General features: G+C 39.0%; 3 protein-coding genes and 1 pseudogene across 3 annotated transcripts; all 4 read right to left on the bottom strand.

Moving 5' to 3' along the window:
• Positions 1-16,008: 16,008 nt before the first annotated feature.
• On the bottom strand, positions 16,009-17,724 carry LOC109249333 (melanoma-associated antigen B10-like). The gene is made up of 2 exons (XM_019419683.2): positions 17,633-17,724; positions 16,009-17,170 (listed from the first exon to the last, which is right to left on the bottom strand). The coding sequence occupies exon 2, from the start codon at positions 17,119-17,121 to the stop codon at positions 16,009-16,011; it is 1,113 nt and encodes a 370-aa protein (XP_019275228.2). The 5' UTR covers positions 17,122-17,170; positions 17,633-17,724.
• Positions 17,725-28,222: 10,498 nt separating this feature from the next.
• LOC109249352 (melanoma-associated antigen B10-like) lies at positions 28,223-29,246 on the bottom strand (annotated as a pseudogene).
• Positions 29,247-38,166: 8,920 nt separating this feature from the next.
• LOC109249351 (melanoma-associated antigen B10-like) lies at positions 38,167-39,266 on the bottom strand. Its single transcript, XM_019419715.2, has one exon. It carries the CDS (start codon positions 39,216-39,218, stop codon positions 38,172-38,174), a length of 1,047 nt encoding a protein of 348 aa, XP_019275260.1. The 5' UTR covers positions 39,219-39,266; the 3' UTR covers positions 38,167-38,171.
• Positions 39,267-53,564: 14,298 nt separating this feature from the next.
• Positions 53,565-54,312, bottom strand: LOC109249350 (rRNA-processing protein FCF1 homolog). The gene has a single exon (XM_053891243.1). It carries the CDS (start codon positions 54,284-54,286, stop codon positions 53,684-53,686), a length of 603 nt encoding a protein of 200 aa, XP_053747218.1. The 5' UTR covers positions 54,287-54,312; the 3' UTR covers positions 53,565-53,683.
• Between the last annotated feature and the right edge of the window lie 17,777 nt (positions 54,313-72,089).

Below are 72,089 nucleotides of genomic sequence, written 5' to 3' on the forward strand. Positions count from 1 at the left end.
TTTATTAAAACACGGGGACAGGACCCATGGGCAGAAAGAGCTGCACTGGGGTTGTGAAGAGTGACTAGTTATATACTATGGAGTTAGGAGAGATACAACCAAAAGGGAGACCTCCAAAAGGACTTTGATATGCTTAAGAAGACTCTTAAGATACCTGAGGCCTTGCTATTGTCAAGCTAAGGTTGTTTTTCCTCTAGTAAGGCATTAACATTAGGACTGGCAAGGGGTTCCTGGAGAAATGTTGTACTCTATTTGCCTCAAGTATTTGTCAATGGCTGCAGGTTATAAGGAAATTTAATGTTACCTGCCATTTCCTTCTTGCCTTTGTTCCTGGCATCACAATGGAGGGGAGGGTGATGTTGGCATTCTAGGAAACTGAGTCTATAGGTTTCTGGAGATTAGGCCATTGATAAGATTGCCTTTATCTTATAATTTACTAAGACATTTGTAAACTGATGGAGACTCCTGTAGTGCCTGACTGTGATCTCTATCAGTTAGCCATTTATTTTCTTTCCTTTCCTTTGTTCTTGGGCAGCCAGGAGTGCCTGAGGAATATCAGACATATCCCATGGGGTAAGGGGTGGGGTGCTAGGTTGTGCTTGGCCCTCAGCTTGCCCTGTGGTCCCTCATCAGTAACACTAGTCAAAAAATGCTAAAGTAGCTATACAAATTTCAGTCAAAGCAGATTTCAGAGCAAGGAATAGTATCAGGGATGAGGAGACACATTATGTAATGATAAAAGGATCAAATATCCAAGAAAGTATTACAATCCTAAACATGTATGCACCTAACAAAGGAGCCTCACAATATACGAGGCAAAAACTGATTGAATTAAAGGAGAAATATGTAATCACAGTTGACAGACATCACTACTCCTCTAGCAGTAATTGATAGATGAAGCAGTCAGAAAATCAGTAAAGATATAGATGGCATGAGCAATACTAACAACTTAACATAATTGAGATGATAAAGTATTTCATCTAACAACAGCAGAATACACATTCTTCTCAACCTCACATGTTATATTCACCAAGATAGACCACACTTTAACCCATATTTTCATCCATAAAACACTATTAAACAAATCTTAACACTTTTAAAAGAATGGAAATCAAACAAAATATATTATAAGGTCACAACAGGATTACATTAGAAATCAATAACAGAAAGGTAGGTGGAAAGTTCCCAAATATTTGCAAATTTAAACCACTTCTAGATAACACATGAGTCAAAGAAGAAATGTCAAGAGAAATTTCAAGATATTTTGAAATAAATGAAAATGCAAATTACCAAAATTTTTAGGTCGTTACTAAACTAGTGTTTACACAGAGATTTAGAGGATTAAATTCATGTACTGGGGAAAAAAAAAGGAAAGCTCTAAAGTAAATTACCTAAGTTTCTCCCTCAGAAGACTAGAGAAAAAAGAGCAAATTATACCTACACTGAGTAGAAGAAAGGGAATAATAATAATAATAAATAGACCACAGGAGCACCTGGGTGGCTCAGTTGATTAAGCATCAGACTTTTGATTGTGGCTCAGGTCATGATCTCATGATCTCATGGTTGATGAGTTGGAGCCCCGGGTAGGACTCTGTGCTAACAGTGCAGAGCCTGCTTGGGATTCTTACTCTCTCTCTGCCCCTCCCCCACTCTTTCTCTCTTTCTCTCTCTTTCTCTCAAAATAAAGAATTAAACTGAAAAAAATGTAAATATACCATAAATAAATAAAGTTTAAAACAGGAGAACAACAGAGAAAATCAATACAATCCTCAATGACATCAGTAAACTTGGTAAGTCTCTAGCTAGAATAACGAAGAAAGAAAAAAATAGAGAAGATCTAAACTACCAATATCACGAATGAAAGAGGGGTCACCAGTACTGATTCCAGAGACATTGAAAGGATAAAAATGGACTAGTATAAACAACTCTATCTGTACAAATTTGAGAACAGATCAAATGGATCAATTCCTTGAAAGTCACAAAATAACAAATTCATTTAAGTTGAAACAGATAATGTGAAGAGCCTTATATCTATTAAAGAAATTCAAATAATAGTTTTAAAGTCTTCCCAAAAAAGGAATGACTAGGCCCACATAGTTACACTGGTGAATTACATCAAACATTTAAGGAAAAAATAATAAAAATAATCTATAATTTTTTTCAGAAAATAGAAGAGAGAAGGAAGTATTCCCAGTTCTTTTTGTGAGACTAACAGCATTCTAAGCCCAAAACCAGATAAATACATTACTAGAAAAGAGAAGCACAGACAGATATCTCTCATGAACATAGACAAGGAAAAATCCTTAACAGAATAATAGCAAATAGAATCCAGCAGTATGTAAAAAGAATAATACATCATTAACAAGAGGGACTCATTTCCAAAATTTAATCCTAATTCAACATTTGTAAATCAATTAGTGTATTTCATCATATAACATACTGAATAAGAAAATAAATGTGATCATATAAGTAGATGTAAAAAAATAATTTGAAAATTTTAATATCCATTTATGACAAAAACTTTATTTTTTATGTTTATTTGTTTTGAGAAAGAGAGCAGAAGAGGGAGAGAGGAAGAGAGAGAGAGAGAGAGAGAGAGAGAGAGAGAGAGGATCCCAAGCAGGCTCCATGCTGTCAGCACAGAGCCTGATGTAGGGCTTAATCTCACACACTGTGAGATTATGACCTGAGCTATATCAAGAGTCAGACCTTTAACGGACTAAGTCACCCAGGCGCCACTATGATAAAAACTTTAAAAACTAGGATTAGAAGGGAACTTCCTTAACCTGATAAAGGGTATGTAAGAAAACCTATAGCTAACATTATGGCTAATGATCTGAGAGTGAATGCTTTCACCCTAAGATTGAAAATGAAACAAGGATATCTTCTCATTACTCCTATTCAACATCATAATGCAAGTCATATTTAGTGCAAGACAAGCAATAACAAATAAACAAAATGTATACATATAGGAAAGAGATAAATAAAACTTTTAATTTTTGCAGAAAATGATTGTTTATGTAAAAAGAACCTACAAAGAAAACCTCCTGGAACTAATAACCAAGTATAATTCTTGACTATATACCAGCAATAAACAATTGAAATTAGAAATTTAAAAAGCAAAAACATTTACAGTTACACAAAAATGAAATGCTTAGATAAATGTAACAAAATATATACCAGATCCATTTGCAGAAAACTGTAAAACACTTATCAAAGAGGATATAAATAAATGGAAAAATTATTCCCTGTTCATGAATTGGTAGATTCACCATTATTTTTTTTAATTTTTTAATATTTATTTATTTTGGGGAGAGAGAGAGAGAGAGAGAGAGAGAGAGAGAGAGAGAGAGAGAGACAGCATGAGCGGGGGAGGGGCAGAGAGAGGAGATACAGAATCCGAAGCAGGTTCCAGGCTCTGAGCTGTCAGCACAGAGCCCGATGCGGGGCTCGAGCTCACAAACCGCCAGATCATGACCTGAGCTGAAGTCAGAAGCTTAACTGACTGAGCCACCCACGCGCCCTGGTAGACTCACTATTATTAAGATGTCAATTACTTCTGCCCATGTCTTCCTTTGATTATTTGTTTTTCAGGTGTTGAGTTTGGTAAGTTCTTTATAGATTTTTCCAAAGAAGGGGCATCCAGATAGCCAACAGACACATGAAAAGATTTTCAACACCCCTCATCATCAGGGAAATATAAATCAAAACCACATTGAGATACGACCTCACACCAGTTAGAATGGCTAAAATTAGCAACCCAGGAAACAACAGATGTTGGTGAGATGTGGAGAAACAGGAACCCTCTTGTACTGTTGGTGGTAATGCAAACTGGTGCAGCTACTCTGGAAAACAGTGTGGACGTTCCTCAAAAAAAATTAATAGCAATATTCATTGCTATTATCAATATTAGCAATAGCACTCCTAGGAATTTATCGAAAGGATACAGGAGTGCTGATTCATAGGGGCACATGTACCCCAATGTTTATAGCAGTGCTTTCAATAATAGCCACATTATGGAAAGAGCCCAAATGTCCATCAACTGATGAATGGATAAAGAAGATGTGGTTTATATATACAATGGAGTACTACTTGACAATGAGAAAGAATGAAATCCTACCATTTGCAACAACGTGGATGGAACTGGAAGGATATTATGTTCAGTGAAATAAGTCAGTCAGAGAAAGACAGATATCATATGTCTTCACTCATATGTGGAACTTGAGAAACTTAACAGAAAACCATGGGGGAAGGGAAGGGGAAAAATAGTTTCAAACAGAGAGAAGGGAAACCATAAGAGACTCTTAAATACAGAGAACAAACTGAGGGTTGATGTGGGATAGGATAGGGGGAGGGGAAATGGGTGATGGGCATTGAGGAGGGCACTTGTTGGGATGAGCACTGGATGTTGTATGTAAGCAATGAATCACGGGAATCTACCCCTGAAACCAAGAGCACACTGTATACACTGTATGTTAGCTAACTTGACAATAAATTATATCTAAAACAATGATGTCAATTATTTCTAACTTGATCTATAGATTTAGTGCAAATCCCAGTCAATATCTTAGCAACTCTTTGTAGATATCAACAAACTTATTCTAACATTTATATGGAGTGGCAAAGGTCCTAGAATAGCCAACACAATATTGAAAAAGAAGAACAAAGTTTGAAGACTCACACTACCCTATTTCAAGACTCAATATAAAGTTGTAACAATCAAGACAGCATAGTGTTGCTGAAAAAATAGCCAAACAGATCATGGAACAAAGAATGGAGAGCCCCAAAATAGACCCACACAAATATATAGTCAACTAAATTTTGACAAAGGTGAAAAGGCAAATAAATGAAAACTAATATTTTTTCAGCAAATAGTGCTAGAACAATTGGATGTCTATATGGGAGAAAAATGAACTTAGATACTTAGACACAAACCTCACGCCTTACACAAAAGTTATCTCAAAATATATTATAGATCTAAATGTAAAATGCAAAACTGTGCAACTTCTGGAGGAAAACACAGGAGAAAATCTGTGACTTTGAGTGTAATGATTAGTTTTAGACACAGTGCCAAAAGCACAATCGATAAAAGAAAAACGATAAGTTGGACTTTGTTAGAAAGTTTTGCTCTGTGAAAGACCCTGTTAAGAGAGTGAAAAAACAAGGTGTGAATATTTGTCTATCACATATCTAATAAATGACTTGTATCTGAATGTACAAAGAATTTGTAAAACTCAACAATAATAAAACAAGCAACCAGTAGTTGTTTGAATGGTGTCTGTAAAAAGATATGTCTGGGGGGCCTGGTGGCTCAGGTTGTTAGCATCTGACTCTTGATTCCAGCTCAGGTCATGATCTCATGGCCAGTGAGTTCAAGCCCCACATTGGGCTCTGAGCTGACACTGCAAAGCCTGCTTGGGATTCTCTCCCTACTCTCTCTGCCCCTCCCCAACTATCTCAAAAATAAATAAATAAACTTTAAAAAATTATAATAATAAAAAAAAGTTAAAAAGATAGGTCTGTTTCCTAATCCTTGAAACTTGTGAATGTGATCTTATTTGGAAAAAGTCTTTGCAGATGTAATTAAGTGAAGGATATTAATATGTGATCATCCTGAATTTAGGGTGAGCCGTGTTTCCAAAGACAGGTCTTAAAATAAAAAAAATAAAAAAAATAAGAAAAAAAAACAGAGGGAAAATTGAGACAGAAGCATTTAGAGGGGAAGGCCATGTGAAGACAGGTTTGGAGGCAGAGACTGAAGCTATGCATTCACAAGCCAAGGAACACCAAAGAACACCATTAAGCGAGCATAAATTTGGATCTCTCACACAGTGATGTTGAAAAGGAAAAATGGTGCAGCCATTTTGGAAACAATGGCAGTTTTTTTATAAACATTGTCTTGTTATATGATCCAGAAATTGTGCTCCTAGATATTTTTCCAACTGACTTGAAAACATCTCAACACAAATAACTGCACATAAATGCTTATAGTGGCATTATTCATAATCACCAAAAACCAAGATGTCTTTTTAAAAATTTTTTTAACGTTTATTATTGAGAGACAGAGAGAGACAGAGCACAAGAATGGAAGGGACAGAGAGAGAGGGAAACACAGAATCTGAAGCAGGCTCCAGGCTCTGAGCTGTCAGCACAGAGCCTGACGCAGGGCTTGAACTCACAAACCACGAGATCATGACCTGAGTCGAAGTTGGACGCTTAACCGACTGAGTCACCCAGGCGCCCCTACCAAGACGTCTTTAATAGGTGAGTGAACAATCTGTGGTACATACAAACAATGGAATACTATTCAACAATAAAAAGTAATAAATTATCGATTTATGATATAACCTGGATGACTCTTTTTTTAATTTGTTTAAAAAATTGTATTTATTTTTGAGAGGGAGAGAGAGAGTGTGTGAGTGGGGGAGACACACACACACACACACACACACACACACACACACGGAATCTGAAGCAGGCTCCAGGCTCTGAGCCATCAGCACAGAACCTGATGTGGGGCTCAAACCAGCAAACTGTGAGATCGTGACCTGAGCTGAAGTCAGAAGCTTAACCAACTGAGCGACTCGGGTGTCCCTAACATGGATGACTCTTAAATGCATGTTGCTAAGCAAAAGAAGCCAGTCCACAAATGTTACATACTGTTTGGTTCCATTTATATGGCATGATAGAAAAGACACAACTAAAGAGATGACAGCTTTGTTCGTTGGTTTTTCTTTTTGTTTTTGTTTTGCAGGGGGGGAGGGAGTGGTTGAATAATTGGAGCACAGGGGATTTTTTAGGATGGTGAAACTATCCTCTATAATACTCTAATAACACTATGCATTTTTCAAACCTCATAGAACATGATATCACAAAGAGTGAACCTTAATGTATGCAAATGAAAATCAGTTCAGAGACCTGGGTGTCCCAGGATGATATGCAGACTGTGACCAAATAATTCTAGCTGTATTACAAATGTGTGAAATAATATCAGTGAAGAGGATGAAGGAAAAGAGGTGCTGACCTAAGTGACTTTGAAAATGAGTGGATAATTTATGACTAAAGAAAAAGGAACTGTATTCCAGTTAGTAAAGTTTCTCAGAAAGGTATGGGCTAATAATCTGAAATCAATATACATGTTTACTGGGATTGAATAAATAAGTATATGAATGGTGGATAGTTGGAGCCAATTTTCTCATGGAGATAAGCAAAGGGGGAAGGCTGGAATGAATAATGTGATGCAAGGTTAGAGTTAGAGAAATCAGTATGACTCATGTTTAGTTTGGTATAGATACAGATGGAGAAATATAGAAATTATAGATACATGTGCATACATGGGGTAGTATACAGACATTTTCCTAGCTTTGTCTTCTAAGGGGGCTTATTAGATTCTACTAAGATTCTAGTAGTAATGGAATAATTTAAGCAGGAAAATAAATAACCTAATACTGGGTTATGACCTAAGTATAAAATAAATATCCATGAACCCATACTGCTGTACATAACTGACTGAATCAATAAATAAGTCAGGGATAATAGAGTACTGTATTGAAAGAAGGGGGGAAGAGTAACTTTACAGGAGAGAAACTTGACAAATACTACCTTAGGTAGCTGATCAAGGTGATATCATCAGTTACATCATGTTTATAATATGTGCCCTTGATGGAATGCAATGAAAATAGCCCCTTAAGTCCTGAGAATTTACTCCCAAGAGGAAATTTCCCCCAAGAACCCATAGTGCCAGTCTAATCATGAAAAAAACACCAAACACATCCCAGTTGAGGGACACTATTAAATACCTTCCCCAAACTGTCAAGGTCATAAAAAATAAGGAAAGTGAGAATCTGTCACAACCTAGAAGGACCTAGGAGAAATGATGCTCAAATGCAATGTGATATCATGGATAGGATCTTCGGCCAGAGAAAGGATGTTAGGGAAAAAATAAAGGAAATCTGAAAGAAGTATAGACTTTAATTAATCATAATGTGTAGATGGTGGTTCATTATCTGTGCCAAATGTATCATGTTAATATATGATATTTATAATAGGGGAGAGTGAGTGCTAGGTGTAAGGGAACTCTATACCATCTTAGCAACTTTTCTGTAAATATAGAACTATTTTAATTTGTAAGCTTATTTTATTTTATTTTTTGCAAGCTTATTTTAAAATAAATGATTTTAAATAAACATGAACACTGTAATTGTGATGTACTTACCTAGGGTCTATCAGTGTCCAATTCTCCCATTCAGCCACCCTGTCTGGGGCCTACCAGTACTGACCACAGGGATGGGGCTCTGTGGAGATCCCTCTGTTCTGCTGTGGGTGGTTCCCTTAGACTTCACTTGAAGTTCTTGCCTTCACTTTTGTTAGGGCCTGAGCACCTTCCCTCTGCTGGCCTGAGGTCAGTACCCTGGTCTGATACTCTCAGCAGCCAGAACCCACAAGGAAAATTTAGCAGGGTGAAATCAGATAGTCCCTGCCTGGGTCTACTGGGGCTGAAAGCCCTTGGTACTCTGTGGGATACCCTTTAATCTGGGGTGGGTGGTCCCCTCAAGCATCACTCAGGGTCTTTACCTTACCTCCTGGCAGGGCCTGGGCTCCTCTTCCATCTGCTGACTGGACTTCTCCGCACTCATAACAAAATCTTCACTACTCTGAGACACCAGAGGCACAGGTACAGGGAAGTCAATTACTGAGATCCCTGCATAGGGCCTGCCGGGCTGACAGCAGGGTTGGGGTTCTAAGCTGGTCCCTCTGGTTTGCAGGAAGAAATATCCTCAGTCCTCAGTCAGATTTCTAAACTTGACTTGTAGATGGACCGGGGACTCACCCTTCTGCTGAGTTGGCCAGCCTTAGATCAAAGCCAAATCCCCACCCCCTCCTATATTTCCACCCCAAATCCCAATCTCAAGAGGATGCAGTGAAATAGTGCCTGCACTTAACAACCATGCCCGGTGCTCCCAAGGCAGACAGCCAGCAGAGGCAAGGCTCTACGTGAGGCAATCTGTTCTCTGGTAGACAATTCCTCTAGGCTTTCCTCCTGCTTCTCACCGTCACTTCTGTTCAGGTCTGAGACGCTTCTGCTGGCCTGAGATTGACACTCTGGTCCAATGACATCACCTTTCATTCAAAAAGTAATAGTATTTGCTGCAGACCATGTGAAAATGTTGAGTATAGCTGATAGAATTTTATTTTTTTTAATTCAATCAAGCCAGAGTTACTACAATTATAAAGAGCTTTGAACACCACATCATCGTCACCTCCAGTCAATTTAACAAGGAACTGCACTAAAATGATTCTCTCCTTCCATTCTGTAAAAGGTTTACACGCCTGGGGTCAGCCTTCTACCCCAGCAGGTATATGGTGGCAACCTACACCAGCAAATAGAGCCATAGGACATTTATGCTATGGCTGCGAAGAACTCAGGAAACAGAGGAGGTGGTCTAAGTTGAGTTAGCATCTAGATCATTTTTTAATGATCTAGCCCCAACTTTAGTGCTGGAAGGGCACTATACATAGAAGAAATAGCCTTCCCCAACAGGCATCAAGACAGCTCTTAGCCCTGGTACACTGGCAAGGTGCACAGAACCATGAAAGTAGTGAAGAGATATAGGCTTCCCAAAATTCATTAATATTATCACTGGGTGATGCATGGGAGCTCGCTATATTCTGCCTGAATATAGGCAAGGGGATATATGCACTGGGGGGGGGGGGATTCTAAAGTAGGGAGGGGTATCAGGCATGCTTCTGGTCCTTTATCCAATACATCTGCCCACTCAGATTGCTGTGCAACTTTAGACTGATAATAATGATTCATAGATATTCCAAGCCTTTTCCTAGAAGTTGTCTAGGACCCTCCAAGATTCCACATGCTCTCTCCTTCTGGTCCCTTTTCCTTTATATGCTGAGCTGTAAATTCACAACCCAGACTGCCCTCCTGGCCTGGGCTATCTGGGCTTCATTTAGTATGTGGTCTCTCTCACGGACTCTAGAAATTTCTTCGCTCTCCAGACCTCCTGATACTCCTCACTAGCTGACAGCATCCTATCTAGAATATTTCCTGAGACTCAGTCATTCTGATCAAATCCTTGCTTCTTACAGTAAATGGAAAAAAATCTTATTGACACAGAATTTTAAAACACTCCCCCATAGATATCCTGGTACTCAAGATACCTTGCAAATATCATGCTTGCTACCGATGAGGAATTAATTAATGAAGAATTCATTTTTGAACAGCATAATTCGAAAACATGGAAATACCAAATAAAATAACAGTGAGAATAAGTTTGACACAAAAGATTGATCAGCATTTAAAATTGATCAATTTAAAATGCTTGTGAGAGTTCAGGATATTTACATACATTACTATGTGAGAACATAAATTGGTACAGCTTTGCTGAAACAGAATATAGCAATACTCATACAAATTTGCAGTCACCACACTACTTCCACTTTAACCCAATGTTCACTTCTATGTCTTTCCTGTAAGAAAACATCCATGTTTACCTAATAATTTATATTTAATAATGTTGGTATCAGTTCTATTAGTTATAGCAACAAATGGGAAAAAAAAACACGTGTCCATCAGGATGAGAATGGTTAAATTACTTATGGTACATCTGCACTTTTTAGAATTCTTGGCAGTAGTTAAGAGTGAGGTGGACCTATATTGCTCTCACAGAAAGATCCTGCATTCATTTTGTTAGGGATAAGGGCAAGAGGCAAGACAATATGTGTATCATTATCCAAGTACATTAAAAAAAAAAAAAAACAAATTATATTTTTCTAGGACATCTATGTAAGAAAAAGCCCAGACTATATTTTAATATAATATATATATTTTAAAATTGTGGTTACTTCTGAGGAGGGCTGAATTTTGGGGTATGGAGTAAGGAATGAGATTTTTGATTTATCCATGTTTTTAGAATTTCTTTAGCATCAAGGATATGTGCCCTATTTCTTTTATAATTAGTATATTTAAGAAAGGCTCCCAACAGAAAAAGTGGCTGTGTATTATCCAGATGAAGTAACTGCTATCTGATGTAATGGAAGAAGCCTGAAATATGAATGAGTTAACACTGTGAAAGTTTCTTCCTCATGCACATAAAATCTGACAAAGGTAGGCAATACCTCTGCTGTCTGGTGACCCCAGGATCCAGGCTGCTCCCATCATGTGTCCCCACATCTCAACAGAAGCTCTGCGTGTTTGCTGTTCATTTAATAGAAAGCATGGAGGTAGCTTACTGACTCAAATGTGTTGGTCTGCAGATGACAAACACTGCTTCTGTTCAGGGGCAAGGATAGTCACAAAACCTGTTCTAATACAAGTGCATTTGATGATATAGTATAGCTTATGAGCCCAGGAAAGAGGGCAAGACAGCTGTGAAAGAGCACTTACAGTCTCTCTATAAATAGTTACAGAGCAGGTTATCAGTAATGTACAACACTTAGAATTTGTATGACAAAAGCCCTCTTCCTTCTTGGAGAAGTTTCGGAGAAGGCCGAAATTGCCTTGCAACACTCCAAATTTTTCTAAGTGTTACTGTGTGACAGGTGTTCAAATATAGTAGCACACCCGTTTTCTAAAGAACACTGGAAATCTCAGCAGGGAGGCGTCACCTTTCCTCATGCTATAAGGACCTTCCTGTACTGACCTTTTCAATAACCTCTGTAATCTCAATACACTGACACTTTGCTTCTTCCTTTTGCTACATGGTCAAAAATCACAACTTTTGAGTTTCTGCTATGCACCACGTGATAAACACAACTGAAAACTTGCACACGTATCTTAGGGCACACTGAAAACCAGGATTTTTCCCTGCAGCAGATACAGACAAGAGTCAGGAAAATGGTGGTCAGTTAGCTTTTCTTTTCTTATCAAAGCTGGCACATCTTCTGGGAAGACCTTTTCTACTGAATAGTTGTTGACTGAATAATTGTTCCACTAAGATATCCATATCTTATCCCTGGAACCTGTGAATATGGTATGTTACACTTTGCAGATGTAATAAGGTTATGAAAATGACTTTAAAAATAAAGCTGTTACGCTGGATTATCAGAGTGGGCCCAATCTAATGACATGAGGTCTTATAAGCAGAGAACTGTTTCTGGGTGGATACGAAAGAGATACGGCACAGTTGGGGGAGGGGCAGTTAGATTCCAAGCGTGAGAAGAACGCAAGGTTTTATTGCTGATTCAGAATATATGGGCTCAGGGGTACCTGGGTGGTTCAGTTGGTTGAGCATCCGACTCGTGATTTCAGCTCAGGTCATGATCCCAGAGTCCTAACATCGAGACCTGTGTCAGGCTCCATGCTGAGTTTGGAGCCTACTTAAGATTCTCTGTTCCTCTTCCCCTCTCTACCCTGCTCCCATGCTCTTCCTCTCTAAAATAAAAATAAATAAAGTTTTAAAAATAAAGTTTAAAAAATATATATGGGCTCAGATGCAAGGATTGGAGACAGGCCTGGAGAAACTATGTCAGCTCCAGCTGACAGTCAGCAGGAACACAGGGCCTCAGTCTTATTACCACAAAGAACTGGATTGTGCCAACTGCCTGAATGATCTTGGAAAGATACTCTTCCCAGAACTCATGATGAGAGACCTGCCAGCTGAAAGTTTGACTTGGGCCTTGTGAAACCCGGAGGAGAGAATTCAACAGAAGCAACTTGGATTTCTCACCCACAGACATGTGAGATAATAACCGTGTGCTGTTGTAATCTGCTAAATTTGTGGTAATTTGTTATGGCAGTTGTGGAATACTAGTCCAGCCTCTTGGAAGGAGTACAGGGTCTGTTAGAATTCAGCCTTTGCTGATGGTTGCTACACAGTGACTTCCCCCAATCCTTCCTCATCTACTGCTTAGGGAGGGAGGCTTTGGTTCTCATGACTTAGTTAAGCTCACTCATCAGTGTATGGATTCAGTGGCCAGTCTCCGATAAGTCACCAGATTTCTCATCTGCTTTATAAAATCTCCTCTCTTATTTCAGGGCTATCTTCCAAGAATCTGTAGATTCTGTGCCAAATCAGATTCTACCTCAGGAGCTGATTTGGAAAACACTTTTAAGAGTGTGCTGGCAGCTCCCAGATCAGATGAGCAAACATCAAACATCACTGCCAAAGTAAACGACCACATATACTGGGCTGTTGTTAGCAGAGGGGTTCCATGGTCAGGGATGACACAGACAGGAGTTGTCTGCAGTGAATCGGAATGCTCTAAGGCAGGGAAAAGAAAGGTGATTCTGGGTTGTTGTACCCTCTCCCCCCCTCCCCCCCCGCCCCAGAGCGGAGTGCAGTCTTATGAAAGGATTCAGGGGACAACTGGACAGCAGGTCAGGATCCAGATTTGGACACCAGGGCACATTGGGGAAAGCCCAGGGCAAGAGTCATAACTGGGAGCGCGCTGGTTCTCATCCTGTGTACTAGCGCTGGGCAGAGTCAGCTTTAAAAGAACCCTGGGGCTAGGGGCAGGTGCACCTTATGCAAATGCAGCCCAGAGATACTCCCCACGTAATGTTTAATTCTCATTTCACCTTATTAATCCATCTGAATTTAATACATTGGCTGCATCTTGCTTCCTTTTACTTTCTGGGACACACTGAAGAGTAGGGAGCAGAGAAATGAAGTAAGAGACACAGGTCCACCTCAGGAAGGGAGAAGCCAAACAGTGTATGTTCTAGAAGAAATCAGATCAGGGCCCTTAGTCCCAGCCTTGTCACTTACAAGCCAGGTGAACTCAGGAAAATTTCAGTTACGTAAGCTTTCATCTGTGAACTGAGTTGTATAAGCAGTCCTCTTGTTTTTGGCTTACATATATCTTGTAAGTAGGAATGGTAGGATATATCTAACTTAAGGAAGACTCGGGCATAGTGTCTGGCATGTATTATATTTTGATAAATTTTAGTTATTACTGCTACTATCATTTTCACCCTAAAACCTACCACCTTCCCTTCTGAGATTTTTTTTTAGTCCAGGAAATTTCAGTGAATTCATAGCCCTCTAGGACATGGCACAAGAAAACAGCCAATATGATGCTAAGCAAGTTAAACTAAGTTGCTTGCTGTATAACTTTTTTGAGGCTATGTTATTTATTGTTGTTGTGGGAAAATCTTGCTCAGTTTTATGCATATCAAACCTCCTGGAATTTGTATTAAAATCTGTTTCCATCTCTCCCTTCCCTCTGGACTTCCATCTGAAACACTTTTATTTGCAATTATTTCACCCAGATCACAAATATAATTCTAGCTTAGAGTTTACCAAATTACATTTCAGATAACTTAATTAAAATGCCCATTTAGGGCACCTGGGTGGATCAGTAGTTAAGCATCTGACTTCGACTCAGGTCATGATCTCACAGTTCGTGAGTTTGAGTCCCTCATAGGGTGAGCTCGTGCCCTGCTTTGTGAGCACAAACCCCGCTTCAGGTGAGCACGAGCCCCAAATCTGGTGAGCATGAGCCCTGCTGCTCTCTCTCTCTCTGTCTCTGTCTGTCTCTCTCTGTCTCTGTCTCTGTCTCTCTCTCCCTCCCTCCCTCTCTCTCTCTGCCCCTTGCTCACTTGTGTCCTCTCTCTCTCTCCCAAAAAAAAAAAAAATGCTCATTTAGTGGATGGGCTTTGCCTCTTCCATCCCAGGGCAAAGATCGCCAGCACAGCAACTTCTGAGCATTCTACCTCCTGTGAGTATCACAGCCACTCTTTTAATATGACATACACAAATTGCCTATTCTGTGCACTGTGTTCTTCTGCACAGGGACAAGACCATAGCACCTCTTCTATTCCTGGCCCAGGTGAAGATTTCTCTCTGCTTTATCTATGATCTTTAAGTATTAAAAACGCTTTTCTATTCCAGGCTTCGGTCTCATTGTGAGACACATCATTTGAGGTTTTGGACCCTGCTCAGCAGTCAGACAAACTCGTCTGACCCACCACGCAGCTTAGTTCAAAGTACCTCACCCTGAAGGACTTTCAGTTTCCCAAGGTCTCAAACCCCCTTGCCACAGGGCTTTTACACCTGACTGCTCACACCTAAAACCTCCGTGTCCTCACACCATCTTTTGATTTGTGTTTTTTGTCATAGGGAGTATCTTACAATATTCCTTGTATCATAGCTGCTCTGAGACTACAGAATTCTGTGGGCAGGGATAGTTTTTGTTCATGTTAGCATTTCCAGTACTAACATGGAGCTTTGCAAAGAGTACATGCTCAATTATTGTTGGAGAAAAGAAAATGGGCCACTGAGAAACAGGTACCATTTATTACAACATAGGGCACCTAGATGGCTCAGTAGGTTAAGCGTCTGACTTTGACTCAGGTCATGATCTTGCAGTTCATGGATTTGAGCCCCACGTCAGGCTCTATGCTGACAGCTCAGGGCCTGGAGCCTGCTTCGGATTCCGTCTCCCTCTCTCTGCCCCTCCCCCCTCACATTCTGTCTCTCTCTCTCAAAAGTAAATACATATTTAAAAAATTTAAAGAATTTATTGCAATATAATTATTTATCCTTCATTCTTGAATAAACTAAATATATCCAGTTGTGTGTATATGTGTGTGTGTGTGTATATATATGTATGTATATAGTTACAAAACAAGACTAAAAGTGATAAATGAAACTAAGAATTTATCATTTTTTATCTATCTCTCCATTTCTGGACCCCAAGTATTACACTACTGAGTTTTTCACACTTCCAAGGAAATGCCTCATCTACTGCCACGTTATCTTGTTCCAGATTACTAAATAAGATGGAAGTTTTCCAATTTTACAAAATAATAAAACTCTTACTCTTGAGTCTCATCCACACCAATAAATATTTGAGCAATATCATTCATAAATTTGGATTATGAAGCTACTTAAGCCTTCTATTAAAAGGAACAATATTTTAAAAAATTATCCAGGTTACCACATAGAACAGAAACACAAATACATTGTACACTGTGTTTTCTCCAGCCCCACCCTGATCCTCTACTCCTTAAATATAGACTTCTCTTTTTAACAACAAAGTAAAGAATCTGCCTCAGACTTTATTAGGGGTGGGAGGAGCTGCTGGCATGGCCTTGGTGCACACACTGGTTTTGGCCCTGGAGCGGGCACTGGTCGTGGCCTTGGAATGTGCACTGGTCACGGCCCTGGCACGTGCACTGGCCATGGCAGCGGTATGAGCCCTGGCTGCGGCTCGGGCTCGGGCTCGCTCTTCCTCATCTCTCAAAGCCTCTTCATACCAGGCTGGGAAAGCACTGGGGACGGTATCGTGAACTTTGGCTAGAAACTCCAGGACTCTCATCTTGCTGGTCTCGGCGTGGGCTCTGGGGCCCCACAGGAACTCATAGTGCGGAGGGTCGCTGTTGGGCACCTGCCGGTACTCCAGGTACTTTTCTTTCACAAAATCCTTGGTGATGAGCTTCCTGGGCTCCCCAAAGATGAAGTGCTGCCTCCCCTCGTATAACCCCATCACGTTCAATGTTTGCCAGACTTGTTCCTCCATGGCACGGTTGCAATTTGTGAAGATCACACCCAGAATAGTCATCAGCAAGCCTGTCTTGGGCACACCACCGTAATCACTCAGTACTGCATCGTAACTTGGTTCCAGTTTGTTCACAAGGACATAGATGTGCCGGTTGGGATCTGCTTCCTTCAAGTCAAGACCAAAAACCAGCTCCAAGTGGTCAGAGGCTCTCTTAAGGATCTTATGGAACTGGTTCCTATACATTTGGATTACATTTCTCAGCATTCCCGCCTTGGTAATGAGCTCTTTCTTTTGATATTTGCGCAGCAGATAGTGTACCAGCAAAACCACCTTCTCATCTAGCAGGTCTCTCTGAAAGGGCACAGCGGTGGGCTGGGCCTGAGAGGATCTTGGCCTTTCCTCCCCTCGGTTGTTGGCAGCTTCATTCAATTTTGTGTATGAAACAGGCACAGGAGTAGTGGTGGTGGCTGTGGCTCTCTGACGCTCCTGGGGAGCACGATATGACCCAGCAGTAGGTGAGCTGTTGAAATGAGGACAGCAAAGGGAGGGGAAAACTTCTCCCACTGCTGTAGTGGCCTGAGCACTCACCAAATCCTGGGGCTTTTCTGGAGCCTGGCGGCGTTTCTCACGGGCACGGAGCTTACTCTTCTGACCCCGGGGCATGATGACTTTTGATAAGAGCAGGAGACAAATGGGCAGATGACTCAGTGATCTGAAAGGGAAAGAATGACATTGTTGGGCCACTTCAACAAAGAAATACAGCCTTGGCTTTATTGAAGGCTAACTCTGCAGGTTTCCTTGAGGGTGCTGCTCGAGGAACCCACAAGGCTCTTATTCTTTGATGGCCTCTGCCCTGAGGACCCTGTGGACCTTAGCTCCTACCTACAGATCTATCTGGAGCTCACTGGGGCTTAGAGCAGTTGCTCTGAGTTAGGGAGCATTTCAGTTCACATTAAGGGTCATCACTTCACTTTGGGCAGGACCTGGGGTCCCCATGCTCTGCTTTTCAGAGGCTGACCCCTCGTCTCAAAGCCCTCAATCACTCTGAGACCTCAGAGGAGGAACTGAGGGGAACTTCATCTTACTATGTCTGCCTGGGAATGAACAGGGAAGAAAGCACAGGCAGAGCTCTGAGGAATCCTTTCCATTCTAGAGTAATTAGGGTTCTCCTCACTCAAGCTGGAAAAGCGTTGATCCTTCCAGTAATGACAGTGATGCTGCCCGCTCAACCAGATTTCATCTTCCTGACTGCCCAAGGGTGTGAGGGGGTGCCTCAGCCTCACATCGTTACCAAGGCCTCCCAGGGCTGACCTCATTGGTGGGGCTTTGTGAGGTACCCTTTGTTGACAGTGGGTTTATCCTTTATACCTCATTCAGTGTCTTCACTACACTGTGGCAGGGCCTGGGGGCTCCTCCCTCCCCTAACCTAACACCTACCTCCTCCTAGTCTAAAGTATTCACTGACGCTGAAACACCAAATACAGATGTCAGGATGCCTTACGTCAATCCAACCTAGCCTGCAGCCTCTGGAATAGAAAGTATGGGCAAGACTCCACAAAGCCCCTATGTTCTGGAGTGGGTGGTTCCCTCAGATGTCATTCAGAGTTCTTGCCTTTACTCCCTTTAGAGCCTCAGACTGTTCCCTCTGCTGATTTGAAGGTGACAGACTTTTCTGATTACCTCACCTACCTCATTCCCCTCCGGGGAACTTTAGAAGGTAGTCGGATGTCCATATGTCAAATGCTTCCTGGCTAGGTTCTATCAAGGCAAATAGCAGGGACAGAACTGACTGGGAACCCCTCTAATCTAGAGTGGCTGATCCCCTCACACCTAACTAACGGTTTTCCCTTAATTCCAGGCAGGGCTTGGATCTCCTCCCTTGACTGTTCTGATGCTGCCCAATAACACCAAAGCTAGTGCTGCCCTCAGATACCAGAGGCAGAAGTTAGGGTGCATCACATTCTTAAATCCTCGCGGGACCTCCCAGGTCTGATAGCAGAGGCCTCTGTGAAGCCTCCTTTCTTCTGTTGAGGGGAGTGGCTCCCTCAGATGTCCGAGTCCTTACCTTTACTCCTGTTAGGGCCTGGGACCATTCTTCTGCTGCTCTGAAGCTGACACCCTCACCCCCATCAGTCCCCTTGGGAAATTTAGAAGGTTCTCAGAGTTTGCTACATCAGACCATTGATTCCTGCTTGGGTTCTGTCAGGGCTGATAGTAGGGTCGGGACTCTCTGGGAGGAGCTTCCCCAGTCTGGGATGGGCAGTGCCATCACTCTTAACTCAGGATCTTTACCTTACTTAATTCCAGGCAGAGCCCACAGCTCCTCCCTCAGTGGACGTGTCACACCACTGCCCTCAGACCAATGCCTTCACTTCCCTGAGACCCCAAGGCGGCTATCAGAGTATACCATTTCTGGCCAACTTTGCCTGGGGTGTCGCAGTGGTGGTGTTCTCTGTCACATAGGGTTTCAAGAAATTTTTAATTAATTAGTTTTACTTCTGACTGATCCTAGGTATCCTCCCCTCCATGTTAGCCCTAAACCGAGGCCCTCCCACGTCACTCTCCAGTTTCTAGAGGATAAAGTGAAAGGGCTTCTGACCTTCATCACAAGCATATCAGGGCCTCCCAGAGCTGACAGCAGAAGCTGGCCACTGTGCTGCCCATCTGTTGGGGTGGGCAATTCTCACAGAAATCAGACTGAGTCCTCACCTTTACTTCTGTTACTACCTGGGACCTCCCTCTCTGTAGCCTTGAGGCCACACCCACCTCCAAATGCCCTTAAGTCCCTGAGTCCCCAGTGGGGAAATTTGGAGGTCACTCCTTAGGCAATCCCCGCACAGAGCTTGCTAGGACTGTAAGCAGGGGTGAGTCTCTGTGGGGTCGACACTCTCCTGGAGTGAGGATTCTGTTAAACTCAATCCAGGACCTTGTCTCAACTCCAGGCAGAGACTGGACTCTTCCTTTTGCTAACCTGACACTGCCCACCACAGATCAAGGTGTTCATTTCCCTGAGACACCAGAGACAGAATTCAGGGGAAGCCATTTCCATCCACCCCTTTCTGGAATTTCCCAAGGCTGACAACAGGGATGGGGCTGTGTGGTGGCATCTTCCATTCTGGGATGGGTTGTTCCCTCTGATCTCATTCAGAGTCCTCACCTTTCCTGCTGTTAGGGTCTGGGATTCCTCTGTCTGCTGGCCTGAGGTTGACAGGCCGATCGACTGTCCTCACTTCAAAATTTTAGATTTTCTATATTTGCTACAGATCATGTGATGATTTTGAGAGTGGCTAGCACAGACTTTTTTTTTTTTAATTCAATCAAATTTGAGTTATTACACAAAAAATATAGCTTTGGACTCCACAATATATCTGTCACTACCAGTCAATTTAATAAGGAACTACACCAACTACAGTCATTCTCCATCTACCTGTAGGTATTTCCATTGTGGGCCCACCCCACCCCACCCCCCCCCCTCAAGTCAGCATCTGGTAGCAACAAAGACCACAAGACACAGCCAGAGTACATCTGCCCTCTGGTGTGCAAAGAAGTCAGGAAGCACGGGAGGTAATCTAAGCTGAGGATAACACCTGGGTTATTTATCAAGACAGGTCTATACACAGCCCTTTCTTCCCAGAGTCACTGGGGTAATGAGCCTCAGCGAACTCCCCCTCCCATTCCCCTCCTTGCAGCTACACACCTCCTTCCAGCACTCACTGGTAATACTCGCCTTTTTTGAAACATTCTGAATCACCAACCAAGCCCAGCTGCTTGCAGAGCCTCAATCTCAGTGTCAGGAGGGCCACAGCATAGGGGAAGAATTAGCCTTGTCCATCAGGCTAGTGGTCCGTCAAGACCACTCATGGCTCCGGTACACTGGCAAGGATGCATAGAATGATTAGAGTAGTGAAGAGATGTAGCTCTTCCAGGTTCCATCAGTAACATTACTTGGTGGGTGACACAGGGGCAGCCAGCTATATGCTGCCCGACGGTGGGCAGGGGGCACTCTGGGGTGAGGGGGCTATCGGGCATGCCTCTAGGGTCCCTTCATCCAGCAGATCTACTCACTCACATCACTCTAAAACGTTGGGCTGGCAGTGAAGATACAGATTCCCTAGCCTATCCAGCTATCTGGTACCCTCTACCAGATTCCCCACGTTCTCTCCTTCTGGCACCTTGTCTATTTTTGCTGAAGCCTACGTTCAGGTCCCTGACTACCAGCTGCCCTGGGCTGTCTCATGGATTCTGGAAGTTGCTCTACTTCCTTCACCCCTTGTCCTCTTGATAGTCCTCACTTATTGATGTTTTCCTGTCCAGGCCCATTTCCTGGTACCTGGTCATTCTGACAAATCCTATGTTCTCAAAGGAAAGGGAATATCAGAATTTTAAACCATGCACCTAGAGGAATCCTAGTACTTGAGATATCTCAGCAGAAATCCTATTTCATATATGAGTGAGGGATTATGTTGATTTTCTGTTCAATTTCATTACAAAACAGGGAAATACAAATTAAAACAAAATTGAGACAATATAATTGCACCAAAAATAGTGCTCAAAATTTAAAATTGATAAAATTAAAGACCAGTGAGTAGAGTTTATTTACATAAATTAATTTGTGAAAATATGAATTGGCAAAGCATTATTGGAATGCAGTTTCAGAAATATTTAAAAAGTTACAGTCATCAAACTCTTTACACTTTAACCCAATTTACACAATTTCTACCTTTCCACGTGCACATTTGCCCAAGAACCAGGTTCACTGTTAATTTAAGTTCTATTGATGATAGTAACAACTGAGAAATACCTTCTGTGTTGGTCAGAAGAATGGTTACATTAGTTATGGCAGATTAACACCCTATAATTGTAGGGAATAATTCAAAAGGCTAGGTGTATCTATGTGTGCTTTCATGGAAAGATTTTGCATTCCTTTTATTCAGTGAGACTAGCAAGAAGCAGGACATTACACACATTGTTATACATGTAAGGTGAAAACTCACAAGAGTTATTTTTTCTTTTAATTCTGCCCTTTTAGTGTGGACAAGTTCTCTATGTCTCAGTTTCCTCATCTGAAAAAAATGGTGATGATGACTGCCCTTACTTAGCAAGATACCAGAAAATGATTAGAAAATACAGGTCAGAGAAAAGGTTCCAGCATCTAATAAGTACTCAATAAATGTTATGTGAATGTATCTCAATGATTATATTCCAGGAAAATGTCCATGTTCATGGTATTGATCTCATGCCTCCTAGTCCCCCACGGAGAACCTATGGTTCATGTTCTCCAGTGAGATACACTTTGGATTTGCTTCTCAACTGAACATTCCTTCTTTGCTTTCTGACCCTCCCACCTTGCTCCTTCAACTACCTCAGTACATACACGTTTGTTGAAAACCTGTTATGTAAGGGGTGGAGATGGAGAGGAGTGGGATGCAAAGATGATCCCTCGAGAACTTCTGATCTGGCAAGAGTGATAGAACCTATTATTCACAAGTGAGGTATGGAAGTAATACAGATAGAAATTTATGACAAAGTGGAGTGAGAATGGGTTTCCCACCCTGCTGTGATCCCTCAGTAGTTTGTCTTGGTGTTCACGGGAGACATTTGAAAAAAAGGAGTTACCAACAGTGTATTTTTCTGCTACATATATGTAAGTAAAAGTCTAGAATAAACTTAAAAATTATGCACGTAATTTTTTTGTGGTTACTTATAGCATGGCCTGAATTAAAAAAAAAAAAAAAACACAGGAAGGAGGCAGAATTGTATTTTTAGAATTTTAGAGCATCAAGAATATATACATTCTTTCTTTTGTAATTAGTATATTTAAGAAATACTTAACAACAGAAATAGCTGTGTGTAACAACAAAGTAACTGCTAGTGGATGTAATGGTGGAAACCTTAAATCTGAATGAGTTAACACTACAAAAGATGACTTCTCATACACATAAGGCCTAATGGGCGGGCAGGATCTTTGCTGCCTGATGGCCCAGGAATACCATCTGCTTACACAGTGTAGATTGACATCTCAACACAGGATCTCCATGATTCTGCTGAATGGGACAGAAAGCATAGAAGTGGCATACTGACTCTCAAATGCCTCGGTCTGCAGATGACAAATATTGTTTCTCTTCTTATTTCAGTGGGAAGGGTTGTCACAATACCTTTTCTAACTATAAGTTGACTGGATGGTATATATGCCCATGAGCCCAGGAAGGAGAGAAGACATGATGTGGGTGAGCCCTTGTAGTTTCTCCATAAACAGTTACAGAGCAGGTGATCAGTAAAGTACAACACTTCGAATTTGTATACAGAGCCCTTTTCATTCTTGGAGAACTTTCTGAGAAGGCCAAAATTGCCTTGCAACACTCCCGATTTTTATTTCTCTATTTTTACATGTTAATTTTTATTTATGTTTATGTTTTTTGAGAGAGAGACAGAGAGAGAGAGAATTCGAGCAGGGGAGGGGCAGAGAGGGGGGACAGAACATCTGAAGTAGAATCTGTGCTGACAGCAGAGAGCCTGATGCAGGACTCGAACTCATGAACTGTGAGATCATGAACTGAGCTGAAGTCAGATGCTTAACTGAGCCACCCAGGAGCCCCAGGAGCACACTAATTTTCTAAATAACACTGAAGCAGAGAGGCGTCACCCTTCATCATGCTATAAGGACCTTCCTGTACTGACCTTTTCAATAACCTCTGTAATCTCAATACACTGACACTTTGCTTCTTCCTTTTGCTACATTGTTAAAAGTCACAACTTTTTGAGTTTCTGCTATGCACCCCTTGATAAACACAACTGAACACTTTCACACATGTCTTTGGGCACACTGAAAACCAGGATTTTTCCCTGCAGCAGATACAGACAAGAGTCAGGAAAATGGTGGTCAGTTAGCTTTTCTTTTCTTATCAAAGCTGGCACATCTTCTGGGAAGACCTTTTCTACCTCAGTAGTAGGCTGAATAATTGTTCCACTAAGATACCCATATCTTATCCCTGGAACCTGTGAATATGGTATGTTACACTTTGCAGATGTAGTAAGGTTATGAAAATGACTTTAAAATAAAGATATTATACTGGATTATCAGAGTGGGCCTAATCTAATGGCATGAGCCCTTATAAGCAGAGAACTTTTTCTGGGTAGAACTTTTTCTGGATAGAAAAGAGATACAGCACAGTTGGGGGAGGGGCAGTTAGAGAGATTCCAAAGGTTAGAAGAGATTCCAAATGTGAGAAAAACATGTTTTATTGCTGATACAAAATATATGGGTTCAGAATAGCCAAAGTAATATTGAAGAAGAAGACCAAAGGAGGAGGCATCACAATCCCAGATTTTAGCCTCTACTACAAAGCTGCAATCATCAAGACAGCATGGTACTGGTACAAAAACAGACACACAGACCAATGGAATAGAATAGAGTCTCCAGAATTGGACCCACAAAAGTATGGCCAACTAATCTTTGACAAAACAGGAAAGAATATCCAATGGAAAAAAGACAGTCTCTTTAACAAATGGTGCTGGGAAAACTGGACAGCAACATGCAGAAGAATGAAGTTAGACCACTTTCTCACACCATTCACAAAAATAAACTCAAGATGGATAAAGGACCTGAATGTGAGACAAGAAACCATCAAATCCCTAGAGGAGAAAGCAGGAAAAAACCTCTCTGACCTCAGCCACAGAAATTTCTTACGTGACACATCTCCAAAGGCAAGGGAATTAAAAGCAAAAATGAGCTACTGGGACCTCATGAAGATAAAAAGCTTCTGCACTGCAAAGGAAACAATCAACAAAACTAAAAGGCAACCAACTGAATGGGAAAAGATATTTGCAAATCACATATCGGACAAAGGGCTAGTATCCAAAATCTATAAAGAGCTCACCAAACTCCACACCCGAAAAACAAATAATCCAGTGAAGAAATGGGCAGAAGACATGAATAGACACTTCTGTAAAGAAGACATCCAGATGGCCAACAGGCACATGAAAGATGCTCAACGTCACTCCTCATCAGGGAAATACAAATCAAAACCACACTCACATATCACCTCACACCAGTCAGAGTGGCTAAAATGAACAAAACAGGAGACTATAGATGCTGGAGAGGAGGTGGAGAAACGGGAACCCTCTTGCACTGTTGGTGGGAATGAAAATTGGTGCAACCACTCTGGAAAACAGTGTGGAGGTTCCTCCAAAAATTAAAAATAGATCTACCCTATGACTCAGCAATAGCACTGCTAGGAATTTACCCAAGGGCTACAGGAGTACTGATGCATAGGGGTGCTTGTACCCCAGTGTTTATAGCAGCACTCTCAACAATAGCCAAATTATGGAAAGAGCCTAAATGTCCATCAACTGATGAATGGATAAAGAAGTTGTGGTTTATATACACAATGGAATACTACGTGGCAATGAGAAAGAATGAAATCTGGCCTTTTGTAGCAACGTGGATGGAACCGGAGAGTATTATGCTAAGTGAAATAAGTCATACAGAGAAAGACAGATACCATATGTTTTCATTCTTATGTGGATCCTGACAAACTTAACAGAAACCCATGGGGGAGGGGAAGGAAAAAAAAAAGTTAGAGAGGGAGAGAACCAAACCATAAGAGACTCTTAAAAACTGAGAATAAACTGAGGGTTGATGGGGGTGGGAGGGAGGGGAGGCTGGGTGATGGGTATTGAGGAGGGCACCTGTTGGGATGAGCACTGGGTGTTGTATGGAAACCAATTTGACAATACATTTCATATTAAAAATATATATATGTATGGGCTCAGATGCAAGGACTGGAGAGAGAGGCCCGTAGAAACTGTCAGCAAGAAAACAATGCTTCAGTCTTATTACCACAAAGAATTGGATTCTCCCAACAACCTCAATGATCTTGGAAGGAGATTGTTTTCAGAATTCATGATGAGAGGCCTGCCAACTGAAAGCTTGACTTGGGGCTGTGAAAATCCAAGTACAGAATCTAGCAAAGCCATCCCAGCCTTCACGCCTACAGAAATGTAGATAATAATACCTACCGAGATAATAAATATGTGCTGTTATAAACCAGTAAATTTGTGGTAATTTGTTATGATAGCCATAGAAAACTATAACTTCCTGAAAAGACTGCAGGGTCTGTTAGAATCCAGCCTCTGCCGATGGTTTCTACACAGTGATTTCTTCCTCTCTCCTTCCTCGTCTGCCACATAGGAGGGAGGCTTTGGTTTTTGACTACTTAGTTAAGCTCACTCATCAGTGTATGGATTCATTGGGCAGTCTCAAATAATTCATCAGCTTAAATCCTCCTTTCTTTATGATTCTATCTGCTTCCTAACACCTCCTGTCTAACTTCATGATTATATTTTTGCTCCAGGATATTATAGTCACTTTATTCTGTATCAAATTAGAGTCTACCTATTAGCAGATTTGGTTTAAAAAAAAAAAACACAAAACTTTTGTGAATGTGGTGGAGGCCGCCGGAGGGGTGTGGTGGTGGAGGCAAGGAGGTGTCTAAAACTTCACTGTCACAATTGCATGGAAGGGAAGTTGCTGTCAGAGGGGAGCCAGGGGGCCTGATGGGAGCTGCAGGGAGTTGGAATGCTCTAAATCAGGGGAGGGTGCGGCCTGAGAGCTGTCTGTTCCCCCAGGAGCAGGGTTCAGCCTGCAGGGGAGGACCCAGAGGAGAGCTGGCCTGAAGGTCAGGTCCAGGTATGGACATGAGGGCCCACTGGGGAAGTCCCAGGGGAGGGAGCAGTCATGCAGGAAAGTGCCGGGACTGGACACTTGTGCTGAGACCAGGGCAGAGCCAGCTGTCGGGGGACCCTGGGGTGAGGGGCCAGGAGATCCTAGGGACATGAACCCTGGGGACAATCCCCAAATTGTGCCTGATTCTCATTTTTACCTTCCTTCTTTTGGCCACAGAGTCCTTCTTTCATTGCCTGAGAGCCATCATGTGATAGGAGAAGAGAAGGTAATTAAGGGACAGAAGGTTGGCCTCAGGCTGGGAGGAGTGGCACAGTGTGGGCTCCAGAGGACTTGGGACCAGGGATTTATTCTCAGGCCTGTGTTTTCTGGGCCATGAGAACTGATGAAGTCATGAAAATCAAGAAATCATGAAAACACATGTGTGCCTCACGTTCCTCATCTGCAAAATGGGCTTGATGTAGTTAGCTTGCTCTTTGGCTCAATGATACCTTGTAAAGTCAAACTTTTGGAATGTAAGTAATTTATGTAAGGTGCCTGGTACAGTGAATCGCTTTTTTGGGTCTTTGATAATTAGCAGATATTACTACTAAAATTCTGGCATCAAATACTGCCAGCCTCCATCTTGAGATTTTAGTTTATTTTTATCCTGGAGATGTCATAGAATATACAAAACAATACATAGCTCTAGTACATAGCACACCAAATCAGCCAAAATATTTATTACCAAGTCAAAGTAAGTTACCTGCTAAGGAACGTTTTGAGGATTTTTAATCTCAGTTGGGAAAATCTTCCCCAGCTGGATGCCTATAAAGCTGCTAGAAAATGTGTCAAGGAATACCTGGTTCACTCCCATCAAAACATCTATCTCTTGCTTTGAGTTTGCCAATTTACACTCAAGATAACCTAATTTAAATACCCTATTAATAGAATGAGCTCTGTCTTTGACAGCTCAAGTCAAAGATTGCCAGCAAAGTGGCTTCAGATCATCACAGGTCAAAGCATTATCACCCTTGTTTCTCAAAGAGTCCCTGGAGACAGTGTATATAAAATACCTAGTTTGTGCACTGCCCTAAGATGAGACCACAGGGCACCTTTCATTTCTGCCTCAGGTGGAGATTTCTTTCTGGTTAATTCATGAACTTAAAATAACTACTAGACACAGTTCTAGTAGGCTTTAGTCTCTTAACTCTGGACACACCTTCTGAGGGTCTGGCCCCTGCCCACCACTCCCACAGCCTCATCTGACCCACCACCCAGCTTCTTGTAAAACTGACTCACACCAAAGGACTTGCAGTTGCCCAAAGCCCCAGACCCACTGGCCTCAGGGCACCTTACACTTGACTTCTCATACCTGGATCCCCGCATCTCTTCTCCTTCTTCTGACATGTCCTTAGGTCTTAGGGTGTATCCCATCCTCTTCCCTACTTGACAGCTACTTCGACACTAAAATTCTCTAGGTGCAGTGGGTCTTATTTATCCTGATACTCCAGTACTAGTACGGGGCCTCCCACAGAACAAATGCTCAAGGAATGTTTGAGAAATAAATGAGACAGTGTGCAAGAGGTTTAATTTATTATGATGTAATTAATTCTACATTCTTTCATTATCTGTATATCTATCTATACAAACATATATCATTTAATTTGAAACAAACTAAAAGTGAATAGAAAATGCAATATTTGGCCATCTTTTACTTTTTTCTCTATTTCTTGACCCTAAGTATTTTACTGCTGAATTCTTTTCACATTTCCAAAGAAATGCCTAATCCACTGACATGTTATCATGTTCTAAATCAGTAAATAAGATGAGGAATTTCCCAATTTGGTTTACAAAATAACAATCTCCTACTGTTAAATCTCATATACAGCACAAATTTGAAAATGTCATCATAAACTTGAATTTTTGAAGCTAATAAACTTTCTGTCACAAGGAGAACTAATAAAAAATTTATCTAAGTTAACGCATGGAATAAGAACATAAGCACGTTATACATTCTGTTATATCTACCCACCCCCCAACCTTCCACTAATGAGAACATAGATTGAAAAAATAAAAATGAAGAATCTGCCTCAGACTCTACTAGGGGTGGGAGGAGCTGCTGGCCATGGCCTTGGAACATGCACTAGCCATGGCAGCGGTATGAGCCCTGGCTGCGGCTCAGGCTCAGGCTTGCTCTTCCTCATCTCTCAAAGCCTCTTCATAATAGAGCGGGAAGGCCGTGGGGACGGTATTATGGACCTTGGCCAAAAACTCAAGAACTTTCATCTTGCTGGTTTCAGCATGGGCTCTGGGGCCCCACAGGAATTCATAGCATGGAGCATCACTGTTAGGCACCTGCTGGTACTGCAGGTAATTTTCTTTCACCAAAACTCTCGTTATGAGCTTCCTGGGCTCCCCATAGATGAAGTGCTTCTGCCCAGAATATAACCCCATCATAGTCAGCACTTCTCAGGCTTGCTCCTCAGTGGCACAATTGCCCTTTGTGAAGATCACGCCCAGGACAGTCATCGGCAGACCGGTCTCAGGCACACTACTATCAACACTCAATCTCCCATCATAGGTTGGTTCCAGTTTGTTGACCAGGACATAGATGTGCCTATTGGGATCCACTTCCCTCATGTCAAGGCCAAAGACCAGCTCCAGGTGATCAGAGGCTTTCCCAAGGATCTCATGGAAGTGATTCCTGCAGATCTGAATTACATTCCTCAGCATATCTGCCTTGCTAATGGACTTTCATTTGATATTTGTGGAGCAAGTGGTATACCAATATAAACACCTTTTCCCCTAGAGGGCTTCTATGGAAGTGCTGAGTGTCTGTTGGGCTCTGGGAGGATCTTGGTCTTTCCTCTGCTTCATTGGCACCTTTGTTCAATCTCATGAATGAAACAGCTGCAGCAGTAGTGGTGGTGAATGTTGCTCTCTGAGGACCCTGGGGATTGCAAATTATCCAGCAGGTGAGCTCTGAGGGAATGCCCTTGGAATGAAGGGAGGAAGAGGAGCAGAACTAAGCAGTGGGCTGAGCACCTACAAGATTCTGTGACTCTTCTCCGGCCTGGTGACGTTTCTCACAGGCTCGAAGCTTGCTCTTCGGACCCCGAGGCATGATGGCTTTGTTCTGGTGCAGCAGAAATGTGGGCAGATGAACCAGTGACATGGAGGAAAGAGGATAAGATGCTGTGTGCCTGTTCACAAGGGGATGCCAACTTGGCCTTATTGATGTTGGCCTCTGCCAAGAAAACAAGGTTTTCTTGTGGGTACTTCTCAAGGAATCCACAAGGTTCATCTATTCTTTTCAGCCTATTTCCTGAGAACCCTGTGAAAGTAACTAGACTTCACCTTAAACTACTGCCAGATCTGTCTGGGGCTTACTGGGATGACAGCAAGGCCTAGAATATCCAGGCTGTATGGAGGCCCCTCTGTTTGGGGTAGAATGCTTTTCTCTCATTCACTTTCAGGGCTATCATCATGGCTTCTGACACCATCTGGGGTCCCTTTATTTAGCTTTTATCTAACCTCATTTCAATTACCTCATTTCCCTTTGATTCCAGAGGAGAAATTGAGGGAGACCTCAGCTGACCATATCTTCCCAAGGATGACCATAAGGGAAGAGCTCAGAAGGACCCTGTCCATCCTGGGGTAATTAGAGTCCTTATTCCTCACTCAGGGTCCTTACCTTTTTTCTGGTAGGAGCTGGTACTCTTCCCTTTCCTGCTTTGAGACATATCTTTTCAAGGTAAGGCCCTTTAAAAAATTACTGAGTAGGTAGATAGGGGGCCCTTAGCCAAACACATCTACATAATACCCCTCAGGGCTTATAGCATGGTTGGCACTCTGTGCAGGCCCAGTTTAATATGAAGTCACTGGTTCCCTCAGAACTTAGTCAAGGTCCTTCTCACCACTCTCATTCCCTCCTGGCAGGACCTAGAAGTAGTTCCTCTGATGACCTAAAGCAGCCCCTCTCACATGAAGCGGCTCAATTGTTTGAAATGCCAGATTTTGTACTTCAAAATGTTTTGCATCCAACCACTGTCACCTCGACCCCTCCCCTGGGCTGGCTGAGAGCAGTGTCAGGACTCTGTGAAAACCCATCTCTTTTGGGGTGCAAGGTCACTCAGACCTCAGTTAGTGTCCTAACCTTTACCTATGTTAGGACATGGGACCCTTCCATCTGCTGGCCTGCGGCCAGAAACTCTGGCCCAGTGCCATCTCCTCCTTGCATTTCCAAAGGAAGAATTTCGAGGGTGCTACATCAGATATTCCTTGCCCAAGGACCACTGTTGCTGATGGCAGGGCCAGACTCTGTCCAGCCTCCTCTTATTAGATAGTGGGTATCCTCATACCTCACAAAGAGTCCTTATCTCACCTCCTGACCAGGGCCTGGGTCTTCTCCCTCTAACTTACACCATCCCCTTTGCACCAATTCTTTCACTTCCCTGAGATGCCAGAGGCAGAATCTTGGTGTATTGTAACCAGCCACTCCCAACAGGGGCCTCCCAGGCCTGACACTAGGGGCCCAGACTCTGAGTAGCCTTTCTCATCTGTCGTGGATTCTAAGTTCCCTCAGACCTTACGATCTTCAACTTAACTGCTGGAAGGTCTAATGCCAAACCCTGGTCTGATACCGTCAACTCCCTATCCACAGAGGGGGAATTGAAACAGTACTACATCAGGTGATCCTTGTCCAGGGCCTACCAGGATTCTGTCAGCCCCCTTCTGTGTGTGTGTGTGTGTGTGTGTGCACGCGCGCACACGCGAGCAGGTGGGGGAGACCTCAAGTGTAAGGGTCTTTACCCAAACTCCAGACAGCATCTGGAATTCTTCCCGAGAATTCTTTTGCTCAGCTCACCTGACATGACACCCTGGAACAATGTTTCACTTCACTCACAGGTCAGAGACAGAAGTTGTGGGAAGCTACTTCCGGCCATTCCCATCTGTGGCTGAGGGAAGGGGTGTGGCTCTTGGAGGTGAGGGGTGGACACTGTTTTGTGGGGGTAGAGGACTCTGGCAAAACTCACATATAGATCTCATTGACTCCTCGGAGGTCTGGGACTAGTCAGTCTGCTGATCTGAGTCAGCCAGGCTTAAGCAAAGGCTTTGTCTTCAGGCATCCCCTACCCCCAACCCTCCATCACCAGATGCCAGAGGGTGAAGTGAAACAATGCCCGGATCTAACACCCAGTCACCGGCTTAGAATTGCTCACATAGCAGGGACAGGTCTGTGTGGGTCCATTCTGTTATGGGTTGAGTGGTTCCCAAAGAACTCCCTCAGGATCTTCACTTTTACTTCTTGGAGTCTGGGACTCCTCCCTCTCCTGGCCTGAGGATCATGATATAAAATTTTCTGTAGATCGTGCTATAATGTGGGGAATGGTTAGTCCAGGATACTTTTTAAAACTTTTTTCTTAAATATTTTTAAATTTTCAATTCAATCGAGTCAGGGTTATAGCGATAATAGTTTTGAACTCCACATATACCCATTATTCCCAGCTTAACAAAGAAGTTTACCATCTCCAATGGCTCTCCATCCACCTGTAGGTATTCCCATTGTGGGCCCACCCCCCCCCCCCCTCCAGTCAGCATCTGGTAGCAACAAGGACAAGACACAGCCAGAGTACATCTGCCCTCTGGTGTGCAAAGAAGTCAGGAAGCACGGGAGGTAATCTAAGCTGAGGATAACACCTGGGTTATTTATCAAGACAGGTCTATACACAGCCCTTTCTTCCCAGAGTCACTGGGGTAATGAGCCTCAGCGAACTCCCCCTCCCATTCCCCTCCTTGCAGCTACACACCTCCTTCCAGCACTCACTGGTAATACTCGCCTTTTTTGAAACATTCTGAATCACCAACCAAGCCCAGCCGCTTGCAGAGCCTCAATCTCAGTGTCAGGAGGGCCACAGCATAGGGGAAGAATTAGCCTTGTCCATCAGGCTAGTGGTCCGTCAAGACCACTCATGGCTCCGGTACACTGGCAAGGATGCATAGAATGATTAGAGTAGTGAAGAGATGTAGCTCTTCCAGGTTCCATCAGTAACATTACTTGGTGGGTGACACAGGGGCAGCCAGCTATATGCTGCCCGACGGTGGGCAGGGGGCACTCTGGGGTGAGGGGGCTATCGGGCATGCCTCTAGGGTCCCTTCATCCAGCAGATCTACTCACTCACATCACTCTAAAACGTTGGGCTGGCAGTGAAGATACAGATTCCCTAGCCTATCCAGCTATCTGGTACCCTCTACCAGATTCCCCACGTTCTCTCCTTCTGGCACCTTGTCTATTTTTGCTGAAGCCTACGTTCAGGTCCCTGACTACCAGCTGCCCTGGGCTGTCTCATGGATTCTGGAAGTTGCTCTACTTCCTTCACCCCTGGTCCTCTTGATAGTCCTCACTTATTGATGTTTTCCTGTCCAGGCCCATTTCCTGGTACCTGGTCATTCTGACAAATCCTATGTTCTCAAAGGAAAGGGGAAAATCTTTTGGACATAGAATTTTAAACTATGCACCCAGAAGAATCCTAGTACTTAATCTACACTGCAGAAATCCTGCTTTATATGGGTGAGTGATTAATTTTCTGCTTAATCTGTTTAGGAAATAGGGAAATACAAATTAAAGTAGCAGTGAGATAATATACTTTTGATCAAAAGTTGACCAAAATTTAAAAAGTTGATAAAGTAAAATGCCAATGAGAGCCTAATTTATTCACATACATAAATATATGAAAAATAATTTGATATAGCATTATTAGAACAGAATATCAATTGGGGCGCCTGGGTGGCTCAGTCGGTTAAGCGTCCCACTTCAGCTCAGGTCAGGATCTCGTGGTTTGTGAGTTCGAGCCCCGCATCGGGCTCTTTGCTGACAGCTCAGAGCCTGGAGCCTGTTTCAGATTCTGTGTCTGGCTCTCTCTCTGCACCTTCCCCACTCATGCTCTGTCTCTCTCTGTCTCTCAGAAATGAATAAACGTTAAAAAAATTTAAAAAAACAGAATATCAAGAAGATTTGTAAAAATTTACTGTCATCAGATTCTTTCCACTTTAATTGCACTGTTCTACATCTCTCCATAACAAAACATCCACATTTTCCCAAGAATTGATGTTCAATGATGTTGATGTCAGTTCTCTTAATCATAGCGACACATGAGAAGCAACTTGTGTATCCTTCAAGAGGCGAATGGTTAAATTAATTTTGGTACATACACACTTTAGAATTCTAGAGGGTGGTTAACAGGGTGAGGTGGATCTGTTTGTGCTCTCTCGGAAAGATCCTGCATTTATTTTATTCAGTGACAAGGGCAAGAAGCAAAATGATATGTACACTGTTATACATGTATTTTTAAAATCCACGGTGTATTTTTCCAATACATGTATGTAAGAATAGTCCTGGAAAAAAATCTTAAAATACTACACACAAGATTTTTTAATGCAGTTACCTCCGGGATGGGATAAAATTTGGAGGAACATAGTAAGGAAGCAGAATTATAATCTATCCCTATTATTAGAATTTTTTGGCAACATGAATATATGCCCTATTTTCTTTGTAATTAAAATACATAAGAGAACAGAAATAGTATCTGTGTATTATTCAGCTAAAGTATTTATGAGATATAATGGGAAAACGTGGTTTAGAATTGCTTCACATGACAACGTTTTATTTCTTAGGTACATAACATTTGATGAGCATTGGCAAGGTGTTTCAATTGTCAGGTGATCCCAGGATCCAGGGTGTTTCCGTCATGAACTTCCCCAGCCCAACACAGGCTCTGTATGTGTGCTGCTCGATAAAACAAAAAGCGTGCAAGTGGCATACTAGTTCTCAGATACCTTTGTCTGGAGGTGAGAGGCATGCTTCTGCTCATATTTCAGTGCCAAGGATAGTCACTTGACCCTTCCTAACTACTAGCAGAGTGTCAAGTAGCCTCCAAGGATAGAGAACAAGACATAAAGTAACTGAGCATCTGCAGACCTTCCCATTAACTGTTACATAATAGGCACTCAGAAAACAGCAACTATTACAATTTGCTATGACATTAGCCCTCTTTATTCCTGGAGGATTTTCTGAGAAGATCAAATGTAGCTGCCGTTCAACAACTTTTTCTAGTGCCCATGTGTGACCAGTGTTTTCAAATACAAGATCACACCAGTTTTCTAAAGGGCACTGGAAATAATCTCAGCAGGAAGATGTCACCCCTTTTCACTGTATAGCCCCTTTCTGCTCTGACCACGGATTATAATAATGTTATAATCTCAATACACTCAGAATTTTCTGATTCCTTTTGCTGCATGGAAAACCTATAATTTGTGAGTCTCTGCTATCCACTACCTGAAGAATGTGGCTGAACACTTGTTCAGGTGTCTTTAAGCACACTGAAAAATTAGGATTTCCCTCTGAGGCAGATAGAGACAAGAGTCAGGATTATGCTGGTGAAGTTTTTTTCTTTTCTTATGAAAACTGGTGTGTCTGCCAGGGAGATATTTGCTGTCTTGGTGGTGGACTGAATGATTGTTCCACAAAGATGCCCATACCCTTATCCCTGCAACTTGTGAATATGTTATGTCACATGGTCAAAGGCACTTTGCATATGCCATTAAAATTAAGGAATGGACCTTCAGAGAGGGAGATTATAATGTATTACCTGAGCAGACTCAATCTAATGACATGAGCCCTTATAAGCAGAGGACTTTTGTTTGGCCAGAGGCAGAACAGAGATGCAGCACAGTGGGAGTAGGAGAGTTTCCACATGAGACAAAGTCAACATGCTGTTTCTGAAGTAGGGGCCCATTTGCAAGGACTGGAGGGAGGCCTTGAGGAGCTATGGCAGCTGCAGCTGACAGTCAGCAAGGAAACGTGGCCTAGGTCTTATCATTACAGAGAACTGAATTCTTCATAGAACTGGATTCCTAAAGCAACCTGTGCAAGTGTGGAATGAGATTCTTCTCAGTATCTCCCCATAAGAACCCTGACTGACAGCTTGATTTGGGCTTTGTGTAACCCTGAACAAAGAAAACAGCACAGCCAACTCATATGTATTACCTACAGAAAGGTGAGATAATAAATGTGTGTTGTTTTAAGTGCCTTGATTTATGACAATTTGTCGGCAATAGAAAGTTACTACATTCTCCTGGAAGGACACCTGAGTTTTTAGGAATCCAGCTTCTGCTGCTTGTTGCTATATAGTGATTTCTTCACACCTTCATCATCTACCACTTAGGAGGGAGGCTTTGGTTCCTGACCACTTAGTTAAGCTCACTCATCAGTTTATGGATTCAGTGGCCAGTCTCAAATATTTTATCAGATTAAGTTCTTTTGTCTTACTAATCCCATCTGCTTTCTAAAAACTCTTTAGGGGCACCTGGGTGGTTCTATCGATCAAGCATCTGACTATTGGTTTTGGCTCAGGTCACGGTCTTGCAAGCCCAGCATCCGGTTCTGTCCTGACACCCGGAGCTTGCTTAAGATTCTCTCTGACCCTCCCTTGGTCACGCTGTCCCTGCCTCTCTCAAAAATAAAAATAAATAAATAAATAAACTTAAAAAAATAAATTAAAAAAAATATTCCCTAACTTCAGGGTTATCTTTCAAGAATCAGTAGATCCTGTGCCAAATCAGACTGCTCAACTGCTCACAAGCTAAATTGGAAAAAAAAAACTTTGAGTGAGAGAGAAGCACCAAGAGCAGATGAGCAGTCTAAACTTCACTGCCAAAGTAAACAACCACATGGATGGGATTACTGTTATCACAGAGGGATTCCGTGGTCAGGCATAGGACAGACAGGGGACACCTTCAGGAGTTTGGAATGCACTAAGTTAGGGGAAAGGCACGTGATTCTGGGGCTTCTATTTCACTGTGAACAGAGTGCAGCCTTATGAAAGGAAGTTGGACAGCTGGTCAGGATAGAGATTTTGACATGAGGGCATACTGGGAAGACCCAGGGAAAGAGTGACGTAATTCAGGAAGCGCTGGAACTGGTCCCAAATTCTGGGACCTGGGTGGAGTCAGCTCTCAAGGAACACTGCGGGTAGAAGCAGGAGGAGCCTAGGTAAATTAAGCCCACCAACTCTCCTGAAATTGTTTTTAATTCTCATTTTCTTCTTTATTTATTTCAGCTGGGCTTAATACATTGGCCACAGGGTCCTTCATTTCAATTTCCTGAGATATTGTGGAATAGTGAGAGTAGAAATGAATTAAGAGACAAAACATTTGCTTTATTCAAGGAGTGGAATAGTGAGGGACCCTAAATGAAGTCAGACCAGATGTCTAGTCCCACTTCTGACATTTATGAGCCAGATGAAGTCAGGAAAATTGCAAAGCTCTGTAAGACTTTTCTGTGAAATGAGCTAGAGAGGTCCTATTCTGTAGGACTCCTGGGATGTATATAATGTATGAAAGTACTCGGCACATGTCTAGCATGTATTCTGTTTTTAATAATTTGCAGTTATGACTATTACTTTTTTGACCCAGACTTTACTAAAATCTGCTCTGTGATTTTTTTTAATCCAAGAGGTATCAGAGAATATGCAGCACCCTATGAGACAGCACAACAAATCAGCCAACATGATGCATAGCAAGTAAAGCTAAATTACTTACTATGCGTGCTTTTCAGGATATGTTATTTATTGCATGTTGGGGAGAGTCTTCCCAGTTAGGTGGAACTTAAGAGTTGTTGGGGTCAAGAACCAACTCCCTCCAACTGTCCTTCCATCCAAACCACTTCTCTTTTCATTTATTTCAGTTCCATTCAAAATCTATCCCTCACTTGGAGTTTGCCAAATTACACATAACTTAATAAGATGAACTTGAATGTAGTGGGAGGTTTCTCGAGGCCAGAGCAAAGATTGCTAGCACAGTGGCTTCTAAGCATACCCATGTCATGTGAGTATCACCTCTATTTCTCAGAAACTCCCTGGGGATGATATGCCTAAAACATATCATTTTTGTGTGCTGTGTTGAACCGCACTGGGAAAAGAACCGTGGGGAAGGATGCAGGACACCTTACATTCCCCAGGAGATTTCTCTCTGGTTAATTCATGATTTTAAAGTAGCTGCTAAATAGTTTTCCATTCCAGGCTTTACGTCTCTTAACTCTGGACACAACTTCTGGGGGTCTGGCCCCTACCCACCGCCCCCACAGCCTCATCTGACCCACCACCCAGCTTCTTGTAAAACTGACTCACACCAAAGGAGTTGCAGTTGCCCAAAGCCCCAGACCCGCTGGCCTCAGGGCACCTTACACTTGACTTCTCACATCTGGATCCTCCCCATGGGAGGATGTGAGAAGTGAAGTGATAAGTGCCCTGAGGCCAGTGGGTGTATCCCATCCTCTGTCCTACAAGACAGCTACTTCTACACTCTCAAATTCTATGGGCACAGTGGGTCTTGATTATCCTGACACTCCCAGTACTAGCACGAAGACTCCCAAAGAGCAGATGCTCACGGAATGTTTGAGAAATAAACGAGACAGTGTGCAAGACGTCTAATTTATTATGCTATAATTAATTCTACATTATTGAATAAACTAAGCACATCTAAGTGTGTATATATATATGTGTGTGTGTGTGTGTATATATATATATGTATATATATATATATGTGTGTGTGTGTGTGTGTGTGTGTGTGTCTATATTAACTTGAGAGAACAGACCAAACGGTGATAAAGGAATGTAAAAAATTCATCATCTTTTACACTATTTGTTGATCCCAGCATTTTACTGCTGAGTTCTTTCATGGAAATGCTACGATGTTATGTTCCAAGTAACTAAATAAAATGGAAAATTTCCCAATTTTTTCTATAAAATTGTAAAACTCTTACTCTTAAAACTCATGAACATCAATAAATGAGTGACTTATTCATAAACTCATACTCTGAAGCTACTTAAACTTTCTGTTAAAAGGAGCAACATTTAAACAAATATCCAGGTTCCTACATAGAACACAAACATGTTATATATTCTCTGGTCCCCAGCCCCACCCTGACTTTTCACTAATGAGAACATTAGCTGTTCTCTTCAAACAGATAGTAAATAACCTTCTTCAGCCTTCACTTGGGGTAGGAAAAGCTGCTGGCTATGGCCTTGGCACGTGCACTGGCCATGGCAGCGGTACCAGCCTTGGCTAGAACTCTGGCTCGGGCTCGCTCTTCCTCATCTCTCAAAGCCTCTTCATACCAGCCTGGGAAGGCAGTGGGGACGGTATCATGGGTCTTGGCCACAAACTCAAGGACTTTCATCTTACTGGTCTCAGCGTAGGCTCTGGGGCCCCACAGGAACTCATAGTGTGGAGGATCGCTGTTGGGCACCTGGCGGTACTCCAGGTACTTTTCTTTCACCCAATCTTTGGTGATGAGCTTCTTGGGATCCCCATAGATGAAATTCTTTATTCCATCATATAACCCCATCGTATTCAGCACTTCCCAGACTTCCTCCTCGGTGGCACGGTTGCCCTTTGTGAAGATCACACCCAGGACAGTCATCAACAGGCCTGTCTTGGGCACAGCTCCATTATCATTCACTCTTGCATCACAGCTCCGTTCCAGTTTGTTGATAAGGACATAGGTGTTCCTGTTGGGATCCATTTCCTTTACATCAAGGCCAAAGACCAGCTCCAAGTGCTCAGAGGCTTTCCTTAGGATCTCATGGAAGTGATTCTTATAAATCTGGATTACATTTCTCAGCATATCTGCCTTAGTAATTGGCTCTTTCACTTGATACTTGTACAGCAGGTAGTATACCAACAGAGCAACTTTCTCTTCTATAGGGCCTCTGCGACATTGCTCAGTGGTATCCCTGGCCTTTGAGGTATTTTGCTTTTCCTCCACTTGATTGCTGGCATCTTCATTAAATTTTGTGTTTGAAGCAGCTGCAGCAGTAGTGCTGGTGGAGCAGACTCCTCCAGGAACTTTAGGACTCCTGGGTGTTCCCGTGGCAGGGGAGCTCCGGGGAGCATCTTTGAAATGAGGAGATGGGGAAGAGGGAGACTCTTCTTCCTCTGGGGCAGTGGTCTGAGCAGGCACCAGACGCTCTGGCCCTTCTCGAGCCTGGCGGCGTTTTTCACGGGCACGAAGCTTACTCTTCTGGCCCCGAGGCATGATTCTGGTCAGGGACAGCAGGCACGAATGTGGAAAAGAGAATAGATGATTCAGTGACCTGGAGAAAAGAGGATGAAATAGTGTGATATCCTTTGGCAGAGAGATACCACCTTGGGCTTTATCAAACAGCCATTTCTTCAGGTTCCTTGAGGGTACTGCTCTAGGATCCCACAAGGCTCCTCTTTTTGGATTAGCCTTTCCTCTGAGGACTCTGGAAGTAGCCAGAGTTCACCTTGGGCTGAAGCTTTTCACCCCTACCTGAGTCTACGGGAGCTGATACAGGGTTTGGCAGGTCCAGGCTCTATGGAGCCTCCCTTGTTGTGGAGTAAGGGACATTTCCATTCACATTCAGCACCATTTCCTTGACTTCTGATAGGACCTGTGGTCCTCTGATTAACCGATTTGATGCTGCCTCTTCATTCCAAAGCCCTCACCTCAACTGACGTCCTGGAGGAGGAACTGAAGGGGCACTATATCTGAGCACATCTGCCCAGGGCCGCCCTAAGACGACAGCAATGGCAAAGCTATGTGGGACCTTCTTCATCCTAGGATAATTAGGGTTCTCACTTTGCATTTAGAGTCCACAACTTGGCTTCTTGCAGGGCCTAGGACTGCTCTCTTGGCTGACCTTAGACCTATCCCCTCAGAGCAAGAATTATACATTTTTGAAAAATTTGAGGAGTTTGGTGAGGACTCAGTCTAACGTATCTTCCCCAGGGACCCCTTTGAGGGATGATATCACATGGAGGGCTCTGTGAAAAGCCTCTGTTCTGTGATGAGTGGTCTGCCCAATGCTCAGGTTCCTTATTATGGCTCCTCTCCTTGACTGCCAGTTATCCTCCCTTCTGCAGACTTTGAGGGCTATAATAATCAGACCAAGGCAGTCATCCACCAGATATCCTAGAATATGCAGTGGGGGGGAGGGGGGGGTAGGAGTGGGAGGAGACCCAAAATGATAGATATCCCCAGGGTTTTCCAGAGCTGATCACAGAGGAAGGTCCTGACTCTGTGCATCCCCCTCTGTTCTCACTTTGACCCCTAGAAGTAACTAAGTTATCTCCTCTTGTCTCCCTGAGACCACTGAGGATAAAGTGAGAGGCATCTTAGCCTCACAGCCCTGCTAAGGATCCACCAGGGCTTATAGACGGGAAGTATTCTTTGGGGCCCCTTTTGTCTTGAGGGAGGAATTCCCCTCAGTCCTTTTTCAAGGTTATGAACGTCACTCAAAACCACCCCTAGGCCTCCATCTGCTAACCTGAGTCAAATAGCCTTAGACCAAGGCTCTTATGCACACCTCTTCCCGAAACTAACCAAAAGATGAAGCAAGGGGGCACCCGAGCCTTATGGCGGCCACACTAGGAGCCTCCAAGGGCACACAGCAGGGGTGGGGCTCTTTAGAGCTCTGGTTTCTCCTAGAACACAAATAGGGGCGTTCATCAACTCCAGGCAGAGCCTGAGACTCAGTCCTCTGATCGCTTGAGGCACACACTGGAGTCAAATATCCTCACCCCTTGGGGTCTACTAAGGCTGACAGCAGGGGCACGGCTCAGAGGGGGCTCCTCTCTTATGGAGGAGGGGAAGTTCCACTGAGTTCACTCTACGTCCTCCGCTTACTCCTCTGATACTAACACCCTGGTTCGGTGCTATTATTTATCTGAGTTCTCCGAAGGAGAATTCACCCAGCAGTACATCGGGTAATCCCTGCCTGGAACCATCTAGGGCTAACTGCAGTGGCAGGACTGCGGAGTCTTATGTCTGTAGGGACGGAGTGGAGGCGGGGGTTCCTCAAACCTTACTCAATATTCTTATCTTACCGGAGATGAACATGGATTCCCCCCTCCACCGATCCGCCGCGACCCTCTCAGAACAGGGGCGCACCTCCCACGGACCCCAGAAACGGAAGTCAGTGTGGGCACATCCGGCTCCTCCTGCCTGGGGCCTCACAAGGGGGGACTGCAGAAGTCGGGCGATAAAGAGTGACTCTGTGGTGCCCTCCCTGTTAAAGTGTCAGTAGTACTCAAAGTCATATCTAAGTAGGTTCTCATTTTGGCTCCTGGTGCATTGACTAAAGGCTCCCTGGGAAATATCCCCCTCTCTACCACCCCATCCTTCCCCCCACTCCAACCCCACCCCACCCCACTCCTCCTCCACCTCCCCCATCCCGCCCCTCCCCCCTCCACCTCCCCCATCCCGCCCCTCCCCCCTCCCCCTCCCCCATCCCGCCCCTCCCCCCCTCCACCTCCCCCATCCCGCCCCTCCCCCCCTCCTCCACCACCCCACCCCTCCTCCACCCGCCCCTCCTCCTACATCCCTCCCCACCACCTCCCCTCCACTCTGCCCCTCCTCCCACACCCCTCCCCCACACCCCACCCCTCCTCCCACCCCCCCCCCCCCAAACTCTGGACAGTTTCTCAACTTAAACCCTTGCAGATGGCGGATCAGTGTCCTAGGCAGGGTGTGAGATTGAGAAACTGCAGCACTAGGTAGGAGGGGCCAGAACATGTTCTGAGATGTCAGAGAAAATGCATAGTGACCATAGGCTCTCTTCACTATTCAAACAGACTTTTGGGAACTTTCTGTTAAAAAAGATCTACTTCCTATAGGAAAGAGGCAGATCTGCATAATTTTGTGAGACCCAGGTATTTTTATCTTATCTAATATTGAACAGTGTAGTGAAATTAATTTTACTTTTGGTTCTCATTTATAATACATATATACATGTCCTAATAATTATTGTATTGTATGGCAAGGCTCTTGATTTTACTGTAGTTATCTATACACCAGTTTTTTTTATAGTCATTTATTTACTTAAATAATCAATAGCCTTTTCCTTTGGATTTTGTAAATGATACTCATATTTAAAGCAAATAATTTCTATTCCTTTTTACTATTCCTAACGTTTATTTCTGTATGCTTATTCTCGGCTTATGCATTCTGATCCGGTTTTGAACAGTTAGAGTTGGTAGCATACTGCTATGTGCTGTTCCTTACATTTATGGGAATGCTACAGACATTTCACATTTAAGTTTGTTTCCTATAGACGTGAGGAAATGGAAGTTCTCTTCTAATGTTAGTCTGCCAAATGGTAGTATGCATTCACGTTGAATTTTTTTCAGAAGTTTTTTCTGTACTTCAGTACATGATCAAATGCCCTTTTAAATCTTATCTGTTAATGTAATATTTTAGGCAGTTTTTTCTAATGTTATAGCATCGTTACATTTCTTGGAGTCAGCCTCTTTTTTTTTTTTTTTTCCTTCTCATTCACTGCTATATTGAAACTTAGATGAATTTATTTAGGATCTTTGCTTGTAGGTGAGTGAGCTTGGCTCAAGTGTTCTGTTTTCAAAGTGTCCTCAGCTGGTTTTCTTATCAAGGAGAGCTAGCCTAGGAAAATAAGTTGGAAAATTCCCCATTTTGGGATGCTTTGGATGTGCTTACATGAGATGGCAATTAATTATTTGCTTGTTAGTTGGTAGAACTGGTCCCTGACTGCCCTTGTCCTGAAACATTTGAAGGTGACTGAAGCTTTGAGGATGGTTTACGTTTGTATTTCTCAGTAACAGTTTTCTATTCTGTTTGAACCTCTTGAGTAATTAATACTTTTTCTGAATAATATTCTATTATCATTTGGAGTTTGAAATTTAGTGGCTACATACATATTCTATTTGTTGTAGAAATTTTCATCCATACACCGCAGTAAAGAGAATAGCGTGGTAAAACCGATAGACCTGACATCAGAATCAACAATCATCAATACATGACCTACCTGTTTACATTTATACCCATATCTACCCCCATTTCTGCCACTGAAATAACGAGAAACAAATCCTAGATATCATGCCATTTCATCTTTAAATATTTAAGTATCTATTTCTAAAACACAAGTTTCCTTTGTGAAGCAAATGTTCAATACTTAAAAAATTAATATACTCAAATATCCAGTTATTTTTCAAATTTACCTGACTGACATCCTTTTAATGTTTTTCTTTAATTTGGGTCAAATAAAGTCTATTCATTGTCCTTGCTTTTTATGCCCATTAATTTATAGATCCTACACCCTCCCACATATATACATTACCTGTTTTCCGTGTCATTTCTTGTTGAAAAAAATAACCTCATGTTTTTTCCAGTTTCACATGACATGGATTTTTTCTGATTGCAACACTGGTGTCCTTCTCCTTCTGTATTTCTTTAAATCACTAGAAGATTCACCAGATTAAGTGTAACTTTTTACTGTCTCCTTTTTGTTGTTTGGAAAGACATTCATGGTGATATTGTGAATTTTTATTGCAAGGAACCTAATGTTTGTCTCCCTTTGTGTTAATGTTTGCAATCTTTTAAGATTAACATATTTATCCATTAATTAATTAAGTGTTACACGATGTTAATTTTGTATTTCTATCATTTTTTCTGAGTTTATTAGTTGAAATAAATTTTTATGCAAAAACCTATCCTTGCGCACCATTTAGTAATGATATTTATAATGTTCTCTTATAATATTTAAATTCCTTTTGCACCCATATTTTGTACATTATTTAACTAATATCGCTTCTGTTTCTTTTGTTAAGTGATGATACTTATAAAACTGTCAGTTATATCAGTCTTTTCAAAGAACAGTCTTTTGTTTGTTGGCGGTATTGTCTTCTAATTCATCATTTTCTGCACTTTATTATTTCCTACATTCTATTTCTTTAGTATTTCTCTAGTTTCTTGAAATTTTTGCATGTTATAAATATTTTCATTTTTTGTCTACTGAGATTTTAATTTCAATAACTGTATTTTTATTTCTAGGTATTATTTTAGTTCTTTTTCAAATTAGCCTCTTCTTTTTTTTTCCAATTTGTTGTTCTTATGATCTCTGTAATTCTTCTTTCTCTTTAATGGACTTTATTTTTTACTGAGATATAATTGACATACAACGTTACATTAGTTTTAGGTGTACAACATAATGGTTCCATAGTTGTGTATATTGTGAAATGATCACCACAGTAAGTCTAGTTAACATCCATCACTACCCATAGTTACAGGTTTTTTTCTTGTGATGAGAACTCTTAAGATCTATCCTCTTAGGGGTTGCCTGGGTGGCTCAGCTGGTTAAGGTCTGACTCTTGATTTCGGCTCAGGTCATTATCTGATGCTGGTGAGATCGAGCCCTACATCAGGCTCAGCACCGATGGTGTGGTGCCTGCTTGGGATTCTCTCTCTCCTCTCTCTCTGCCCCTCCTCTCTCTCTCTCTCTCAAAATAAATAAATAAAGTTTTAAAAAAATAAAAAAAAAATCTATCCTCTTAGCAACTTTCAAATATACAGTACAATATTATTAACTATAGTCACCATGCTATATGTTACATCCTCAAGACTTACTTATTTTATAACTAGAGATTTATACCTTTTGACCACCTTCACCCATTTCACTCACCCTCCACCCTTGCTTCTGGCAACCACTAGTCAGTTCTCTGTATCTATGAGCTCTTTTTTTTTTTTTTTTTTAGATTCCACATATAAATGAGAGCATACAGTATTTGTCTTTCTCTGACTTATTTCACTTAGTGTAATGTCCTCAAGGTCCATCTATGTTGTTGCAAATAACAAGATTTTATTCATTTTTTTGGCTGAATAATATTCTACTGTGAATGTGTATATGCATATTTGTGTGTGAGATATGTGTGTGTGTGTATCACATCCTTGTCCCTTCATCCACGGAAGGACACTTAGGTTGTTTCCATATGTTGGCTATTGTAAATGATGTTGCAGTGAACATAGGACATATATTTGTTTGAGTTATTGTTTTCATTTTCTTCCAATAAATACCCCGAAGTGGAATTGCTGGACCATATGATAGTTCTATTTTGAATTTTTCCAGTAACCTCCATACTGTTTTCCATAGTGGCTGCACTATTTTCTTAATAAATCTACTTAAGACTATAAATATTCTTGTGAGTACCCTTGGGCTGTTTCCCACAAGTAATTCTATAGAGTTTTATGTGTAGTGCTGGAATTTTTTACAAGCTGAATGAATAGCTTCTATATTCCTTATCTTAGAATTTTTTGAATACACACACACACACACACAAATATTAGTAAGTGCAGAAAATTATTTTTGATAAGGATGTGAAGAAGAGGAGAGAAACAGAATTATTTAGAGGAAGTATCAGAGTCCCAGGGGTGTTTTTGCTTTTGTTTTTTGTTTGTTTGTTTGTTTTGGTTATATGTGACATAAGGGACTTGAATGCATTTCATTGCTTGTGACTGAGTTGAGTTTTTTCTAGGAATGAAAAGAGGGATCCACAGCTAGAAAATCAAAACAATATAATTAGCTAAGTGCAACTGTCAGAGATTATTCAGGAAAACAGAAATTACCCTAATTCTATAACTCAGACAGAATTTAATGGAAATTACTGGTTATTCACATGATGGAGAACCAAACCAAGTAGAGTCAGGCAAACCAATACTTAGCAACTTGAGGAAGTCACTCTCATCTCTAGTGTAGAGGGACAAAGAGAAGAAAGAGATAATGTTACTAGAGATTGGTAATTGGAGTCAACAGAATCTAAAACCACAGTTAACCAATATGATGGGAGCTAGAGCCATGGGGAAGAAATAGCCATTGAAGGAGAAGCCACCCGATGCAGAGGCAGAAGGAGAAAAACCATGGCTGTTCCTGCCCTCCTGGGTGATAATCTGCTGGTGTCCTTATTGCCTGAACTATGAGAGCATGAATCTCTAAGTAATTACCCTGAATGAAAGAAGCCAGGCTAAAGAGCACATACTGTATGATTCCATTTATATAAGATTCTAGGAAATGAAAATGAAAATATACTGATAAAAAGAATGTCATTCATTCCCTTCCTCTATGTTCATCTGTTCTGTTACTCAGATTCCACGTTTGAGTGAAATCATATGATATGTCTTTCTCTGACTTATTTCATTTAGCATAATACCCTCTAGTTCCATCCATGTTGTTGCAAATGGCAAGATTTTGTTCTTTTTCATTGCTGAGTAATATTCCAGTGTACATAAGGAAAGGAAAAAATAAGAGAAAAAAGAGAGGGAGGCAAACCATAAGAAACTCTTAAATGTAGAGAACAAACTGAGGGTTGCTGGAGGGGAGATGGGTGGGGGCAGGGATTAAATGTATGATGGGGTTTAAGAAGGGCACTTTTTGGGATGAGCACTGGGTGTCATATGTAAGAGATGAATCACTGGGTTCTAGTCCTGAAGCCAAGACTACACAATATGTTAACTGACTTGAATTAAAAAAAAAACTCACAAACTACGAGATCATGACCTGAGCTGAAGTCGGACACTTAACTGACTTAGCCACCCAGATGCCCCAATATAGAATTAGTTTTAAACAACAAATAAATACTTCCATTGTCATCTAACTTAGATATAACAGCCATCAACATTTTTGTTTTAATTTTTTACTTATCTGTATTTTTGAGCATACTGCTTAGCAATTTGGGACAAATGGTAACATTGACTCTTCGGAGTTTCTAGGTCTAAAAACAGGAATAATGAAAGAGGAAGCATAGACTTCAAGCGTCTTCAAACTAATAGTAATGTGGCAAATGTCCAGAAGTCTCTTTTTCATGTCTACTTCTGTCTGGGTTTTTAGGGCCTAATCCTAAGCATGGAGTCATGCTGGTACTATATCTGAAGGACATTTAACAGCATTCATAGTCTACTGAGCTAGAAAAGTTTCTTAAAAGTTCAAAAATGTATTTTAATTCTAGTCTCCAAGTTTTCCATAATGACATTTGCAGCTGTATTAAAAATGATTGACTAAAGCTGTACCTATTCCTCAGGCTAGTCCTTGTTCTTGGTGAGAGAAATAACTTGGTGAACGTTGTTCAGAGCTGTAGCCCCACCAGCACCAGTATTCTGGTCAACACTGGGGCCAACAAATTAATCATGCTGATGAAATCTAGGGAGAATGTGTTCCCTGCTCTAGCAAGCACACTATTAGTATAGCTAACTATGACATGGAGTTGGTAATAGTGCTGCCACGTGTCTGCAGAACTCATTGGTGCTATCTGCAGCATCACACCTGGATGTAAAATTGCATGTCTTCCCTCCACCACGGGAGTACTTCTTTGAAATGTTTGTGCAATAGTTAAAATTAAAAAGAAAAAAGGGGTGCCTGGATGGCTCAGTCGGTTAAGCAACCGACTCTTGATTTCAGGTCAGGTCATGATCTCAAGGTTCAAGATTTCAAGCCCCACGTCGGGCTCTGCACTGACAGTGTGGATTCTGTTTGTGATTCTCTCTCTACCTCTCTCTCTGCCCCTCCCCTGCTCGCATGCACTTTCTTTCTCAAAATAAATAAATACACATTAAAAAAAATAAAATAAAAAAGACATGATTTGCAAATGGCAAGATAGAATTGTTGAATCATTATATTATACATCTGTTAGTATATAATATTGTTTGGTAATTACGCTTCCATGAAAACAAATAAAAAAAGAAGACATGAGGAAGGAGATCAGACATGAGCCTATGACAGAAAGCCATGAAAATTTTCAGTAAATACTTCTGTTTCCCCTATATTCTTGTATACACTCCCATACAAACATTGTATGCAACTATTTTAAATAATTATATAAGATAAATATGCAAATTATGTGTAGAATGAATTTGTTTCTTAGCTTTTTTATTGTTCATGCTGCTTAAATACAGAAGACATTCAGTTGAGTATTTAACAAAGGAGATTATAGTGATGTGGCTTAAATATTCACGTGTTCCTCCATATGTGAGTGAAATATATCCGTGTGTAAAATATATATAAATTTATATCTAACATAAATATATAAATAATATTGAAATATAAATACATCTAAATTTATATTGATATATATATTATATAAGTATATAACATATACATGTATATATTATTCTTACAGCTCTGACAAAATTTAAAGTAAAAAAATATGAACATAAACAAGTAAAAATAATGTGTATGTGACAATATGTACTTTATTTTTATTATCATTACTTAAACTCAGTGAGTTTGATATTCTGTTAAAAAATGAATGCAGTGCTCCAAGTAGATAAGTGGCTGTAGATTCACTTTGATAAATAACTAATATCAAAAGCATATTCCTTGATGTACTTCCACTCCTTGTCATATTACATATCTCACTTTTTAATGATATATGTGAAGCTATTTAAATGATCTGAATAAGTTCAAACTGGTGATACATATTAAAATTTATCATAGAACAAAATCGGGGCAAAATGAAAACTTTAAATGCTATCCATTTTTATACCTTTTAAATGCTATTTTATAGACTGATTTTATTTGCTTTTTGTTTTGCAAATAGGAGAAATGGAGATATGTGGTAGCTGTCAAGAACTGTGAAGAGGCGAAGGTTTTTATCCTTCTTGGAAGCTAACAAGTTAGCCTGTCGCACTTTCATGGATACTGGCAAAAAAACATGAGGCTCTTGGGTAAGAGACAAAGAACTTTATTCTCATAGCAGTAGTAGTTGCCATAGTACCTGCATTTGCAGTTTGCATCGCAAACCCCAGTAATCACAGACTGGTATAAAGAGGACCAGGTGATATCAAAACTTGCTGTGAGTTGCAGTGCAGAAGAGGAGCTTTGTGCTTAGGTAACCTGAATCTTGTATAGTGGGCAGTGAGCATGCCCTCCCCCTTGCTCTGAAGATGTTGTATATCTATGTATATCTATATCTATATCTATATCTATATCTATATCTATATCTATATCTATATCTATATCTATATATCTATATCTATATCTTTATATCTATATCTTTATATCTATATCTATATATGTTTCTATATGTATATGTATGTATATATATGTACATCTATATATGTGTATGTGTATATATGTATATCTATATGTCATGTACATCTATATGTATATCTATATTTAAATCTATATCTATATCTGTATCTATAGATAGATATCTTCTGAGGCCGTTTGCAACAAGACTTTCTTGACAAGATCGTCTGGAACAAAGGGCAACCAGTGCCTCACATGATAAACAGAAATGCAAGTGATCCATAGAGAATTGTCCCCTAGCCATTACATATTCTAATTAGTAGTTAAAGTCATTTGTACGGTTGATTTACTCCTTCTTAGACCTAAACCTTTGGTGAAGTAATATGAATGGATTTACTTGCAGAAGAGAAACACCTTTACAAAAACGTATTGTCTCAATCCATTTTCTCAACATCCATCTGGTGCATATTTTATTGGGAGAAAAATAAACAGCAGGACATAAATTAAAGTCCACATAAACAAATTGGGTTCATGTATTATATGTTTAAGTGACGATTTACTCACAAAATACACTTACTATTGTAAAGCTTATTCCAGGTGAGTTTCTCCAATGGAAAGTTAAGGCTTAAGCAAAATGAAAAAAGATCTTCTGTTTTTCCATTTTGTTTGTCAAAATAAAAGTCTGTGAAAACATCTATGTGCCCCCAAATTGAATTAATCAAAGATAGAAAAGATACATAAATGAACATAATAAACCTGGAGGGTTGGGAAAAATCTTCCTTCCTCTTATATTTTACACACACTTACCATTAGTATGTTACTGTTTTGACCCCAAGGTCCTAAGCTTTTCAATGGCACAATAATAAGCATTCATTTCCTTCTCTAATGAAACATATTTTATAGTCTCTAATATCCTGTGAATAAGGAATCAGTGAGATATAATAATACACGAATCCTTACCAGTGTTCTAATGGAAGTAACTTCTGGTTATAGGGACATTTTTGAAGTATTAAATATAAAATTATATTTAAAGATTTAACATTTAACATTCTAAGCACCGGGATAATCTCCTTACAAAACCCTGCAGAATGGTCATCATTACCTTAGAATTCAAAAGAAAATGTTTCTACTTGCATTTTTGAAACCACTAGTGTTTTAATAAATGAAGTTTCTTGTCAAGGAGGATGGGGGTTGCTTCTGGATTAGATAGTCTTTAAATCAACTCAAATCACAGATACATACAAAACTGCTAAAAATCTTCTGGTTATTATATCACTTATCAGAATGTGTTGACGCTATGTTTCAAAATCAAATATAGTCATATTAAAACTGCCTATAAAATAGTCCAAAACATATCAGCTCTGCCTCTAAAAATTCATGAGGGTGTAAAAATAAAAATACTGAATATGCCATCTAAGTTGAGATCCCTTATGATTAATTTCTGTTTCTTGCTGCAAGTTTATAAACATGCCAATAATTCCTGCACTACATTAAAAAATTCTTTCTTGTGAACTGACCATGGTGACAAGAATACAAAAGTCCGCATTTTTAAAAATATGAATTTGAATTTCTCCTTAATGTGGACATAAAAGCAGGCAGTGTCGAGAGTTGCATCAATCCTTCCCAACTGTCTCAAAAAATATGTGCACTGTTACAATAAAAACAGTTCACCAGCTGTTTATGTAAAAATTATTTGACGAAAAACAAGCATAGCCATATGGCACTCTAGCTCTGCTGTGGGAGCATGAAGAATAATTTTGCAGGCTGTAGTACATAATGGTCATGCTAAGTAGGGTGTCAACTATTGCAGGCACATTACATTAATAGTTAATCTGTCCTTTTATCCTCTAAGTACTTACATTTCTTAACAGCTTGTAGTTTGGAAACAAGTTAACAACTCACTGATTAAGAATTAAAATTTTGGAAATGACAAAATATTTGATGTAATATGGACATAATATTCATTTGCTAATTAAAGGTATTATTTAAATAATACATTAATTGGATGACAGGAATGTGTTAGGGGAGCTGGTTCTCATTTCGATCTCAAGTTCCAAAAATATAAATATGTTGAAGGTACTACACTATTGATTTGAAAGAAAAATAATTAGAAGAGGTATTTCATGTAAGAACCAAATTGGCATATTCACTCACATTCTTAGACTGTAAGAATTATACCTTACTCACCTTTATATTCTCTACAATATCTATAGCTGTGTCTTGCACATATTAAGCAGGTAATAAATATTTGTCGAATAGAACATTGTTAGAACAAAAAGAATTATAAATACCACCAGCAGACCGTCGAGTCTTTAAGTTCATTTAGCACTTCTGGAATACACTAGGGAATAACCCTCATCCATTACATAGAATGCATACTTGGATGTTTATTAGCTTATGAAACTCCAATATTTTACTCTCACACTAGTTTTCCTTTTTGAGTTGTTTACATATTGGGAGCTAGAGTCAACTGAAAGACAACACTGAATGACCTAGCTTTAATTCAGCAAGTTAGAGTACTTAATCTAAGATCTTAGAAAAGAGGGTAGAACAAAACGGAGAAGAAAAAAAGCCAGGTTAGAATCCAATTATTCACATTCTTAGTTTTGGTCGATACCCTGACAAAAAGATGTCCATTGGCATGTGGCTCTGTTATTAATAACTTAAAAATGTCAACTGAGTATCATGGTGACATTAATAACAGAGAAAGAAACCACAGCAGATATAGTTCTGTAAGAAAAATGTTGCAGACATAACATCTATTTCTAAAATGCTTATCCTTTGTGGTTTTCATAGTTCATTTGATACATGAATGTCTGGTTTAAACTCATGATCTATGTAATCCCCCCCATATCAATTCCCAAAGAAAGATGCTAATCTTTAATTTCAGAGATTTAGAACTCCACATTAAAGAATTTCATATTGGTAATGATTTCCTTGTTTACAAATGGTAAACACAGTTTGTGTGTAGGTGATTATGTCTCAAGAGACATTGGAAGAAGGCTTTGCTATGGGTACATAGCTCGTATTGGTTCATGGAATATAACAATCATAATAAGAAAGTTTTATGAAAATAACTTGAAAAATATTTGAGAAAACAAAGTCTTTAATTTGGTATAGAAACAAATAGTAAGAGTTCATGGCTTAATATTTGAATGATGGGACAATTAAATACTGCAATCACAGAGGTGTCAATATTTCAGTTGATGACAGTCACAATGAAGCAAAACTCACAAGACTATAAGAGACTCTAAGATATAAGATTATCATCCCTCTATGATATTAACATTTAAGAAAGATTAGACTTTTTTAGTTGAATTTGTTTCACATGTTACATAAAATTGATCAAAAAGGCAGTTTTCAGGGGCACCTGGGTGGCTCAGTCAGTTAAGCATCCGATACTTGATTTTGGCTCAGGTCATGATATCACAGTTAGTGAGTTCGAGCCCCACGCCAGGCTGTGTACTGACATTGTGGAGCCTGCTTGGAATTCTCTCTCTCTCTCTCTCTCTCTCTCTCTCTCTCTGACCCTCCCTCATTTACTCTCTCAAAAATAAATAAATAAATAAACAAAGAAACTTATAAGATTTTTTTTAAAAAGGCAGTTTGCCAGGCGTACACATCTTTTCATTGATTTTTACTATGGCATGTGATTAAAGTAACTGCTTTTTATCACTTTAAAAGACGTTTTTTTACAAGAAAGTCTGCTGCTCATTTGTTGACTATAAGAAGTAATATTTTTAGGGGCACCTTGGTGGCTCAATCAGTTAAGTATCCGACTTCAGCTCAGGTCATGATCTCACGGTTCATGGGTTTGAGCCCCATATCGGGATCTGTGCTGACAGCTCAGAGCCTGGAGCCTGCTTCAGATTCTGTGTCTCCCTCTCTCTCTGTCCTCCCCCATTCACTCTCTCTCTCGCCCTCAAAAATAAACATTCAAAAAGTAGTATTTTTAGTAAGATGTTAGTAATGTATATATTTAAGATTTCAAGGATTCACAAAGTACTTGAGAAGGCAATAATAAGAGTATCGAGAGATATGCTTATCCAGAATGAGCATGATAGTGTGAAGTAATGGGATATGATAATTGGTGAACAGAAATGATATTTTGTGAAATAAAAATCAGCTGGTGTTCAGAAATAAGAATACTTTTGAGGGGGAGTAGAGATTTCTCGATTTCTTGATTTCTAGATTAATTTATATATATATATATATATGAACATATTTTTAAAATATTCATTGTATGCTATTCAGACATTAACACAAGGCACACTTATTTTTAAAAGTAAGGAGCTGTCCCAAGAAGAAATAAAAATCACCCATAATTTCCTCTCAAGAGATAGCTTATCTCTGACTGACTTATTTCACTTAGCATAATACTCTCTAGCTTCATCCACGTCGTTGCAAATGGCAAGATTTCATTCTTTTTGATGGCTGAGTAATATTCCATTGTGTATATGTACCACATCATCTTTATTTTTTTATGTGTGTAATCATCTGATTTATAAAAAGATGCAACAAAATTCAAATGATACAAAATATCAATTTCAAAACAACATCAAAAGTGAGTGTATTTAACCATACTCAGCTTATAACAGAGCAAATGGGTAAGAAGGAGAATAATTAATGTTATAGCATATTGCTACATGAACTGGCAACAGAAAAAGTTGGTAAAGGAAGGCAGAGGAACTCTATCTTTAGAGTGTTAGAATTAGAACCGAGGGGTTCCATAATCATCTGGCATCTGCTCAATGTTGTACCTATAGTTAGAAATGTAAATGATGGGAACTCCAGGGATCTTCTGGATTCTGATCCTTCGTTTAAGGTCCCAGTCAACTGTGGCCACAATGTAACACTTATGCTGAGTTACTCTCTTTACTAGGCAGTCATCTGCATAGGTTCCTTTGTGTGTGCATGGCAATAGTTCAGATCTTGGATCCTTGGCGATCCTTAGAGCCACTCGATACTTTTGCCCCAATTTCTCAATTTCAGCCATTACACAGTCAGTTATACAAGGGATACACTTGGAATACAGACAGTCCATCATTGATTGTACTAAGTCAAGTTTGGCTTTAATGGAAAAGTTGATAAAGTTGGTATCAACCAGGATGTGGTAAGGTGGGCCCAGCTGTGTGTTATATTGGAAGAATAAGCAGGAAGGATGTTGGGGGACTTCTCTTCCCTTGCGTGCACTTGGATCTTTCTTTTCTTTCTTTTTAGGTTTCAATCTATCCTTCTTTTTCAGCCTCTGATCTCGGAGACTAAGCATTCGCTTCATGGTTGCATACTTTCTTGGTTTCTTTTGCTCCCCCATGTTCACGCCGCACTCTTGTTTCTTCCGGAATCCCACATCGTCTTTATCCATTCATCTGTTGATGGACATTTGGGCTCTTTCCATAATTTGGCTATTGTTGATAATGCTGCTATAAACATTGGGGTGCATGTATCCCTTTGAATACCATATAATTTCACTCATATGTAGAATTTAAGAAACAAGACAGATAATCATGGGGGGGTAAAAAAGAGAGAGGCAAACCAGGAAATAGATTCTTAACTGTAGAGAACAAATTGAGGGTTGCTGCAGGGGAAGTGAGCAGGCAGATGGGTTAAATAGGTGATGGGGATTAAGGAGGGCCCTTGTTGGGATGAGCACTGGGTGTTACATGTAAGTGATGAATCACTAAATTCTACACCTGAAACTAATATTACACTGTATGTTAACTAACTAGAATTTAAATAAAAATTTGGAGAAAGAAAGAAAGTAATTATATTCTCATAAGTGGAACATGTTGAATAGAAAACAGTATTAAAGTATTAACTATAAGGGATGCCTGGGTGGCTCAGTCAGTTGAATGTTCAGCTCTTGATTTCAGCTCAGGTCATGATCTCATGGTTTGTGAGTTTGAGCCCAGTGTTGGGCTCTGCACTGACAGCAAGGAGCCTGCTTGGGGATTCTCTCTCTCTCTCTCTCTCTCTCTCTCTCTGTCTCTCTCTCTCTCTCTGCCCTTTCTCTCCTGGCTCTCTCTCTCTCTCAAAATAAATAAACTTAAAAAGTAAAGAAAAATAAAGCATTAACTATAAGACAGAGTATATTAGATATATTTTTTAAAGTTTATTTACAGTGTTTTAAATGTTATTTTTAGTATTTGTTGCACTTTCCCAGTCTACATTCTTACTTTGCTCATTTATTTTACATACAGAATTTTATTTTTTTGTAGTTAAATCTGTCATATTTATCATTTATTTATGTTTTCTGAATTTGGGGTCATATTATAAAGGTCGTTCTTTCTCCCAAATGACCTTAATATTCTTCCACTGTTTTTTTAACTCTTAACGTCCGATATATTTACTAGGCAAAATCATAAACGGTTGGTCTATAGTTTGGATTTTGCCTGGAATTGTTTTTATTCACACAGTGGAGTTTTTGTTGTTGTTGCTTCAGTTCATCAGCGTGTGTGTTTATAAACTTATTTTTGAAGTATAATGTACATAAAAACAAAAAAAAATGAACTAATCATAGTTACAGCTCTGTGTATTTTCACAAAGTGAACACATCCATGTATCCGTCATCCAGATCAAGAAAAAGAACTACAGCAGAGACAGTACTGTGAAAAAAAACGTTGCAGACATGCCATCTGGTTTTAAAACTCCGAAGCCCCCAAAGTACCTCCTTCCAATTGCTATTCTTTCTAAAACATAACCACTCTCGTAAATTTTAAAAGTTCCAAAAGATAAGTTTGCCAGTTTTTGAACTTTATATAAATTGAAGCAATAAAATCACTGCTTTTCATATGATTATTGACCATTTAAATATCTTCTTGTGAAAGTGCTTATTTGGGTCTTTTGTCTATTTTTCTACTGGGTTGTCTCCCTTTTTTTAATGTTCTATAGAAGTTCTGTATGTTTTTCAGACATAAGAACTTTGTTGGAAGTCTGTGCTGAATTTATCTTTTCCTGCTTCTTGGCTTGCTTTTTCATTCTCCTAATAGTGTATTTCAATACCAAAAGTATGTCAGTCTATTTTGTCAGTTTTCTCATTTTTGATTATTATTTTTTTGGGGTCCTGTTTGAGAAATCGTTGCCTATTCCATGGTTATAAAGATGTTCTACCACATTTTCTTCTAAACACTACATTGTTTTAACTTTCACAGTTGGTATGCAATGCATGTAGAACTGATTTTTCTATTATATGTGTTAGAAATGATGAGTTATTTTTTTTCTCGTAAATGTTCATTTCATCCAGGACCTTTTACAAACAGACACTTCTTTCTCTACTGCATTCAGTTGTCATAAATCAAGTGGTCATATATATGTGGGTCATCTTAGAACTTTTCAGTCTTTTCTGTTGGCCTATTTTACTGTTCTTTTGCAAATACCATATTGTCTGCGTTACTGTGGTTTTGTAATCATTTTTGGTAGCTGGTGGTATAAGTTACCGAGTTTTGCTCTTGTTCAAGATTGCCTTGGCTGTACTTGGCCCTTCAGGTTTCTATACACATTTAGAGTCAGTTTGTCAATTTCCATTTTTAAAAAAACTGCAGAAATTTTGATTGGGAGCGCGTTTCATCTCATATTTAGATGGAGGAGACTTGACATCTTTAAATCATTCAGTTCTCCAATCAATGAATAATTATTTAGTTCATCTTTTTTTTGTATTTAGCTCTTCTTTAATTTCTCTCAGCTATATTTTGTAAGGACATATTGTACATATTTATTAAACTTATTTCTGGGTATTTTATGTTTTTAGGTAACTTTGTAAATGTTTTTATTAATCTCATTTTTGTTTATAAACCATAATATAAAGATACAGCCAATTTGTTTGTATCAATTTGTATCCCACAACCTTGATGTTTTTACTTATTAATTTTAAATATTTTGTCTATAGATAACTTTTAAAATTGTATGTAGAACCCTATATGGTTATTAATGACAATTAATAACCATTTAATTGTTTTTTTTAGATCCTTACATATTAATGTATATATTTATGTATGTGTTCTTGCTTCCTTACAGTAGCTAGGGTGGCCTTCAAAAGGTTAAATATAAGTGATGACAGTGTTATTAATAGGCCTATTTTGTCTTGTTTCTGATCTCAAGGGGAAAACTTTCAATATTTCACTATAACTAGAATGTTTGCTCTAGGAATTTAGATCCTTTTTATTCAATTCAGGAAATTTCCTTTTCTAGATTAATGGTTTTTATCAATAATGACTATTAACTTTTGTCAAATACATTTTCTTCATTGATATATGTGATTTTCTCCTTTTGGTCCTGTCATTTTTTGAGTAAAATATTTGATATTTTTAATGTGAAAGAAATCTTACTTTCCTGGAATAAACCTCAACTGATCATGATGTATTATCTTTTTTTACCTAGATTTATTTATTATTTATTATTTAATTTACCTTTTTATTTATCACTGTATTTAATTTTCTGATGATTTAAGATTGTTGCATCTGTGCTTATGAAAGCTAATTACCTATAATATTATTTTCCATAATGTCCTTGTCAAGTTTTGGTGTTACAGTTAGGCTACTCTCATAAAATGAATTGAGATGTCCCCTGTTTTTCTATTCTTTGGAAGTGTTTTTATGTAATATTGGGTTTTTTCTTCCTTAATGAAGCCATTTGGTCCTGGAATTTGCTTTGAGGGAAATTAAATTATTGATTCTGTTTAATTTCATTACTATTCAGATTTTCTATTTATTTTTATGTAAATTTTAGGAAGATGCACTTTTCTGGGAATCCATCTAGTTTAATAAGTTTTCTGTAGTACAGTATTTTGGATGTGTGTTGGAGCTGTAGTGATATTCCTTTTTCATTCTAACAGTGGCTTTCTTATGCTTTCACTTTATTTTTCTTGATCCCTCTTGCCAAGAATTTATCCACTGAATTAGTCTTTTTAGGGTATTCACTTTTAGTTTGTTGATACTGTATTATGTATTTGAACTCCATTTCATTGATTTTTCTCTTCTTGTTTATTTTGTTTTTTATTCTTTGGGTTTATTTTGCTTTTCTCTTGCTATTTTCTTGAGATGGATGCTATCTTTTGTTAACTTATCCATTTTTACCCTCTCCTCTTCTCTAAAATATGGCTTTTAAACTGCAACATTCCCTATAAATATATGTTGAGTATTTTCAAAATGTTATGCTGTATTTTTATTTTCATTCACTTCAAAATACATTCTAATCTCTGTTTTGTTTTTTTCCTTTTCTCCGTGGTTTGTTTAAAAATGTATTTTTCGGGGCGCCTGGGTGGCTCAGTCGGTTAAGCGGCCGACATCGGCTCAGGTCACGATCTCGCGGTCCGTGAGTTCGAGCCCCGCGTCGGGCTCTGGGCTGATGGCTCAGAGCCTGGAACCTGCTTCTGATTCTGTGTCTCCCTCTCTCTCTGCCCCTCCCCCGTTCATGCTCTGTCTCTCTCTGTCTCAAAAATAAATAAACGTTAAAAATTAAAAAAAAAATGTATTTTTCAATTTCTTTTTTTAAAATGTTTTTATTTATTTTTGAGAAAGAGAAAGCACGCGCGGGGCGGGGGGGGGGGCGTTAGAGGGGGAGGGGCAGAAAGAGGGGGGACAATTTCTGAAGCAGACTGCACTGACAGCAGAGAGCCTGATGCAAGGCTCAAACTCAGGCACTGTGAGCTCATGACCTGAGCTGAAGTCAGATGCTTAACTGACTGAGCCATCCAGGTGTGCTGTATTTATCTATTTCTAAAGTTAAGGGAGATTTTGATGTATTTTTTATTGATATTTTCACCTAATTACATTATGATTAGTGACTATGATTTTCGTTAATTCTCTGAAAAATTTTTAAAGTTATTTTGTGGCCTGGTATATATGGTTAGTGATTTTAAATGTTCCTTGTGTGCCTGAAAAAAATGTGTGTGTTGAATTCACTGGGTAAAATGTTCTCTGTATACCCTAAACATCAAATTTAAAAATCGTAAAATATTCTGTATTTTATAAATGTTTTACCTGCTTGATCTATCAGTTCAGAGAAGTATACTAAAATCTTTCACTATTTTTATAGATTTTTCTATGCCTTCTTATATTTTTGTCAATTTTTGCCTGTGTACACAGAATACATATTATTTGAGGTATAATGATTAAAATACTTGCATCTTCCCAGGAAATCAAACTTTTGATCATTCAGAAATAATCTTTATATCTAAAATTGCTTTTTTGCTTTTAAAATATATTTTATCTAATATTAATATAGCTATGCTTGACTTATTTTCATTGGCATTCACATGGTAAAACTTTTTCTAAGCTTTTTCAACATTATTGTATCCTTTTGTTTCAAAAAACTCCCTTGTAAATAGCATATGGTTGATTGTTTAAATCAGGTCCGAATCTATTTTCCTTTAATTAGCACTTTCATTACATTTCTTTAATAAACTAGTATATTTAGGTTTACAAATACTGGCTTATTATTTGCATTCATATTGTCCCAGATGTTTGATGAATCTCTTTTTCTCATTCTTTACATTTTTTTGAGTTGAACATTTTGTTATTTCTTTTTCCCCTTCTATGATATTTATAGTTTAATATTCTTTATTTCTTCAATTCCTCTGTCTCTAGAAATTACAACATGCACCACTGAATTACCAAAGACTAATATTTGTTGGTTTTTACCCTCTTCTTAGTAAATGTGGGAAATGTAGTCTACTTTAACTACAATTAATTCTGTTTTTGATTTATGTATATATTATTTCTGTGGGGTTTCATTCTTTAATTTTTAGCTCTGGCAGCTATTGTTATTTTTATTTCATGTACTCTATGTTGATTCAGATTTAATCATATTTACAGTTTTGCTTCCTTCCTGCATCTCAAGACCTTACATTTAGGATTCTTTTTTTCAGCTTAGACACACTGTATTTTTTCCTTTATTGTGATATGGTTGCTGAAGGATTATCGTGATTTCTCTTTGTCAGTCTATGTCTTTATTTCCTGTTCATTTTTGAAAGGTATTTTTATAGAACATTTAATACTATGTTGGTAGTCATTTTATTTTAATACTTTGAAGCTATAATTCTATTGGCTTCTGGATTTCATTGTTGTCACAAAGACAGCTACCCTTTAAACTGTTGATCCTTTAAATGTGATACTCCCATGAATTTTATAAAGATATTATTTTTTGCTTTGATTTTCCACAGATATATTGTACATATTCTTGAATATCTTTTATCTTTTGTGGGTTTCATTGGGATTCTTGAATGTATGGGTTGATATGTTCTATTAGTTTTAGAAAATTTATAGCCCTTTTTTAGTTACATTTTCTTTTTCTCTTTTTCTGAACTCCCTTTAAATGAATTTAAAACCTTTCATTGTATTCTCTCTTAGCCTTTCTTCTGTACTTCATTTACTTTTTCTCTTCCTGATTCATTCTGTGTAGTTTCTTCTGACCCATCTTACAAATCACGATAGTTTTGTTTTGTTTTGTTTTTCAACTGAATTAAATATGCCGTAAAATCTACCCTTTACCTTTTTAATTTTGGTCATTGTATCTTTTAGTTCTAGAATTTCTGATTGGTTCTTTTTGAAATTGTCTTGTTACTTTTTACACTTTGCTGTTTCTTGCTGAATAGTTTAAGTTCAGCACTTACCTCCGTGATCATGGATGGCATAGCTGATTTATAGTCTCTGTGTGTCGGTTATATATGGTATCTGTTCTTATTGTGGGACTGTCAATCATCGTGTCTCCCCATGTACTGGGTTATTTTTTATTGTGTACAGATGATTTGTTTGGATACCTATTTAGACATTTTATTGTGTTCTGGACATGGATATGATGATTTTATGTATTTGTGCCTACAGCTTCCAGGGAACTTTTTCCCCTCTACTGCCAAGTGTTTGGAGGCATTGGTAATCTAAAATCACCATAATCCAATTTTAGAGTTTGAGATTTTCTAGGGACTAGACGACCTAAAACTGCTTTGGTCCATGCAAGGGCAGGTTTCTTTCTGGTTCATGGTTAGTCCTAGTTTACAGGATCCCAGGAACTAACCTAAATGAAGGACAGGTTACAAAACTGTTGTACATCTTGGCAGGATCTGAAATTAAATTCATCTTTTGATCACTTAACCTTTCAGACTACGTCAGCCATTGTTGGCCTCTTAGCCACCTGCAAAGGGTCACATACAACATTGCAAGTATTGCTTTCAACTCTGAATTTCTGTCTTCTCCAAGATATTGGCTTTCTATTTCCTCATCATATTTTTAGCTTTCTGATTATATGTTTTCCTTCTTCTCCAGATTATTAGGTATGTTTTTTGGGATGCAGGTTCTGGATTATGCAATTTACCAATTCAGTAAACTTTATACGGCTTTCTTAGTCATTATCTTATAATATTGACACGTTAAATTAAGTGTTGACAAACAGTGTGTGTTCTGTTTCTACTTAGGTTTCCCTTGCCTGTAAATTCTCCAGGGCAACGACGAAATGCTGTCTAGAAAATGCAGAAATTGTGAGTTTAGCAAGGATTATATATTCAATGATATCTAACAAAGTTCTTTGCAAGTTACTTTTTTTTAATTTTTTAAATGTTTTTGTATTTATTTTTGAAGGAGAGAGAGAGACAGAGCATGAGTGGAGGAGGAGCAGAGAAGGAGAGGGAGACACAGAATTTGAAGCAGGCTCCAGGCTCTGAGCTGTCAGCACAAAGCCCAACGCGGGGCTCGAACTCATGAACCACGAGATCATGACCTGAGTCGAAGTTGGACCTCAACCGACTGAGCCACCCAGGTTCCCTTATTTGTAAGTTTCTGATAGCCATTAAGTTGTTTGCTTTGGTTTTCGCTGTGAAAAGATTATTTCGAGGTTAATCCTTTTAAATGTAAATATTAAAATGTATAACTTAATATAAAGATTAAGCAAAAAGTTTAAACACACTTGGCTGTTGGCAAAGTGGATGGTTATCCATGTCTGTCCCTAGAAAATCATACTAGACACCATTCTAAAAGCAACTCAAACAAACAAACAAAATACTGACATACTGGCAATCCTGCACCATGTTACACTTATTAGCTAAGCATTTAATCTCTTTACTTAACAACTTTTATTAAATATATGTCACGTGGCAGGCACCATCTTATCTACTAAGGAGATAGAACATGCTGTCCCTGTTCTCAGAGACACCCAAGTCCCATGATAATAGCTGTTCAATAAAGAGATACTTGTGTAACAGTATGGTGAGTTATCTGGTAGAGACAATGACATAAGTCTTCAGAGTGCTGAGGGTAAAACGATTGGTGAACAACAGCATAGCTTTGAGAAATTGGCATGTCTTTCCCTTCATCCCAACTAAGGATGTGCCTATAAGCCAATTCCATGTCCAATTCCACCTTTCCTCTCCATTCTGTTTCCCAGGGGACAATGCATCATTCCTAGGTTTTCTCCATTACCGCATGCCTCATTTGTAAATAGAATCCCTAAATGATTCAAATAAAAGTCTTGGGCAGAAATGGCATGTACATATGTGGAAAAAAGAGGTATTTGAAAAATCACCTAAGAAAGAATAATGCATAATAATGCATTTTATGCTTCAAGGAGATGCAGCGATTGTTTCTTTTTTGTGGCAATCTTACAATCGTCAAAGTAACTTTCAAATACACTTCTGAAATATTTCAGATTTTATTTCCTTCCACGTATTATGAGAAGTTACATGCTGACCCCACTTAAAAAATTACTGATTAAAAAACTGTAATTCGTGATATTTAGTTTATTATTATAATACATAATATCATAAATCCAAATTCTCTCAAAATTGAACCTTCAAATAAAAGTAAGTTTTCCGAGGTAAACTAACTTACGGTATTACCTCTGTTCAAAGGTTTATGAAGTATGAGATGATTGGGCAAAAAATCATCCAAAGTCATAATTACAAGAAAAGACTAAAATATGAGTTGAAAGCAGAGACATCAACATTTCCTTCTGCTCCTCTTTATATCTAATAATTGCATCATCCAACTTAAAAAGCACCTTAATATCTAGTAAATGAAATAACATTATAAAAAGGGAGATTCACCAGTTTGTATATAATGATTTGTGTACCTTAATTCTCAACCTGAAAGTTTAAAGTGAATTGTCTCACACATACCAGAAAAATCATTTAGCTTAATCCTGTTTATGTCTAGTAAACAATATATAATCAGTAGTAACAAAAGAACACTTTATGAGGCCATGAGTGTTAGAAAACCTTTCCTACTTTAAAAGTATGTATTTTCATCAAAAGCCCTCAGGATATATGAGTAAACACAGAAGTATCATATAATAAAAAAAGTAATTCTCTACCACATTCTTTTTTTACTTTTAATATGTGATCCTATATTTTTAATATGCTTTTCTTAGATTAGTCATGTTAACTTTTTAAAAGGCCCATTTTCATATTTTATGGGGAAGGCAGACTGAAATTAACAAATGGAAGTGTATTTTAAAATCAGATTCATTTGCTAATAATTTTTGATGAAGAGTCAAAAGAAAGTATCATGTAAGAATACATGGATAGCTGGATTATCAGCATTGTTTAAGTGAATTAATTTTGTTTCTTTATTTTTCAGCACAGGATTACAAATAATTTAGTTTCATATCCCTTTATTTATTGAGCTAGATTCGTTTTGCATCTGTACTTTCTTTCAAACATTCGCCTTTCATCTTTATTTAAATAATCAAAGACTTTTGCTAATATATCCAACTTATCTAGGACTTAAAGTCATGTCTCTGCTTTCAACTTATACTTTCAACTATACTATAAAACACTGAATTTGCATCTCTGATTCTGAAACCATACAAAGGTGATGTTCCTACTATATTTTTTAGCATTGCTCTGCTAGTCCTAGCCTATGGAATAATGTGGACAAACAAAATGAAATATAGCTATTGGGAAGTAGTAAAGAAAATTATATTGCTTGCAAAAGGTATTATTGTCTAGACAAAAACTCAGAAAATTATCTGAAAAAAATTATCATGACTTAAAATGCATTTTATTACTGAGAGCAAAAAATGAGTAAATATTATGAAAAATTCTATATATCATCAAAAATACTATAGAAATATAATGAAAAAAAACCACTCCATCCATAACAATAACAAAAAATTGGTAATATTTGGGTATGACTATAAAAAATGAATGTGAACTTCATGAAAAACTCTATACAACTTTATGTTGAGACCTAAGGACTTGAGTAATAGAGACTCATATCAGGCTTGTGATGGGTAAATTTAAGTGTCAAGTTATCTGATCAGGTTAATTATAATTTCTGAGTATGTCTGTGAGAGTGTTTCTGAATGAGATTTGCTTTTAAATTGGTGGACTCAGTGAAGTAGTTGTCCTGTCCAGTGTGGGTGGGCATCATCCAATCAGTTGAAGACCTGATTAGAACAAAATGCAAAGCAAGTAGGAATTCAGCTTTTTACCCACTTGCCCTCCCCAAACTTGCCTCACTGCATGAGCTGGAACATCTCATCTCGTATTCTCTGGCCCTTAAACTGGGATTTATACCATCTGCTCCCTTGGTTTTCGGGCCTCAAGACTAACTAAATTATACCACCATTTTCCAGGGTCTCTGCTATTATATATTATATATACTGTATATAAATCATAACAAAATTGTCAGTTAAGACGACTTTATATTTTTAGATAAGGTGATTATTGGTAGGTAGAAAGCCAATGAGCTCAGACTGATAGCAAATTCAGAAGTGCCAGAAGTGAAAGCTAACACCACAAATAAGCAGATCTTCTCAAGGAAACCCTGGGAAGACTAAGCTAAGAGTCAACAACAGTCTAAGCCAGGCTGAGCTGTGGGTCAATCCTCAAGATAATTATTTTAGGAAACTTTATTGATAACACCCGGGATGTTTGTGCTCCTCTGTCTACGGCTCATAAACACAACAGCTGGCTTTATTGAATTTTGCCCTCAGAATGAAGCCTACGAAAAATTCTAGATAAAATAGTCTGTTCTGGGACGAGGTTACTAGTAAGTATTTTGTGACTTGGGAAGGAAGCTAAACTGAAGTTGAGACAGTCCTCGAGGGGTTATGAAAAGGAAGGTGGTGGACAAAAACTAGAAATATTATTCGTGACTTTCGTTCTCATAGTAAAGCTCTTTGGTTTACCAATTAGAAAGGAAGACTTTGGGCCTGTTTGCCTGCTCACCATCCATATAGATGTCAATAAGTGCCACAGAGTAAAACATGTTTACTTCTACAGAATCAGTGGTCAGACTTAATTATGGAAAAGTTCTATTGGAGAAATATGGCCACCACCATTGTGGAACCCAGCATGCTGTGTACCGATGCCAATTAATGCATTACTTCATTTACAAATATTAATAGATCAACATTTATGACAGTACACTTGAGGAAAACACAAAACGTGAAGAGACGGACAAAAAAAGAACAAACAGAATAACAGAATTAAAGGATCAAAAAATTCAGAGGAAAAATAATTCAAAGACAATAAATTAAATCTAATTCACATCCTCGGAGACAACTGAGATTGCTTCTGTGACACAAGAATAGTTGGCCATGAAAACAAGAAGATCTGAGATGTAAACTACATTTTTGGAAATTTAAAATTCAATGGACTGAGTAAATTATAAATGTACATAACTTATGTTTGAATTGTAGATCTAGAAAACTCTCAGGATAATTGAGACAAAGTGAAGGAAAAGTATGAAATGGTAACTCCAGAGAAAGGAAGAACTAATCAACTGAAAAAAGAATTATGGAAGGATATAAATGTTTAGATATAAAGGGTCCATTTGCTTCCCAGTAGGATAAATAAAATAAGACATCACTTAGAAAATTTCATCATCAACATTAAAAATAAAAATCCTACAGGGGTGCCTCTGTAGCTCAGTCGGTTAAGCGTCCGACTTCGGCTCAGGTCATCATCTCGCGGTTTGTGAGTTTGAGCTCCGCATTGAACTCTTTGACAGCTCAGAGCCTGGAGCCTGCTTAGGATTCTGCATCTCCCTCTCTCTGCCCCTCCCCAGCTCGTGATCTGTCTCTCTAAAATATAAACATTTAAAAAATAAATAGAAATTAAAAAACATAAAAATCCTACAGATTTTAATAGAGGAAAAGAAGTTTTATTTGCAAAGAAAGAAGTGTAGGGAGGTAACTTTTCATCAAAACTACAAGATGTTTTCACTCTTATGTGGATCCTGAGAAACTTAACAGAAGTCCATGGGGGAGGGGAAGGAAAAAAAAGGAGGTTAGAGAGGGAGAGAGCCAAAGTATAAGAGATTCTTAAAAACTGAGAACAAACTGAGGGTTGATGGGGGGTTGGGGGGGGGAGGGTGGGTGATGGGTACTGAGGAGGGCACCCTTTGGGATGAGCACTGGGTGTTGTATGGAAACCAATTTGACAATAAATTTCATATTAAAAAAAAGCACAAGATGTTCAAAAAAATGAAGCAGTATCTTTAAATTTTTATGAAAAATATTTGAAACTAGAATTCTATACCCAGTTATATCATTCACCAAGGCATGAAGGTAAAATAAATATATATTCAGACACTTAAGAACAGAGAAATGTAATACCTATGAAAAAGTTGCCCAAAAGACATTTCAGCAAAACAAGATATCCAAGAAAAATGGCAACACGTAATATAAAAAACACTGACATCAGAGTATGACCTAGAAAATTAAAGAAAATTAAAAATAAATTTAAAGGAAACCCATTAAATGTGCATTGTATTTTCTTTTCCTTTCACAGAAAATAATAATAGATTCAAAGACTGGTCAGTTGTACTACTTAATCTATGATATACATTTGGATATTTCAATGGAAAGTACTGTTTATTGCTTTTTTATGCTTTAATGTCAACACATAGAGAAAGTCTTTTAAAATTATAGAGAAACGAGTGTAAATGTTATAAATGTCACATCAAAAATACATGATGAACAAAAATTATGAAGTATGGAAAAGAGGGGTACAAAGGAGGAAACATATTAATTATAATTCTCTCTTTTAAAAACAGGGTGTTATTGGGGCACCTGGGTAGCTCAGTGAGTTAAGAATTCAACTTGTGACTTCAACTCATGTCATGATCTTACGGTTTGTGGGTTCAAGCCCACAATGGGCTCTGTGCTAACAGCACGGAGCCTGTTTGGGATTCTCTCTCTCCCCCTCTATCTCTGCCCCTCCCCCGTTGTTCTCCCTCTCTCTCTCTGTCTCTCAAATGAATAAATTAAAAAAAAATAATAAAAATAATAAAAATTAAAACAGGGAGTTATTTTCTAGAGATGAGATATTAAGAAATGCAAATTCAGGCAGATTTAAATTAAAAAACAAACAAAAAAAAAAAACCAAGACCACCAGAAGAACTAAAAATAGTCTGAAGACAGGTGGGAAGTAATGTAAATGTCATACATCCTCTACTTCCATGGAGAAGAGACAATAGAAACTGTATATATTTTATATTTGGTAAATAAAACTATTTTTGAAGTTAGAATGATAATTACCATGAGAACTAAACTCAGAAACCATTGACTGTGGATGACTCTAAATTGTGTGTGAGTGAAAGGAAGACAGTTTTACTGTTTTTATTTTAGTCTTTTCTGTAATAATTTCTTTAACATGTACATTTATTATCCTCATAATAAAACATAATTTGATAAGGTTTGAACCTAGATGTATCTAAAACTATCTTAATTAAAGTGTATACCAGTCCAATGATGAACAAATGTACTATGACAAAGAAAGAGAAGTTCCTGACACAGACTAGAAGAGTTGTAGGGAAAGGAATTATTATTAAGTAAAAATTGCCAGGATACTTAGAAAAGTAATAAATAGAGACCTATTTTTCATGAAAAATATACAAATATTCATATTTAGCATGTGAGGAAAAATTTTCTATACGTGAGCACAGTGGGAGGTGACAGAATGGTATATATTGTTAAATGTAATTATTTTTAAATACCATAAAAAGGGCAAATGTAAACATATGAAATATATTTTTGTCCAAATCAGTAAAGGATGCTGTCATTATCAAAGAATATTTATAAAGCAACAGAAACTAACTTTCATGTAAATAATTGGAATGTGAACTCACAGTTTATGAAATAGGGATGACCAGGAAATATATGAAAAAATATTCAGTGTCAGTAATAAATGCCACTTAGGAACATTGGATTAGCAAATTTTAAAGTTAAAAACACATTTTCAGCAATGAACATTCTTTTGACTTTTTGTGGGTATGTATATGTAAAAGCATAACCTTTTTGAAATATCCATTTACAATGAATATTTTAAGAGCCTTAACAAGGGCATTTCCCATCAGTCCTGTGAAATACAAAGAAATGCAGTCAATGACATGCACAACATAACCATTATGTTATTATGCTAAAAATTTATAACAGCAAAACAACAGAAATAGCGTCTCCAAGAAATGAAAATGTTTAAATAAATTAAGAAAAATTAATTTTCTTAAGAAAATTGAATGTGAAGAAAGGATTAATTTGCTTAAATTTCACTTGGGAGGTGTCAGCCCAGTGCAGTGGGGGTAAGGAAAAAAAAGGAAATGAGTTAAGATATAAAGCAATGTCAAACAGTACATTCCTGCTTTTGCTGCTGGTTCAGCTAAGCCACAAAGAGATCAAATAGCTCTGGAGGCATGTTCACTTAGCATATGAGACCTCTCTTGAAGGGTAACCAATCCTGAGAATAGCCCACTGAAGACAGAAAAAAGGGGTACTTATATGCCCTGCTCTCTTCTGTTTCTTATTTCCTATTGGCCAAAGTTGACCTAAGGGTAGCTAATCCCCTGCTAATTTGGTGCACACTCTGGAAACTGGATACTGCTCTTCACAATGTACTGTTTCATGCAAATTCAAAAAAGGGAGGAAGGAATAGCTTGTCCACCACCCAAGAAAGTGAAAGAAGGAGATAGTCCAAGAAATATGAAAAAGCACACAAGGTTGGAGTCTCAAATTATCATGGAACCCATATAATCTAGTTTTCTGAGAATAAAGAATAGCATAGAAATAGTCATGGAATAACATTTAATTTTAGAAAAGCAGGGGGAAATGACTATATGTTGTTAGGAACCCAAGATGAGATAGCAATATGAATATTCAGAGAAATTAATGGATATATCAATAATCTAGAAATAAATTTACTGCCAATAAGTTGCTTTCTGTGTAAGGTGATTTTTAGGTTAGGGTTATTTTTTTCGAAATAGTGGCTGCAATGTTCAAAAAAATTTACTGTGATTTTCTATTAGTTTTAAATTAGAGTGAACAAATACATATATAAAAAATGTAAAGTTGTTACAATGAGATTTAATTTTACTCAATTTTAACAAATTATTTTTTAGTATACATATCAAATTTCAGGAAACTTTGGACACCAGAATAAAAACTCCATGAGGATGCATACAATATATGGTTTAAAAAACCAGTTGATGTGACATATTCCCTTTCCATCATGTCAGATTATTTAGGCAGTATGTTTTGAATAAAGCTCACCACATAAATTATCTTTGTTGGTTTGGCATATTAATTGATAAAATGAGAAATTACTTTATATTTGGGGTCCCAAGAACTTTTAAAAACACAAAATAAGATCATGTGTCAGTTATAGCTATGCCTGTATTAAAATAATCCCCAGTCAAGGGGCGCCTGAGTGGCTCAGTTGATTAAGCATCCAACTTTGGCTCAGGTCATGATCTCATGGTTTGTGAGTTCGAGCCCCATGTTGGGCTCTGTGCTGACAGCTCAGAGCCTGGAGCCTGCTTCAGATTCTGTGTCTCCCTCTATCTCTGCCCCTCCCCCACGTGCACACTGTCTCTCTCTCTCTCTCTCTCTCTCTCTCAAAAATAAATAAAAGATTAAAATTTAAAAAAAAATAATCCCTGATATTTAAATTTAGATTATATAAAAAGACTGGAGAAAATTCAAGAGCATTGAATAAAGGCATATCATGACATAATTTACTTCTAGATGATGAATGGGAAAGGAGACCAAACATTTTAGTGTTTTTGTAGTTTAACCAAATCTATATTCTTTCATCTTTATTCTGACTAGATTTACATTAAACTGAGCTTTTAAAACAAAACAAAAGCTAGCCTTTTTGCTTAGATGTTTTTGGAATTGGATATAAGAATAATTCTCTACTGTCAGTAAAATCTTCTAATGTCTGGTTATAGCAGTATATTTTGTTGTGTTTCTGTTTGATTTGTTTTCTGAAATTTTCTCCAGCACACCATGAGGTAATAGTCCTGAAATATGAGAAAAATGAATGGGTGACAAAAAGAGGGGTCATAATAATAATAGCCCATATTTAAAGAACACTATCATTGTCAGCCATAGTTCCCAGTGCTCATACACATTAGTAACACATTTAACATTGAGAAAACTCTATGAAATGCATAATGTTATTGTCATTCCAGGGGCGCCTGGGTGGCTCAGTTGGTTAAGCATCCTAACTTTGGCTCAGGTCATGATCTTGCGGCTCATGGGTGCAAGCCCGACATCGAGCTCTGTGCTGTCAGCACAGAGCCTTCTTTGGACCCTCTGTCCCCCTTTGTCTCTGCCCCTCTCCTGCTCATCCTCTGTCTCCCTCTCTCTCAAAAACAAAGAAACATTTAAAAGTATATTATTGCCTTTCCCATTTTACAGATGAGAAGCTGAGGCAGAGAGGTCAAACAGCTAGTGAATGACAGATCCTGGATTTGAACTAAGGAAGGCTGGCTCCAAAGGCTGTTCTGTTAACCATTATAACACATACTACCTTTCATTGTCACTTAAGCAGTTACTGGAAAATTAAAATTATACATTGCATAGGAAATATTCTGCCGTGAAGAATCTCTCTGACTTTTCTCTGGTGCAGATGCCTAATTATAGCTGACTCTTCATGGTACAGATATCTATAGAGCTGAGATCTTACATCTACTTTATAGTCCTTCTTTTTGTGAAATACTGCCCAAAGCAGAAAAAGAAGTAATTACGTCGATTTTCCTCATTGTTGTTTCATTTCCTAGTGCATTTCTCGTAGGTAATGCTACTAAATATTATAACCTTTAGTCTTTTGATTTTATCACTCCAAGATTTAATGCCAGAACATATGGCACAGATGCAGGCAAATTTAGCAATAACATATTTACAGTTCACACAGATATTGAATGGTCAATTTACTATTCATTTCAGAGAAAGAAAACTTAAAATTTATCTTTTGTTTTTCTTAGAGTCATACATTCTACTACCAATAACATACAAACATCTAAGAAAATATGTAACTTTCATTTATGCTATAAATAAAATTATAAGTTTATAATTATAAACTATCATTAAATTATAAATTTATCAATGGTTAAATATAGTGGTAATTTCAGAAATGGATGTTTGGCAATTTTACTTCTAAAAATTTTTTTTTAACGTTTTTATTTATTTTTGAGACAGAGAGAGACAGAGCATGAATGGGGGAGGGGCAGAGAGAGAGGGAGACACAGAATTGGAAGCAGGCTCCAGGCTCTGAGCCATCAGCCCAGAGCCGGACGCGGGGCTCGAACTCACGGACCGCGAGATCGTGACCTGAGCCGAAGTCGGACGCCTAACCAACTGAGCCACCCAGGCGCCCTGGCAATTTTACTTCTAATACAGAGAGGGAGATAAAATAAGATTGGAATGAAGTGATAAGGTAGAACAATACTTCCAGAGACTGGCATGGCACTCATATCTTCAATATAATATGACTTGACAACTGGAAAAAAAAGGAAAAATCGAGTAAGAGCAAATAAAACTGATAACAAGTGAGATCTTCTCCCTTCAAAACTGAGCTATTGAAAGAATATTCTGTTGTTTAATCAGAAGGGAGTAAACTCAGAAATATGTGGCCTTGACATGCTTTTTGGATACATATATCCACAAATGTTGAGGGAAAGACAGGACTAATAGTACATTTTGCTTTAACGGGGACAGGAAGTCCTTGTGACTGCTTACTCAGCTCTCCAAGTTATAAAATAAAATGAAGTACATGTAGACAAAAGTAATCTAGGAAGTATCCAAGAGACCTCAAATGAATCAATGACTAGTGTTGGTATTTCTGAATTTAAGATCAATAACAGTAACATTGGAAAAAGCAAATGTTGGATTTGTCAAGTTAAAAGATG

The sequence above is a fragment of the Panthera pardus genome, unplaced genomic scaffold (genome assembly GCF_024362965.1).
Source record: "Panthera pardus isolate Hobbes unplaced genomic scaffold, ASM2436296v1 HiC_scaffold_27, whole genome shotgun sequence".
Lineage (NCBI taxonomy): Eukaryota > Metazoa > Chordata > Mammalia > Carnivora > Felidae > Panthera > Panthera pardus.

Excerpts from the sequence above, each read along its gene's own strand:
- LOC109249350 (XM_053891243.1), bottom strand. The coding sequence starts at position 54,286 with ATGGGGGAGCAAAAGAAACCAAGAAAGTATGCAACCATGAAGCGAATG.
- LOC109249351 (XM_019419715.2), bottom strand. The coding sequence starts at position 39,218 with ATGCCTCGGGGCCAGAAGAGTAAGCTTCGTGCCCGTGAAAAACGCCGC.
- LOC109249333 (XM_019419683.2), bottom strand. The coding sequence starts at position 17,121 with ATGCCCCGGGGTCAGAAGAGTAAGCTCCGTGCCCGTGAGAAACGCCGC.